Here is a 68,416-nt window from a genome sequence, read left to right on the forward strand (position 1 = left end):
GATCTATGTTTTCTCCCCAGCCCCTACCCTACACTGGGGTTATAAGCCTGTAACACTGTGCTTGCTTTTACATGGGTATTGGGAATCCAGACTCTGGTCCTTAATGCTCGTGCAGAGAGTCCTCTATTGACTGAACCATCTCTTTAACCCCGAGACTAGAGACTTGTCTGAAAGACAGGAAGGCAGGTGCCACTCCTGGCCAGGACCAGAGAGTGGAAGGAAAGTCACCCCAAGGGCTGCTAGCGGAGAGACAGGGTGCAGAAGGGAGCTGGCTGGAGTCCAGTTCTCCCTCACCCTGGGGTGATGGAAGATTAATTGTTCTCTGTGTTAATTGCTGGGGCCGCCATGTCTGCAGAGGCTTTAATGAGCTCTGACTGATCTGGGTTTGATTATTTTTCTTTGGAAGGAAAAGACAATATCCTCCCACTCATAAGACAATACTATACTGTCTGAGGCCAGCACTGGGATGCCTGGCTTGCTGTGAAGATGGGGAAGAGCTCTTTCTCTGGGGCCTGCAGTTCTCCTTTTAACCTAGTTCAGATAACCAGGAAGTTTTCTTTGTCTTGCTTGGGTGATTGGGTGGGTGGGGCATAGGTGGATAGGGGGAAAGGGGTAGGGGGTTGGTGGGGTTTAAAGGACCATCATAGTCCTGGCAGTTCCCTTTTCAGCTGGGCCATCCTGTGCTCATAGTGTCCCCCTTTGGGTCCTAATGTCATTCCTTCTGAAACTCGGGCTTTCTAAGCAGCCCAGGTAAACTCTGTGTCATTGGATTAGACGGGACTGTAAATACAAAAAACACTTTGTCAATCATGAAAGTATGCGGCAGAAGTAAAGGATCATCCTGTCACATCAAAAAGAAGGGTCATCTGATGGCCAGCTGGAGCTGCAGAGCCTGAGAATTTACCAAGTTGGAGGACAGCATTCTTCTAGGAGGACTCTCAGGGTTATCAGGAGGTTCAGGTGATGGACCTGCACCCATCACTGCTCTTAGATGGATGACGGGGAGTCAGGATGGGAATCTTGAGCCTCAGCACTTTCCATGACATGAGAGCCCTATACCACAGAGAAGCTGAGTCTTTCAAAGCAACATGTGTTGAGTTTTGCAGGAGTCATTGGTAGAGACGGGTATTTAAACACAGGCCCAAGGCACGCCAGAGTCGGATCCACTTTCCTATATTGCAGCCACCATCAGGAGCCCTCCTCTGGGCTCTCTCTAGTCCGAGTGGCACTACCTACAGTACCTTAGAGAAATCAGGCTATTAAGCTGATGGCAGAGGACCCTCCTGAATGTGTGGCTTTCTACCTGCTTGCCACCCCCCCCATCTCTGCCTTACCTCATAGTTTTGAGGCAGAGCCTTTAGCTCAGCCCCTCCCCAGCCAGCAGCAGTTGACAAGGCAAATGGGGGTTAATCTGGGTCTGCTAAGCAGCGACATGTCTTTTGCTGGAGAAGGCGGGGGCTTTCTGGAACTTGCCCGAGTCTTATCTGCAGAGGTTTGCCCCAACGAGTCTTGGGAGCAAGCGAAGGTTTAGTGACATGTGCAGTTGGCAGGTGACAGGGTGATCAATCAGGCTCCTGTCAGCCCAAACCTTCTGGGCTTTTGTGAGCTAGCCAGGCCATGGGCTTGGGGGGAGGAAGGGTTGCTGCCGAGGCAGGAGGGACTTCTGGAAGCAGAGTGGTGGGAGGGATGGTAAGAGTAGGAGAGAACACTCCCAGCCCCAGCCACCAGGGTTGGGACAGAGGGACAGATACTGGCTTTTCTGGTCACCTTATTTGGAACTTGACTCAAGACCCTCTCTTCTGTCCCCAGCTTGCCCTGAGGATACCTGTGTTCTCATTCCGAGGGACTTCCATGTCTCGGAGGCTCATGCACAGGCCCTTTGAGTAGGCAGCACCCAGCAGTCATGGGAGAACCTGAGAGCAGGGAGCTGCCTACCCTTGGGGTGAGGCTCACATGCTGTCAGTGGGGGGCAGAGCTGACCTAGCTGCTCTAACGGGGGGGGGGGGGGGGTGGGGTGGGGGGGGGGGGGAGATGATGGGACATGAGAAACCTCAGGAAGTGTGCTATGGTGAGAGTATGCTCTTTCTCCTGGAGTGAGAAATGAACCTGTAATCTGAGTGTTAAAACTATGGCCTGGGGCAAAACCCCATTAATTCTGAATCATCTCTTTTGTTGCAATAAGAAAAAAAAAAAAAAAAGGAAAAGAAAAACTCCCCACAAGTGAGCTCTGTGGAGGTGTGCGGGCAGCTGTGTTTGTCTGGAAGGCAGAGGAGTTGGCTCCACTCAGGGGGAGGAGGCGAGGCCCCCACCCCCTCTGAAGGGTATATAAAGAGTCCCAGGCTAGGGGCAACAGGCACTGCAGTCTGCTTTCAGCCCAGCTCAGACGCTCTTGCTAGAGTCTCTCCTACTTGCTAGGGACACGAAACACAGGCTGCCTGATCATGGCCACCACATTCTTGCAAACGTCTTCTACCTTTGGAAGCGGCTCTACCAGAGGGGGTTCCCTCCGTGCTGGTGGAGGCAGCCTTGGTGGAGGGAGTCTTTATGGGGGAGGTGGAAGCCGAAGTATCTCCGCTTCTTCTGCTAGGTTTGTCTCCTCGGGGGCAGGTGGAGGCTTTGGGGGTGGCATGAGTTATAGCTTTGGGGGTGGTGCTGGCAGTGGTTTTGGTGGAGGCTTTGGTGGGGGTTTTGGCGGTGGCTTTGGCGACTTTGGTGGTGGCGATGGAGGTCTCCTCTCTGGCAATGAGAAGGTGACGATGCAGAACCTCAACGACCGGCTGGCCTCCTACCTGGACAAGGTGCGTGCCCTGGAGCAGGCCAACACAGAGCTGGAGGTGAAGATCCGAGACTGGTACCAGAAGCAGAGCCCGGCCAGTCCAGATCGAGACTACAGCCATTACTTTAAGACCATGGAAGAGATCCGGGACAAAGTAAGTCTGTCAAACAGAGGGATGCAGGTGGCTTGTGTTCAGTACACATCTGTAACATCAACATTACTGCTGACTAAGAGAGTCGTTACCTGCCGTGTAGTCTTGGCAAGGTCGGGATACACCTGCTTTTCAGGCATCAGTGGGAGCACATCTGTTCCCCCTTGGCTGTGCTGGGGGAGGAAGTGGTCCTGAGAATCTGATTTGGGTACATGGGATGCAGGTGAGGGTAATGAAAGAGAGTGATTCCTTCTTTTCGACCCATAAAATTTGCAAGGATTTTTGTAAATGCTTGTTTTAACTTTTTGGCTTGAGTGCTGTTCAGCTTCATAAGTCCTAAAAACCAGGACCGTTTGCTTCAGCCCTTAAAGATGTCTTTATTGTTGAAAGCTTTGTTGGGTTTTAGGAGACCAGGGAACTCGATATAGGCCATGCCACCCCCTCACTTTCCCTTTTGCTAACGAATCTGTTTTTCTTAGCTGCAAATGCTTTCCTTAGCTGCTGTCCAAGTTCCCAATGGGTTCTGGAGACCAAAGGCTCTGTCAAGGCATGCAAGAGGCAGTCAACTGTGAGTTGAGCCCAAGTAGGCTGGTAGAGTGTGTCTGTGAAGAGCCCTTACTGGGCGGAACCAACTGTATCCATGGCAGCACCGCTTTGGCTAGCCATGTCCCACAGGCAATACCAGGCAATGTTGCCCAACTTAATGTTCTATGCCCTGAAAGTATCACAGGGAAGGTAGCTTGGGTCATCAGAAGTAAAGCTCAGAGGAAATGAAGTTGGGGAATAATTGGCAAATGGAGCAACCTGAGCAGAGGACAGAAAAGCAGCAGCCCTTAGGTGCAATTCTGTCTCCCACAGATTCTGGCTGCCACCATTGACAACTCGCGTGTTATCCTGGAGATTGACAATGCCAGGCTGGCAGCAGACGACTTCAGGCTCAAGTGTGTTTCCACTGTCTTGCCCCTTTCTATAGACTCCCTTTACCCAGCTTTCCTCTTCTCTGACTCAGAAGCCTGGGCCCCTCACCTTTCTTGACTTTGGCTTCTTTCCTCTCTCCAGGTATGAGAATGAGCTGACCCTGCGTCAGAATGTGGAGGCCGACATCAACGGGCTGCGCAGGGTGCTGGATGAGCTGACCCTGGCCAGGGCTGACCTGGAGATGCAGATTGAGCAGCTGAATGAGGAGCTGGCCTACCTGAAGAAGAACCATGAGGAGGTGACAGCAGGACAAGGGTCATGGGAAGAAGTGCCTGTTTTTTGTCACAGTCTGCAGAGGGCTTAGTGGTTCAGAAATGTGCCCCAAGGGTGTATGGAGGAGAGGGAGAGCTCTTCCTTTGTAATCTGGATCCTGAAGGACTGGTTTTCTCCATGGGTGTATTGTCTCTAGGTCCTTGTTCCACAGGACCCAGAGCAAGAGCGATCCTCAGAGCTGAGGGGTCCACATGACCCAATGGGGAACAGAGACATAGTGGCGCTATGTGCTAAGGTTGTCCCTCAGGACTCCAGGTTCTTAGGTCTTTTTTTTTTTTTTTATCCTTGACTCTAAATGGTCTCCCCCCACCCCAACCCCCCTTGCAGGAGATGAAAGAGTTCAGCAGTCAGCTGGCTGGCCAGGTCAACGTGGAAATGGATGCAGCTCCCGGGGTGGACCTGACCCGCATGCTGGCGGAGATGAGGGAGCAATATGAGGCCATTGCGGAGAAAAACCGTCGAGATGTAGAGGCCTGGTTCTTCAGTAAGGTGGGTCTGACCCCTTCCTCACATCTCCCTCCCCCCCCAGCTCTGCTCTACCCCCCTCCCACTCCAGAGGCCTCTGAGGAGGCCTGTGAAGCTCATAGTTCTCACCCGTGACTTGCAGACTGAAGAGCTGAACAAGGAGGTGGCGTCTAACACAGAAATGATCCAGACCAGCAAGACGGAGATCACAGACCTGAGACGGACCCTGCAGGGGCTAGAGATCGAGCTGCAGTCTCAGCTCAGCATGGTACAGTCACTCTGGCTTATAGGGCTGCACACATACCCATCTTCCATGGCTGGTAAAGTCTCAGCCCCCACTCCTGACAGTGGTTATTCTGGGCAATCCATTTCATCCTTCTTACCCCTCTACCTTCAGTAGGTTGCCTTCTAGCCTGATGGGTCTATAAATCTGTTGCCCCACCAGAAAGCCGGGCTGGAGAACTCTCTGGCGGAGGTGGAGTGCCGCTATGCCACACAACTGCAGCAGATCCAGGGGCTCATTACCGGCCTGGAGACCCAGCTGAGTGAGCTGCGCTGTGAGATGGAGGCTCAGAACCAGGAGTACAACATGTTGCTGGACATCAAGACTCGGCTGGAGCAGGAGATCGCCACTTACCGGAACCTGCTCGAGGGCCAGGATGCTAAGTAGGTGCAGAGGTGCAGGGAGAGAAAGGAGAGGACAAATGGGGTGGGATCCAGGGCACCCCAAGAGCTGTGTTGATGAGTGGAAAGAGACCTGAAGAGTCTGGAGTCTACGTTCTGGTGTTTGGGTGTTACTTTGGGGGGGATCACTTCCACTCTCTGGACCTGTGCTTCTCCTGTAAATAATGGACAGGATATTGCTACAGCTCTGAGTCTGTCTATCTGGGATGGGAGGTGTGATGGACTGACCACCAGGATGCCCTAGGCCCTAGAAAACTCACGTGTGGTTGGGGGACTGAAGAGGACTGCTCAGCTGTCCACTGGGGATTTGTTCCCTTAGGGAGACTGGCTCTTTCCTCTTTGGCTAACACTCACTGTCCCTTCTCTTTCAGGATGGCTAGTATTGGAGTCAGGGAAGGTAAGAGAGGGTAAAGCCTTTTGGTGTGGGTGGAGTGGGGAAAGAGGAAGAGACAGATATCCCAATAGGGTTGAGCACTTCTGTTTCAGAATATACTCTTTCACCTTGGACCCTGGGTAGGACTGATTAGAAGTTTCCTAAGAACATTTCAGGCTATGCAGACTTTGTCCGGGGCTTGCCTTTTTATCTGATCTCACTATCCACCATCATGCTGATAGGATAGGATACTCACAGAAACTGCTGTTCATGCATAGCTTAACTCTCCCCGCCTCCCCACCGTCCACACCCCCATGTCATTCCTGAGGTAACCAGCTCTCACCTCTGAGGAGTAATTCACCAGACCTCCTGGCAGCCCCAGAGGGCGTGGCCAGTAACTATTCTCAAGGGTGCAGTCCATTTTCCCAGAGTCTAAGCCAGCTTCTGGAGGTCCCCCCCCCCCCCCAGGCTGAAGCCTGTTCTTTGCTTCTGCAGCATCCCTGGGAGGAGGCAGCGGAGGTGGCAGTAGCAGCAGCAGCAACTTCCATATCAGTGTGGAGGAATCGGTTGATGGAAAAGTGGTTTCTTCCCGTAAGAGAGAAATCTAAGTACCTGGTGCAGGAGAGAAGAACCTTGCCACCCCCTGCTCTCCCTGGGCTGAGAGAGGCACTGGACAGAGAGGCTGGGAAAGTAGTCTCCAGTCCATGCCTTCGAGGATCTCCCTGCTTTCCAGTTCCTGGCTCTGCATGTTCTAACTACTGTAGCTTTCCCTGCTTCCTTTTGAGTGTGGTGGTGCAGGAAGCAACAGACCTTTGTATGGCTGCTGTTCCTTCAATTAAAAAAAAATCACATTTGTTTTCACAAATGCCGCTTGATCATGCATCCAGTGTTTTGTTTTGTGGTTTTTATTTTTGCTTTTGTTTGGTGACATCCAGTTCTAAGTGCAGGGTGGGGGTGGTGGTTACCATGCTGACACTTGATATGTTTATTCCTCCCTGAATGATAATACATAATTCATTCTCGAGTGTGCAGGATGTTGTGGCCCCAGAAGGTGGCTTGCTTTTCTGCTTTATCCCATGGGGTTGGGGAGGGCTGAAAAAGTTGGAAGTGGCCCTGGGGGAGTTCCCTAGGATAATTTGGGACACCCAGCAAGGAACGCATGTCTAATAATTATTTTTCAAGTGACTGGTGTACACCAGTATTCAGCCGTCACTATGCTAGGTGCATTCATCCACATGTCTGATTCAATACTTATCACTGTGGGAGGTCAGGATTTTTCCTTCCCAGCTTAGAGATGAGGACCCTGCTATTGCAGACATGGAGGGCTTGCCTGGTAGCCTGGTGGAAGGGCAGTAAACACTGGGGCTGGACTGGATCTCCTACGTACATGACCTCATAACCAGATCTTGTTCTGGGATCCCAGGCCGTAGCCCTTCACAGCTTGTTGTAAGACCCTGTTCCTGGTTCTGTCCTTATCTTGCTCATTGAACTTGTCTTTCTGTCTAGCTGGGTACATTTAGTGTTCAAGATGACCAGCTAAATCCATCTCAGTCCCTCTGTAAAACTGTACTTTGCCACCCTGAAGCAGACACCTCCTAAAAGGCACATAAGTCACCTAGAGGAAGACACTTGCTTCAGGAAGCTCTCTTTGATTTTCTCAAGGTCAAGTCTGAAGCAACTCTGGTCCTTGCTGCCTTCCTTCACCCACATCTCCGTGTCTGCTCCCAATTCCCAACATCTCCCGGGGCCCTTTAGAGCAGCCATGTCTACACACACCTGCTTCTTGCCTCTGGTCTGGGACTACTTCCTCTGAGCCCAGATCTTACTGTCTTGAACAGAGTGTAGGAAGAGAGGATGTGGAGGGAGCTGGGTACCTCAGCTGGGCTATGCCAGGCTCTGAGGTGAGGACTGGGCATAGGAGGGAGATGTGTTTGTTTGTTTTAGTCCTGCTGGGAAGAGCTGGCTGGAGGAAGCTCTCCCTGGTCTTTAAGGAAAGCACCAAGTTTCTGTGGAGGGTCTGAGTTGTCTCCATGGGCAAAGCCCCTTCTCTACAGACCCCTGATAGAGATAGTGCCTGCTCTTCTGAGGAGGCCAAGGGGACAAGGCGACTCCAGACAGTACAGTGAGGCCAGACTTCCCTAGGCTGGAGGAAGGTAGCAGGATTTTACTGAGTGCCTCTGCACTATGCTGGGCCTTGGGCAGGGCTTTCCATGATGCCATCTCATTAAGACTCTAGCCATACTGTGAAGGGCTGTCAGCCTCGAGAGTCAGTTTCAGAAACGGAAACAGAGGCCCAGGAATGTGAAGTAATTTGAATGAGGTTACAAACCCGAAATGGAAACATTGAGTCCTGATGAGTCTCTCTGACCTCAAGATCCTTGCTTTCTTTTCAAGATAGGAGATAGTAGAAGCTGAGCCCCCCCCCTTTTTTTTTTAATTAAATTTAATTTTTTTTTTTTTTTTTTTTTTAAAGAGAAGTGCTCACTGGAACCCATTCGTGACCTCCAGGAAGCCTGTTCAAATGTCACAAAGAAATGCTGTTAGAAAGATTGTCCTGGCATCTGGCCTTTGTTTCTCATGCTGTGGCTTATGCTTACACGGAAGTTTAAGACATTAACTACAGTCTCTGCTAATCCCCATCCTGAGAACTACCAGGTTCTGTACCAAGCTTCCTTTGGCCCAGATAGTAAAGCTGGTAGCCTGGTTCCTGCTTTGTCTCACTGGCCTTTGGGCCCACAAGGAGAAGCCTCAGACCAAGCCAGTATCTTTCTGCCTTCAGTTTGCAAAAACAAACAAACAAAGCAAACAAACACCTCTGCAAAGGCAAGAAGGTACAAACTGAGGGTGGCGTTGGCTGGTTTTCCCCTGTAGCCAGATCCAGATCCAGAGTATTAGGCAGGGAAAACTGCCTCTGGCAGGCGATATGGCTCAGTGAGTAAAAGAGCTTGCTGCCAAGACTCATGACCTGAGTTCAAGCCCCAGGATCCCCAGGAAAGGAAAGAACCAACTTCCATAGGTTGTCCTATTACCTCAATGTGTGTGTGCACTTAGGACAATCTCACTCCCACACCAATAAGGTATAAAATAGGCATAAAACATATAGTGTATGCATGTGTGTGTGTGAGAGAGAGAAGGAAGCAGGGAGGGAGGGGGAGAGAGAGAGAGAGAGAGAGAGAGAGAGAGAGAGAGAGAGAGAGAGAGAGAGAGAGAGAAAGCATTCCCTGGCTGGTTTCCTGTATAGCTAAGGATGGCATAGAACTTCTGATTCTCCTGTTTCCACTGGGTTTATATGTATGGGCCACCATGCTGCCTTGGGGGTACCTATTTCTGCTTTCCTGGGATCCCCAGAGATGCTGTCAAGATGTTCTTCTTCTGTCTTGGCCCTGGAAATGCTTGTATCATGAGATAGCTCATGTCCTGCGTGGCCTTAAATAGTTTCTGGGCAGAAGAGGCACACCTTCTGTGTGTCCTGGGCTGAGGTCAGGCTTGGGTTCCAGCCAACCCTAGGAAGCAGGCAGTAGGCGAGACCCCTCCCACCTCAACAGAAGAGGGTGGCTGTAGGACTGGAGATTATGGCCTTGGGTGTGTCTTCTGATCAGGTCGAGCTTTCCAGAGCAGGCAGGAGACGTGAGAGCTACCATATCTCCCGACTACTGAAGTCAGTCATTTTCCTTCTTTGAGCCTCAGTTTCCCAACCTGTCGAATGAGGAGTGTGACTGGACATGGTGACATGGGACCCCTAAGAAGAATCAGGCACTGGACCCTCTGCAGAACCCCCAGTTGGCTGCTACATTAGTGTTTGTTGATCTTGTACCTGGAGTTGTTTCTTCTTCTTCTCTGCTCATGCCTGATGCGTGGCTCTGGACAGCCTCCAGTCCCTTAGATGTGTGTCTATGTGGCAGTCACCTGCAAGTGCAATGGGAAGAAACAGGTCCAGCGGGACAGTTTCTCTCCTGGGACTTGAAGCTGGCATAGCTTTCTGGATATGGCTTCTGTGTGCCATGTCTTATTATTTGCACTCACTGACAAAGAACCCTCCATGCCCCCCACCAAAGCTTCTCAGTTTTTCTGCACCAGGAGCTATGTTTGGAGATGTGGCCAAGGATCGGGTCCTCAAATAAGGTAGAAGAAGTGATATAGGAGCCGGATGCCAGCTGCTTGGTTGCTATGGGTGCTATGCAGGGACCAGAGAGGGAGGAAGGTGAAGCTGTATGTCAGTGCAGGGTGGAGACTCAGGAGGATTTTCAGATTGGCCGCCAGCTGCTTGGTTGCTATGGGTGCTATGCAGGGACCAGAGAGGGAGGAAGGTGAAGCTGTGTGTCAGTGCAGGGTGGAGACTCAGGAGGATTTTCAGATTGGCCATCTAATAATGAGTTCATATTTCCCCCCAGGGAATTTGATCCCTGACCCGTGCCTTTTTCATCCAGGGTATTTGATAAGCCTTAGGCACTCACGAATCTAAGACTTGTTTTTCAGTTGTTACCATTCAGGCCTTGGAAGGTTGAGTAACTATCTTAAGGTCACACAGCTACTTGGTGGCCAATGGAGGTTTGAAACTCAGATTCATCTCATCCGAAGTCTTTGCTGACCCTGCTGAATTTCTGGGAAGCTAGTGTTGACATAAAGGGATTTTAGAATTAGGCACTGTGGACGTGCCAGGGCCTGAGGCAACAAGGCTGCTTTGAAGTGATTTCTGAGTTGTTCTGTAACAAGCAGGTGTCTCTGAGGAGGCAGAACTGTCTCAAGGCCTGGGTTGATCGTCAGAAGAAGGGTCTGCCTGTCAGAAGAGGAAGGAGGGGGCCCATCTAAGCAAGACATTGCAGTAGGAAATAGGGGAGAGGGTACAAGCCAGGGAGGGCTCTGCACATGAGCAGTTGGGTAAAGAGAGACACATAGCTGAGAGCCGGAGACGTAGAAAGACAATGCGTTGAAGGCAACTTAGGGATGGTGTCACTGTGAGGTTCACGAGAAGCCTGGAAAATCCTTGCATTCCTCCTTGTTGTTTTTGATCCCAGGCCTCAGAGTGTAAAGTGGTCAAATTCTTACGACAGGCCTTCCTTGAGCGAGTACTCCCATAACTCCTGAGCTCAGACTAGGCATAGACACCAGATAGGCTGATACTACATGCCCTTAGTATCATAGGCCTAGCCACCTTGGGATTCAGGATCATCCAGTGGCTAGATCTTAGAGATGCTTGAGCACAAGGAAGCCAGCAGACAATGTGCTTGCTCCGACTGGGGTGGAGCTGACAATCAAAAACTTGAGTACCCACCACTAAGGGATGGTACAGAGACCCATAGGTGAGATGAAAAACGTGACTTCCAGGTGTCCTAGGGCAAATGAATTGCTTGTTTGAAACTCACCTGCTTAAAAAAAAAGCATAGAACAAATAGACAAACAAAACAAGAAGCCAACAACACCAACCCATCAACCAACCCACCAGCCAACCCACCAGCCAACCCACCAGCCAACCCACCAGCCAACCAACTAACCAACCAACCAATCAACCAACCAATCAACCAACCAAACCTATCCTGAGCTGGGGATCTAGCCCAGTGAATAGGGAGTTCGCTTAGCATGCAGGAGCTTTGGTTTGATCCCCAGCATAGAGTAAACTTGGTGTGGTTGCACCCTCTTGGAATCCTAGCACTCAGGATGTGGAGGTAGGAGGATCAACATCATCCTTGGCTATGTAATTTATTTGAGGTTAGCCTGGGCTACATACATAATGTTGTTTTTGAGGTTAGCTTGAGCTATTCAAAAACTCTGTCTCAAAAGTAAAGCAATAAAAGAAAGAATCACAATCCTCTTTCGTTGTGAGACTAAATGACAAGAAATTCTGTGATGTCACTGGAAATCTGACTTTGTGACAGCCCTCGCATGTCAGGGCTCACTCCTACAAGATTGAACCCTGCTTCAGATAATAACAGTGAGGAGCGTGTTCCCAGGCCACTCACAACTTCTAGTTATAAATTGTGGGTTTCTACTACATCTTCCTCTGGCTTAATTATTCAGCATTCCCACAAAACTCAGGAAAATAATGTGCTTATTATTGTCAATTTATTGTGAAGAATATTTTTAAAGACTTAAAGTGGTTTACAGGATGCAGACCCTGGAACCAAGAGAGCTTTATTGAGACCAATTCTTACCTATTCCAAGTTGCTCTGAAGTTCATTGTGTAGCCAAGGGTAATCTTGAACTTTGAACTCTCTTGTCTTCACTTCCCAAGTTCTGAGATTACAGGCATGCACCGCCACACCTGGTTTGTGCAACGCTGGGCATTAAAGCCTGGGTTTCATGCGTGTTAGGCAAGCACTAGGCCAACCGAGCTCCATCCTAGCCCACCACTGAGATTCTGCATTTGGGCAATGCATTTAGTCTGTGCCTCAGTTCCCTCAGCCGAATAAAAGATGATTGTGTGTATAGCAGAGGTGTCCCGCACGCTATAGAATGTTCAACATAATACTTGCTTTATTAATAAAATAACCAATAAAAAAGAAAAAAACTTACTTTATTAATTATGTATCTGTTTGTACATACATTGTGTGTATGAGCGAGAACATTTATGTGCGAATGGAGGTGCTATGTGTAGGTTGGAGGACAGTTTTGTGTGTAGGTCTTTACTATCTACTTGGTTTAACATGTGGCCTTTTATTTGTTGCTGCTGCTGCTGTGGTCAGTTTAGCTGGCCCATGAGTTTCCAGGAATCTTCTGTCTCCACTTTCTAATTTTCCTGTAGGAGGGCCGAGATAACAGATATTTACATTATGTGTCTGTCTCGTATGTGAGTCCTGGTGATTCAAAGTCAGGACCTTAGCCTGGGCGAACAAGCGCCTTTCCCTGTCATGTCATTTTTCAAGCCCCTCCACAGTGTGCACTGAGTCGTTTTATTATCCTTTGACATAAGTGCAATATGAAAGGAGAGTGGTTGACCGCACCTCCTGAGGGGACTCAAGGTTTTCTTCAGAGAAGGGACTCTACAGAAGAACAGACCCCTCCAGACCATCGATCCAGGCCTAAGAGACAGCTCCCCTTCCTCAGAGAGACCTGTGTCATGACTCTCAGACGACTATACACAAGTCACTTCAGTGCTTCAGGTCCCTGCATGGCCATGAGGTTCACTTCCTTGTTTCCTTTAGTGTAACTAACGCAGAACATGTACTCCATTTGCTGTGTGGGGCTTTCCCCCAACAAGGGTATCTGTGATGCCCTCTGGAAATCTCACAAGTCAATTCAATTCTGACATCAACTGGAGTTAGTACAGACCCCAAAGGCTAGGGCTCTGGCCCACAAGACTGAATGACCCCTGTTTCAGATGACATTTGTAAGGCATCACGTCCTCAGGTTACCCTACATTTGTCTCACTTGGTTACAAGTCATAGATTCCCAAGACTCCCTTTTTTGGGCTGAATTACTTGGTAGAGTAGGTCACAAAATCCAGGAAAACACTGTGGTTGATGCTGGAGTCCCCAAAGGAGCAGTCGGATGAAGAGACACATAGGTGAGGTTTAGCTGAGCCCCCAGTACAGGAGTTACTGTTCTCATCAAGCTGGTGTGCATCACCCTTCTGGCACATGGGCCTGGTCTCGTTCATTGACTGTGAGCTGTCTGAACTGCATACTTGAGGATTTGAGTGGAGATTTCATCACACAGCTATGATTAATGAACACAGCCTCCAGCAGCTTTTCCAGTTCTGGAGGATGGGGGCTGGGTGGGTAAGGCTGAAAGTCATTCAGGTGATCAACACCCATCCACGAGACCACTGAGAACCATCTGCAATGCTCCTGTTACCAGGGGGAAGCTGAGAGAGTGGAGACTGTGTGTGACTAACGCCGGAGACCACATATTAGGACAAGAGATATTCCCAGAGTCCCTATCGCTAAAAAAATTACATATTTAATTATGTGCCAGGAACCCAAGACAAAACACTCTAGACATTCATATTTTATTATAAATGGTCATATCCTAGAATGAACTACTACTTAGAGATCTGAGCACCCCACCACTGGGATGGAGAGATAGAACCGAAAGTCAGATTCCAAGTTTGGCTTGAAGGTATCCTTGGGCAAGTGATTTGCTTCCTTGAAACTCACTTGGGTCATCTGAAAAAATTCCTGTTGTGCTGGGGATGTAGCTCAATGGGTAGCAAGCTTGCTTTGAATGTCTGAATCTCTGGTTTTGATTACTAGCAGAGAATAAATCTGATATGGTGGAGCATGCCTGTAATCCTAATTAGTACTCAGGAGGTGGACATAGAAGGATCAGAAGTTCAAGGTTCCTGGATATGTACAGTCTGGGTTACATGAGACTCTGTCTCAAAAAAAAAAAAAAAAAAAAAAAAAAAGCATCAAACAACAACCACCCTCTCCTAACGTAAGGCTAAACGACATGACAATATGTTAGTGTTGAGCTTGGTTGTGTATGAATGTAGTTTCCCCTTTCCTGCTCTTGAACTGTAACAGGAGACAGGACTGAATTTTGTGTTATTTTGCCAAAGAGCCAATATCAGACAAATATCAGACAAACCAGCATCTTTTTTGTGAGTGCTGAGATGGTGACTGGACCCCCAGGTGAGTCTCTGTTCAGCTCCCCCTAGGAGGGCCTGCCTTGTATTCTCTATTATAGATACATTGGGGATCACACTGTATAGCAGGAAGGTAGTCTTGTAGCAAGACACAACGAGTTCCTTCCGACAGGGAGAGGCTGTGCCCTGACCCTGCAATGGGAGTCATGCCATGGCTATCCATCCATGTTTGCTCTGCCAGGGCTTTGGAGGATCTGCGGTATTGTTACCTTTAGAGGCGTTGGCCCTAACCTGCTTGTCAGCCCCGGGAGGATTGGGGCCTCATCACCCTAGGCCTGGCAGGTTCCATTAATCACCTTTTTGTTAGTTTTGATCCTTCTACTGAGGGAGCCAGAGCTCTTGCTTTGGGCTGAATCATGCCTTTCTAGTGAGAGAGCTGAGCCATCAGCTTGGGATGGGAGGGACAGGCAGGATCAGGGGTCAGTTCAAATCCTAGACTCACCATGGTGTTTGAGCACTCCAGTACAATCTGGGTCTTGCCCTGGCAGCAACACCTGCCTTCTGGGTGAACATAGGTCTATTTCCCTACCTCTGAACACAAAGGTGACAAGGTCCAGACTCAGGGCTCTCTTTTCTAGTCTTGCTGAATCATCACAGAGGGTTCTGGGATGTCCTCACATCTGTGCTACATCTCCTCAGGCCCTGCCTGGTATTACCCAGCCCACACACTTCTAACCCTGCTTCTGAGAGACCATTCACAGTAACTCTGGCTCATTGGTGTGGGGAAGCTGGGGGCTCAGACTGGGTCCTTCCTTCTCAATCCATGGAAACCTCTTTCCTATGCCAGGTTTTGAGAGGAGCCCTTAAGACCTTTTCTTCCTTCTGGAATGACAAGGCCTCTTCTCACAGTGTCTCTGTGCAATTCCTGAGCTTTGTAGTCACACTCTGGGGTCTTCACAAGAGACTATAGCTCTTGCCTCTGAGACACAATTTTCTATGTTTCTCTCAGTCAAATGCTTACAAATTGAAGTAGATATTATGAGAGAAGGCCCTTGCCGGGAACTCCAGGCCCTTTGCAGATTTGGAAGGCTCCCTAAGACAGTCAGAATAATGTAACATTAACCTCATGTGTTGGACTGATCCAGGGCTTCTGAACCTCAGCCATGTAGACCTTTGGGGTGTGGTAATTCATTGATGTAGAGACTTCCTGATCTCTACCCACTACACAATAGGACCATCACTCAATTGTGACAACTCAAACAACTCTTAACATTGTGGAATGTCCTTTGGGGAGCCATAGCCTCTACTGGATACAGAGTAGATACTCAGGAGAGGTATCATGAGTTTATGGGGTGCTAGAAAGTTCTGGAAGGTGGTTGCACAAGAGCATGCATAGGTGATAGCACAATTGAACACTTACGATTTATAAACTTTATTCTATATAAAATAGATCTAAAATGAGTCTTGGGCATGGGTAGAACTAGCTTTGGGGTTCAGTTCTGATTCTACCTTACAACTTAGTCCTCTGTGTAAAGTGGGAGATACTAGAGAAGCCATCTCCTGGGGCTGCTGCTAAGATCTTTGGAAGTGAGTGCAGAGCTTGTGAAATGCTCAGCCGATCCTGGGACACACAATGTAGGAAAGAATTCACCCTGACATTTTTTTATTATTCAGATATATCAGATCCTCTGATCTCCACAGTATACTGCGGCGGGGGGGGGGGGGGGTGTCCCCTAGTGCTCAAAATAAATACATACAATTAGAAATTGAGTGTTAAATACTTAGGCTCTAAGCATCTCAGTGGGGTTACTGTCTCTTCCTGTGTCTTGGTTTCCTCAGCCAGGTTTGCTTTCTGGGGTCCCTTAGAGTCTTATTAGTGTTGTTTTTTAGAGCCAGTTTTTTCTTCTTCTTTATGTTAGTATTTATCCTTAACTATTGGTCATGACTGTTTGACTGCATGTATTTTGTGCATCATGAGTGTTTCTGGTGCCTACAAAGTCCAGAAGAGGAAATGACATTCCCTGGAAGAGAAGTTACAGACAGTTGTGAACTTGCATATGTGTCGGGAACAGAACTCGGGTCCTTGTCCAGAACACCAAATATTCTTAACTATGGAGCCAACTTTCCAGCCCCTAGAACCATTTCTTTCTCAGGCTAAAGGTGTCCAAGGAGGTTGATTCTTCATGATCAACAAAGTTTGTCATCAGAATTGTTGAGAGCATTGGCATAGATGAAGAGCTAAGGAGTTTCCAGAACATTCCAGTCAGACATTTTAGAGGCAGAAAAGAAGGGTAGTGAGGGATATGGAGATTTTACCCATCATGGGGCCACTTTGAAGCCTGGCCTCCCCCCCAACCCCCACAAGAGGCTCTTTGGCAGATCCTTGCAGTTCAGTCCCCGTTCTCATACTGGGCAGGGCTGGGATGGAACTTCTTAACTGGAAAGGTGAAATAGAATTTGGTTGTCAAAAGAAGTCTGAAGCAGAACACTGCTCCCTCTGAATCATCTCTTTTGTTAAGGATTAAAAAGAAAAAAGCCACCCCCAAAGACATAACCCACCCTAGAGAGTAGAGGTATCCCGGCTTGTGGGAAAGGAGGAACAACTGGCATCAGGTCAGAGGGTGGGGAAGGGAGGAGAGAGGATGTCCCACCCTTGTGGAGGATGCATAAAAGGCAGGCACAGCAGGGAAGTGCCATAGTCCTCTCTTGGCCTTGGTCAAGTTCACCTCCTGTCTGCTCTCTTTCACCCTCTTGCTCCCACCATGAGCTGCCGCTTTCAGAGTTCCTCCATGAGCTATGGAGGTGGTTTTGGGGCTGGTTCTTGCCAGCTTGGAGGAGGCCGTAATATCTCTACCTGCTCTTCTCGGTTCGTCACTGGAGGATCAGCTGGAGGCTATGGAGGTGGCATGAGCTGTGGCTTCGGTGGAGGGGTTGGTGGTGGTTTCGGAGGTGGCTTTGGAGGTAGCTTTGGCGGAGGTTTCGGCGGTGGCTTTGGTGACTTTGGAGGTGTTGACGGTGGCCTCCTCTCTGGCAATGAGAAGATTACCATGCAGAACCTCAATGACCGCCTGGCCAGCTACCTGGAAAAGGTGCGCGCCTTGGAGGCAGCCAATGCCGATCTGGAGGTGAAGATTCGTGACTGGCATTTGAAGCAGAGCCCAACTAGTCCAGAGCGGGACTACAGTGCTTACTATAAGACCATAGAGGAGCTCCGGATCAAGGTGAGGCCTCTGATGCTAAGAAGTTTTCCACAGGATGGGGCAGAGCCTCAAAGGCCAGGCCATGCAGTGTCTCAGAGGATCACGTGTGGATGGAATTGACATTCTTCTTGCAAAGAGAATATTCTAACTTTCCACTACCAAGAGTCTCCGCTACTGAAAATTTCTTATGCTGTGACCCAGATGCATTCTCTCCCACACTTCATGTTTATTGGTGTCATGACTCCTGCCATATATTTTTTTATGGCTTCCTGAACTGTTACTTGTGACTCAGTTGCCATAACCTACTACTGACTTACTTGGAAACGTGACATTTAAAAAAGTCACTGAGAATGGCTAAAACCGACAGAGAAAAGACATCATTGTTCACTGTTTATTTTGGAGAGACCTCATGTAGACTTATTCTCAGTGGGCGATGACTCAGAGGGTGTAAAAAGGCAGAGGCTCAGGCTGGTTACAGAGCCTGTAAGCCCTCAGTGTGGCCTGTCAATCACACTGGGACACCAACTTGTCAGAGCAGAAATCTACTAGCCTGGGTCAGGCCCCAGTTATGCAGGGCAGGCTTTAAATGCTTACATTGCAAATGTTCAGGCGTTCAAGTGGATGCCTGAGATCAAGAAATCCAAATGGATGGGTTTTCCTCTTTGCTTATCTGGGTGGCCAGCTCCAGGGACATGGCCAGAATACATATGGAATCACACAGAACCCCTCCTGACCTGAAGGGGAAGGCTGTCAAGACAGTGGCCTACAGAGGTGACAGCTCTAAGATATAATCACTGAAAGATGTTCTGAGTGGGTGGGTCCTCTGAAATGTCCATCATTGGTCTCTCCCACCCTGGCCTGATGGGGAATATTCAAGAGAAAGAGGAGAGAGCTGGCCTTGCCTCCTGCTTCACAGAGTGCTTTGTCTCCACTTAAGCAAAGGTAAGAAGGTGAGTTTCACTTTATAAGCACAGCATTAGAGTGGGCCTCCCATGTTTTGTAGATTCTGGAAGCCACCACCGACAACAACCGGATCATCCTGGAGATTGACAATGCCAGGCTGGCTGCAGATGACTTCAGGCTCAAGTGAGTTCATTTTCCCCCACGAGTCTTTCTTCAAAAGACTCTTTAGACTGTAAAGTTTAAAGGAATGGCCACTTGATGGGGGATGCTGGAGCATCCAGGAGCAAGGGCCTTTGGAGTCATAGAGGAATTCAGTGCATGGGGGTGGAATGTGTCTAATATTACTTATGTTTTGCTCTAATTTTTAAAAATATTCCAGGTATGAAAATGAGCTGGCCCTGCGCCAGAGTGTGGAGGCTGACATCAATGGCCTGCGCAGGGTGCTGGATGAGCTGACCCTGGCTAAGACCGACCTGGAGATGCAGATCGAGAGCCTAAATGAAGAACTGGCTTACCTGAAGAAGAATCATGAAGAGGTGAGAGGCCGGCCATGGGCTGAGCCACCTCTGATGAGCAAGGAGAGCCCTCTGCTGTAGGCTGACATTGCCATCCGCTGAGGGATTCTGAGAGTCTTCCAGAACATTCTGCTATCACTCAGAAATAAGAAGGGAGAGTCTCTCACATCTTCCTTTCCTACTCCACAGGAGATGAAGGAATTCAGCAACCAGGTAGTAGGCCAGGTCAATGTGGAGATGGACGCCACCCCTGGCATTGATCTGACCCGTGTGCTGGCCGAGATGAGAGAGCAGTATGAAGCCCTGGCAGAGAAGAATCGGAGGGATGCCGAGGAATGGTTCCAGGCCAAGGTATTGGTGTTCCTAGCCCACACAGCCAGGTGGTGCTGGGGGACATGGCCTTTGGTCTGGCGTAGGGAGGCAGGGTCTTTGGTCAGGTCTTCTTGCTAAGCCCCGCTACCCTCTTCTTTTTACTTGACTTTTAGAGTGCAGAGCTGAATAAGGAAGTATCCTCCAACGCTGCCATGATCCAGACCAGCAAGACAGAAATCACAGAGCTCCGGCGCACACTCCAGGGCCTGGAGATTGAGCTGCAGTCCCAGCTGAGCATGGTACCCTCTGCTGTCTTTACCCTGTGACCCTCATTACTAGGTTCCCCTCCTCTGGACTGGCTTTCCCCATAACTTCTCTCTTGTTGCCCCATCAGAAAGCTGGCCTGGAAAGTACCTTGGCGGAGACAGAGTGCCGCTACGCCCTGCAGCTGCAACAGATCCAGGGTCTCATCAGCAGTATTGAGGCCCAGCTGAGCGAGCTCCGCAGTGAGATGGAGTGCCAGAACCAGGAGTACAAGATGCTGCTGGACATCAAAACCAGGCTGGAGCAGGAGATCGCCACCTACCGCAGTCTGCTAGAAGGCCAGGATGCTAAGTAGGTTCCTGGCACTTGCTGTCTTGGGAAAGTGACCACAGGGACAGTGTCTGGCAGAGCAGGCAGGGTCTTGTCAGAGAGGGGACAGCTTCTGTCTGAGATTAAATAGCATGGCAAAAAAGTTGAGGTCGGAGCCCCCTCCTCATCTCCCTGGTTAGATGGAGGAACTGTTCAGCTGCTGGCTAACAGGATTGGTACCTTTGTATTTCCCAATTCAGCCTGTTTGTTGATAGACAGCAAAAGGGATGTGGAAGGAACATTTACACCAGGAAGCTGTTAGGATGTGAGTTCAGCCAAATAAAGCTGTTGAGATAGAGGTTTGGAATGGTCGTATAGCTCCGAGAGGTTGCCTGCTTGGCTCTGTCCCCAGTACCAAGGAGAGAGGATGGGGACTTAATTGCTTTTATATGACTAGCAGGGACCAATGTATCCTGTGGACTTAGGGAAAAGGGGATGGCAGGGAACTGAGTAAACCAGACACTCCAATCTTGGGGCCAACCGTATCTCCTTTTGAGGGTTTTCAGACAGACAAATTGGCAAGACAGGTAGACAGGCAGGCAAGCCTGGTAGATACCTCAGAGGAAAAGAAGGTCCGGGGTTGGAGACCAGGTTGGGAAAGATTCCAAGTTAAAGCTCTGGAAGGTGGCAGAGTCACTCCATCAGAGGACCAGGAAACACCTGTCTTGTTCTCGGAGGCCCTCTGCTCATGGCTGCTTCTCTCCTCTCTTCCAGGATGACTGGCTTCAACTCAGGAGGTAAGGAGGCAGCTCAGTGGGAGGTAGCTTGCTGAGCTTGGGTGGAGGTGGGTTGAGAGGAAGGCAGTCCTGGCTCCCAAGTACGAGGATAGAGGGAGTTGGGCGAACACAGTCCCTCAATTATCAGCTTATTGATTTTGCTTTCAAAATAGATGTCTCTGCCCCACAGAGCCATGGGGTTGTCTTGGAGAAAGCCATGGTTCGGACAACAATAATAGAGTTCCCCCACCTGCATACCTCTTGACTACCCAGGAGCTTGTGAGCCTTTCAGGGGTCTTGGCTCAGCCTGAGGTAGGGGTTCTCCAGCCTGAGCCCCTTGTCTTCTCTCTGTCTCAGGAAATAGCACTACTACCTCCACCGGGTCCCCCTCTGCCTCCACTTCCGGTCGCCCAGATTTCAGAAAGTATTAACTCAGCCTGGAGTCCCTTCCCTGGCCTTCAGAAGCCACAGGAGGAGAGCTGATGGCACCTGTCAGATGAGAGGACTGCAGGATTTGTAGCCTGGTCTCACTGTCCCCCAGGACTCATGGCTCTGACAACTACTGAGGGTGGACTCTCCCCTGTCTCTCCTGATTGGAATCCTTCTCTTCCCTACCCCGTTCTTCCTATTCTTTGGTTTCTCCATGTCTCTATTGCAAAGAATAGATGATTCAATAAAGTTTCTTGATTTTCTGCAAATGTTTCTGTTTCTGGCCTGGTTTCTGAGGGTGGCCTCTGCTGAGGCCTGGTTTGGTTTACGGGCAAGGTTGGTACGGTTGGGCTGAGCAGAACTCAGACACTGATGGGACCAGGGGTTCCCCATCGAGAAGGATATGAGGCACATGGGCCACTGAGCACACTGGTGCAACGATGGCATACACGGAAACTGCACTGGTACCCATGTATTCATATGCATCAGACATGGGCAAATGGGACTCACCAGATAGGAAGCAGGGGCCTGAGAATTAGTTCAGTATCCCTTTCCCCCCATCCCTCCCCCCCGAGGATGGCCAGCAATGGAGGCTGGGGTCGTCTGTAGACATAGGGTGGGGAAATAGGGAGGACGGGTATAGAGCTGGCTTCCTAGGCCATTCAAAAGGGGAAGGGATCTTAGGGACATAGTAGCCAGGATAAGTATCCCTGCCCCAACCTGCTGCCATCAGCCTGATTTTGGCCTGAGATAGCCTTCCTTTCTGTTTTCCTTGGCACATCCCAAAGACTGACAACTCTAAACTTCCCAGTGGACCAACCCATGATTCACTCAGTACTTCAGCCTGTGCTGGCCTCTGGCTGCCCTGTCTCTGATCCCTCAGCTCTCTCCTGCCTCTCTGGAGCCTTGGCCCAGAGTCATAGCCTCCCCTGGCTGTGCTCATCCTGCACAAGGTGACTGGGCAAATGGTTTCTCTCTACTCTTTACTCTTCCCTTGGACCATCCTGGACATGTGTGTGAGCTTAAATTACTCACCCCTCCATCTGCCTCTCTAGCTTCAGACTCACCTGCCCCACTGTGCATAGGACATCCCTTTCTAAACCAAAGATCTACAGGGGCCGTTCTCTCATACTGCTTCTTCCCTGCCCCATTTTCAGGGACCCAGAGATCCAAGGTAGGTCTCTCTGTCTCTGTCTATCTCTGTCTCTCCGTACCTTTATCTCTGCCAATCTTTATCTCCTCTCTGTCTTTGTCTTTCTGTCCCTCTTTATTTCTGTCTATCTCTGTCTCTCCGTACCTTTATCTCTGCCAATCTTTATCTCCTCTCTGTCTTTGTCTCTCTGTCCCTCTTTATTTCTGTCTGTCTCTGTCTCTATCTTTGTCTCTGTCTGTCTATCTTTCTCTTCTCTTCTCTTCTCTTCTCTTCTCTTCTCTTCTCTTCTCTTCTCCCATAAGTCCTTTTCCAGGGACTGTGTTTTAGTTCCAATGTCTTCCCTGATTCTAATTATCATGACATGCTACTATCACATCTTCACTGGCCTCTCTGCCTCCAGTTTGGCCTTGCCCTTCACTCAAGCTGGAGTAATGAATTGAAAATTTAAAGTCCTTCTATATCTTAGAGATGCCTCTGAAGATCTCTACAACCACCAAGAAAAGGCCAGGATCCTTCGTAGACCCACAGGTCAGATGATTTGACCTCCTCCTGCCTCCTTCCAGTCCCAGCTCCTACAAGAGCTTCCCCAGTAAATCCCAAGGTCTTGCAATCTCAAAATGCTCTTGTGAAGCAAGCATGTGTTTGGACATCTGCAGAGCCCTATTCTTTAGGACACCTCAGTTGGATCCCCTCCTTGTTCTCTCCAGAGCACATCTGTTCTATAGGCTCTTAAAATGCAGATTGACATGGATAATGCTTCTTCATGACAGATAGATGGTGCGGCATGGCCCTGGGTGTTCCCCTCTACACTCATGTTGACAGTGTGGTCCTAGGGGTAGGGTTGCATGGTGAGTTGGCCTGATGCTGCTTGTCTTCTAAAGCTAATAGCATTTCCTCAAGACCTGGTTGCCCCAGAGATAAGAGAGTCTCACTTATAGATACTATGCGACCTAAAAGATGCCAACAACCAATAGCTGGGCAAAAGAGACATAGGTGGGATTTAGGGTTGCTGGACTTGGGGGCTGGAGGAAAATCACGAGGGAGAGAAGAATGGAGGAGGAGAAAGAAGCAGCCATGGGTTAGGTGAGTCATAAAGCTGTGGCCCGGAGGGCTGGCCAATTGGAGTTAAAAGCAGCGCAGATAAAACATAGTAAGTAATAATTTGGTGTTATCAATAGAAAAGTAGAGTCTAATAACATAGTGGATAGGTATCTGCCCAACTCTTGTGCTGTTTAAGGCTTATTATAAATATGAAGGTTGTGTGTGTCTTTATATATGTCAAAGGCAGGGTAGAAACCCTGGATTGGGCTTAAAAATTTCTACATCAGGGCTGTGTCTTTTCATCTCAGACAGGGTTTAGCTAAGTGCTTGTTGAAGGAAGAGAGGAATGAAAAAAACTGGGGACCTGTCTCTGAGGTGACCTTTCTGGTTCTGTGACTTCCTTTGAGGTTGAAACAGTTTCAGGGATTTGGTCACAAAATATTTGGCCAAAGGGCTGGAGGGTCTCTGGCTCTCTTGACACCTGTCGCCTTTCTCTGGCCTTTCCCTCCCCTCTTGACTCTCCTCTGGAGTCCCCACCCTGCCCTGGTATAACTTATATTTTTCTCACTCGCAGGCCACATGCACGTGGCTTAGGCACATGGGACTCACGGGGGCAGGCCTGGGCCAGTGGAAGCAGAGACAGCATCTAATCTCCATTCATTCCAGAGCGCATTCTGTTCTCCACTGTAGAAGGAGGTGGGGCTCAGGTCAAGTTCACTGTCTGGAACTCTGCCAGGAGCTAAAGCATCACAGAAACCAGGCCATGCTCTTTGCCCCCAAGCATTTCTGATTTTGGGGGGAGGCTATAGCTACCTGTCGAGTGCTACTGCGTTCTCAACACTGGATTGATTCTGGAGAAAGAATCTCCATCTTTAAAGGTGTTCTCAGACAAACAGGAGCTAGGCAAGAGCACTTCCTTTCCTGCTAATTGCTACCTCCCTTGTGGGTTATTAAACCTGAGGACTCAGAACAATCTGACACACGGTTAGTAAGAGCTCACCAAGTAATGTTTTTGGTCATGACCTTTCTGGTGATGTCCTTTGAGGTAGAAATAGTTTCAGGGTCACCCGCATCCTCATACCTAGTATATTTACAGGACTTGAAAGATGAATTAGATGGAGGAGGAGGGACTTTGGAAAATGGAAGCTATAACAAAAATACAATCCCAAGGGCAGGAAGGAATGGGGCCTTTACCCCAGTCAAGGATTGGAGTTTTCAAAGCTGAGCTCTCCTGGCTCACTCGTTCAGATCCCTGAGGCCAAACTTCTTTCCTGTCTTGGTATTGACATGTGCCATAGACTATGCGGGAGTCATTCAGGTGGAACAGTGACAGGAGCTGGATCCCTTTATCTAGAGGGGACTCTGTCTGGCCTGGGAGCCTTTCACCTAGATCCCAGGAAGGACTGTGAGAAACCCCAACTCTGTGGCCCCATCAGGTATTTCAGGGAAGTTGGGTGGGACAAGTCAGGGGCAGTGTTTCTGTCAGGCCAGCCAACCGCCTTTCTGAGCTGACAAGAAGGCTGACCCAGGTCTCTGGTATGGAAGTAGGAGGAGTCGGGGAGGAGATCCTGTCTTTCTGCCTAGGACTCCATCAGTCAGTTTAGTCACCTGGTGGGGTGACACTTGAGGGAGGAAAGAACTGTTGGGTCAACACCGCCCCTCCCTAGGGGGTTGTCCTAGGCACTCAGGCCACCTCAGGCTCAGTGGCTGCTTCCCAGAGCTGCAGTAGTGAGCAAACAGCCATGACCTGGTGACGTCTGACTCACATCTGTGTCAGACTGTGAATGAGTGTGTGTCAGCCCCGAGTGTGTGTCAGGATGGAGACCCCAGGATAAAGGGTTACAACCAGACCGCAAAGGCCAATGCACTGCACAGTGCACGCTCTTTCCAGCTCCTCAGCTTTATGTTACTTCATCCCAAGAGCTGTCACCATCATGTATGCTTTACACACAGGAAGACCAAGTCAGACCCTCTAAGGGAGCAGACTGATTCACAGGATGGGAGACACAGTTCCAAAACACTTCCTGAGAAGCTGGTTGGTACTTTGTCAAGGGTCATGTGTTCACCTCCAGGAATGCGGAGAGGAACAAGACTCCCAGCTCTCAGTGCTCATGGGACAAAAGAGTCAGTCAGGGTACATTGCTGGGATACCCAGGAGTATCAGCACTAGCTCAGTTTCCCAGGTGGGCATTGGTGGATTGGCAGGAAAGCCCCACACATGGCAGGTGATCTACCATGGTGGGTCAATGCTGCAATTCTTACGAAGCTTCTGGCTTCTCACCTTGAGCAAAAGGTACCTCCCTATCCTCAAGGCTCCACCCTTAGTTAATGGACCAGTACATGTTTGCCCATTTGGTGGGGCTGTCTGTCTTGCCTTGGCCCTGCAGAGGGCAGACTCATGCCAGAAAGCACACCAGGGTCCCAGGCCACCTGTTGGGATCCAGGGTAGTAGAGGGGCAGGGCCTTAGATCTGGTCCCAACAAGAGGTTCTATCTGTCTGTCCCCAGCATTGGGTGTGGCAGGAAGGTATTTGAGGAGCAAGGTGAGGCCGAAGGCAGAGTTCCATGACAAGACTCCTCTGGTACTTGACTCATGTACTTTGGGTGGCAGCTTTGACCACCCATCAGGAGTATGAGACTTCCCTGGTCTTCCTGGAAGGGGAATCCCACTGTTCCACCCTAGGGAAGCCTGCAGCAAGGCTGAGAAGGGATGGCATTGTAAGGTTGTAATCAATAGGTCCTGATGATGTATTGTCCCAGAATCCCCCATGTCCCTATTGGAACCCATTTCCTCTTCCCATTTTTGGGTTCTTGTATCTCTGGGAGCCTATGTCCTTTTGGATAGTACTCTTGGGGCTGTTGATATTTGGGGTAGAGCAGGGTAAACGAACTATGCTCCTTTGAGCAGCTCTTTGGGGACTCTGGGAGAGCTGGGTATGCTGTGTCCCCTCATGGGGTTTGGGAGGGGACACAGGTGGCTGGTTGGCTGCTGAGACTCGTTCAGGCACCTGTTGGTGATGAGCTTTTAGGAAAGCTGGCAGGTGGCTGGCACTAATTCTCTGGTCAACTTTCATGATCGCTCATAACAGCCATGTGGCTGCTTTCATCTGAGCATCTCAGAGAAGCTTGAAAGTAAAATCTGCAGAATGTAGGATAGTTAATGATAGCCTGGAGCCAGGGGCCTGGCCACAGACATGCTGTTGTTAGCAGGAGGAGCGTTGTTATGTGGACTGCACAGCATCTGTAAATGATGACTGCTGAGCCAATCAAATGGGATGTTCTGTGGGGGGGATTCGCTTTGTGGTTCAGTTAAGTGATAGTTGAAAGGAGTGGACTCGGACACTGAAGTCCCTGTCCCAGTATGCCTGACAGGGCATCTCCCATAAACCACAGGTTCTCAAACACACTGGGGAGAAAAAGCAATGCTGTGGAATTCTCAGACCATAAAAACTGGGTGAGGGGGGTAAGGACTCGGTACCTCTGAGCAGAAGCTCATATTCTCCAGATGGGAGCTGCTGGCCAGCATGGTGGTGCAGGAAGAGCTGGCCCTTGGGTCCTGAAACATGAAGGCAGAGCATGGTCACAAGAGGACTGGAGAGGTATGACTTTCCCCTGGGCCCAGTGGCTCCCTGGACACTCATTATGGCAAGACACATGGCTCATTCCGAGCAGACTTTCCAAGCTTGGGGAAATAACCAAAATCACTCTTGGGGAGAGGATATTTATTTATTTATTTATTTATTTATTATTTTGAGTGAGATGATATTCTAGAGCATTCTGGTCTTGGTAAAGAGGGAATTTCAAGACCTAGTCAGGAGAAGGTAGATCCAACAGGAACTTAAAATTCCTATCAGGGTCATGGAGAGTAGAAACCCTAGAGTTTTGAGAGGAACCGCTGTTCAAGGCTATTGTCATTCTTTGTCAGCTCTCCTGAAGGGCAGCCAGGGGAGTGGGTGAGTGATCTCCTTGGTCAGTTGGTTTGTGTTCAGATTATCCTAGTCTTGTGAGGAATATGGCCATGGGGATAGGCAGAAGTTTGGAAACCTGAGAGATTGGAAATGGAGCAGAGGAGACTTTAGATTCCTGCCCAGGCTGTCACCTAGTGAAAGGATCAGGGTGAATGTTACTGATGTGATCAAGATTAGAGGCATGACAACTTAGCCCCCAGACCTCTGAGTACTGCTTATGGAGGGTGGGGAAGCCTACATAGCAGCTACTGAGACAGGACATAAAGGAATCGGATGTCATGGTTTTCCAAGGGACGTCTGATTGACCTGTCCTCAGTATCAGCCAATTTCACGGTGTCTGGGAGGGAAGGGACAGTAACATCTTGCTCGGTCAAGGCCCTTAAATAATGATACATGCCTACTGAAGACTTCCATGCAGAACCCAGGCTGCTCAGCCGGATTTATTTTGCAGATAGACAATAACATTTTAGTATAACCATATTCCAAATACTGAGTATGTTTTTGCTCACCGAATCTGGTAACCCTGTCCTTCCTAGATCCATGAATGGCCCTGAGTCTCTCACCATCAAAACCCAGTGAGACATTTCCTGGATCCTTTTGAAATATTAAATGAATGGTTAGAAATGTTTCTATTATGAGTATTTTTACTTCCTACCATGCTTTCTTCAACATTGTGTACCAGCTCCTATATATTAGTACTAGCATCTGACATCAGATGGCAGCACATTTGGCAGGAGCTCTGGAAATGGTTATTTAAAACAGAGTATATGGTAACTAGGCTTCTCAGGAGGAGGGGCCAAATATCCCAGGTGCTTTGCGTTTGAACAGGTTTCTTGTTATAAGGAATGAACAGTTTGTATGTGGGGAGATGAGGCTTGGCTGTGGGCGGGGTTCCAGGTGGGATCTGAAGAAGTCAGGGGACAGAACCAATTTTCAGGTGTCCTCTATGGTGGGGACTTCTCTAGGACCTGTGGGTGGGGCTCAGGGTGAAAACAGGTGAGATGAGAAAACCAGAAAAAAAAATCAAGCCTGAGCCAGCAGGCTGCTCAAAGAAGCCCAGCCATTGGCTGTCTTGAGTGACTTGGTTCTCATTGATATTCATTGGTAAGTGGTTGTCCCACTGGCTATTGTCTGACCTGTTTTCTCTGCTACCTTTGGGGTTCTTGTGGTGATGTGGTGGCCCATATATTTGACCAAAGCCTGGAGGAGCTGGACGTGGGGGTGGGGGTGGGAGGAGTAGATCCTTGCTGGGAGAGTTCATTTACTCCTTGGATATATCACAGCATACTGTCCTTGTATTCTCCCAGAATGAGAGTGATTTCTCAGAGACCCGTAGGACAATCAGGCTTTATCTAGGCAGAACTTCAGCTTTCAGATGGAAGCCTAGTTGATGGTAGAGACTTCATTTCAACAAAGATATCTACCAGGCTGTTGATCTTGAGGTTGTTGGTGTTCCAAGATTGGCTCAAGAAAAAGGATCTTTTCTGTTCCCTCAGCAGCAATTTTCTTCTTCTTCCTGTTCTCCAAAACAGAGTCACAGTGGTCAGAGAGCACTCTCTGAGACTGCAGTTGGTGCCTGGATCTGAAGGAACTTAAGGCAGAGATTTTCAACCTCTGATAGTGAGTCACAATCCCTTTGAGGATTGAACGACCTTTTCTTTGGGGTCACCTAAGACCATCAGAAAACACAGACATTTAAATTAGGATCCATGAAAGTAGCAAAATTACCATTACGAAGTAGCAGTGAAAATAATTGTATGGTTGGGGGTGACTGCAGCACGAGAACCTGAATTAAAAGGTCGCAACATTAGAAAGAGTGAGAACCACATATCTAGGGTAAGGGTCAGAGACTGGATTGAGAATCCTGGCCAAAGGGACTGCCGTACTCTGGAAGCAGGAAGAGACTGCCTCTTTGGCTGTTATCTCTAAGAAGAGAACAGTTGGGCTGAGCTGCAAAAGACAGCACTTCCGTAAGTGGCTGGGTGCCTTGGGGAGTGCATTTAACTTCGGTTCCTCTTCTGTGGGCTTCAGAGTAGTTTTGATTTCTGAAACCAATGACCTAATTTCTAGTTTATCAAGCTCCCTCTGAGATAGCTTTCACCATTCTGTGACTGGTAGGAGATCCATTCACTTGTTGGTAAGGCTGAGAGGCTCAGAGGCAGTGAGCAGCTTAGACCCCCATGTTGTCTAAAATTTTTCTGTACGGTGAGGTCTCCAGCTATTTTGGCCATAGATGTCATTTTAGCTTGGGCGTTCTGGGATGTCTGCTTGGTGTTCAGTGGGTGGCACTGACCTCTGAAGGAGTCCTTCTCAGGAACAGCCTGGAAAGGTGGGCCAGGCCTGCTGCTCAGGGAGTAGAGGGGAGGGAGGGAGGGAGCCTCTGTCATTTTCTTGGGGTGAGTGTGCTGGAGGCAGAGAGAAACCCTGAAGTTTGCAGATGTTTTGAAAGGAAAAAAAAAAAAAACCCTCATGGTGTCATGTGTTTGAACCTCTATAAACTTCTCTTTATTCTGAGGGTGAATGACAGGGACTAAGGTTTGGAGAATAAAGACTTAACCGTAGCAATGACCTACTGACTCTTAGTCTCCTAACACTTGTGAACAATTGACTGCAGGGTGTCTGAGGTGGGTGGAAGTCAGGTCACTGTCCAGGCCCATCCCCTGTTCAGATGGGATGAGCTGAGGCACACAGTGCATGGGGCTCACTCAGGCAGGGGTAGAGCTAGGCCCAGAGTCCAAGTTTCCTACTCCTTAGGCTAGTATATATTGGATTAGTAAAACATGCAATATTTTACTATAGTAAATATATAGCATTAGAAAAACTGTTAACAAGACAAATTGGTGTTATATGTGTTGAGGGTTTGCCTGGGTGGACAAAGACAGCAGACTCTGCCATAGTTTCCCCAGAAGACAAAATGGGGGGGGGGGAGGGTTAGAGGGAGCCTGATCAGGACCCCAGTCTCTGTCCTGATAGTTCAACAGTTGTCAAACAGGTATGGTCTCACCACCCTCCCCTTCCCAGGGCACATAATTAATGTCTGTAGGCAGTTTGGTCATCATAAGTAGGCCAAGAAGTAATGCAAGCTCTCCCTGTGAATGCAGAAACGGCATCTTTTTCAACATCTCTCTCACACCTAGAACAAGCTTGGTGCAATGTAGGTCCCACTGTATTTTCGCTGAGTGAATGAATGAATGAATGAGCAGGCCCAGTCAGCCTGGGAAAGCCTCCTGTACAACTGTGGCCTCCCACCTGGACCCCTTTGTAAGAGGAGCAGGGAGTTAGGGTGAGTTCCCTCCTACCCAGAAACCCAGGGCACTTGGCATGACAGGATGAAGGGGCAGGTAGGGAGAGTGGCATCAGGTGGTGGAGGGGAGAAATATCACAGACACTTTACAGTATGCAGAGTAGCCCTGAAGAACCCAGGATCGGTCAACCCACAGTGCCGACACTGCTAAGAAGCCCCAGGATAATCTTAGCCTCCCAGGAGAGCTGGGAGATAGGCAGCCATGAGGAAGTTGTTGGTGGGGCACCTAGAGCTGTGGGGGCAGAGGCTGATTAGTCCCTGCTCGCTCTGTGAGGAAGAGCTGCATGGAGCTGCTCTCAGGCACCTGTGGAGGTGTCATCTACCATACTGGGCGTGTTCCCCACAGCCAATCACCCTCCTTGAGTAATCTCAGAGGGAAGCGTATAAAGTGTTTTAAGAGGTTGAGAACCACAGCTTCAGAAGCACATAAATGCTTCCATAAATGCCAGCTTTGCAAAATGGCTCTATACGGGAAGAACAAGCAGGGTCGTCATCTCCTATAACCTGGGAAAGACCAGGGTTTGAAGGAGAAGAACAGAACTTATCTCTGGTCCACAGTTTGCAGAGTCTCCTCTCATGATTTGTTTAGGCGTCTGGTAGTATTTGGTTTTGTTCTTTTTATTCCTTCTTTGCCATTGGTCATATCTGGGATGTGTTCAGTGACCAGGAAGGTCTAAGTGGTTTAGGTTCAGGGAAGATAAAGACCACAAGGGAAGCAGTCTTCCAGCCTTGCCCAGGGCTCCAGACAGGTGGGTTCCATGAAGACCAGCTCACAAACTGTCCGAAGGACTGGTAATGGGGTACCTCCTCCTCCCACTGACATCATAACTGTGCCTAGTGGCCACAGAGACCACGGGAACTCCAGCAGAGTGTTTATACCCATGAGCCTTTGCTGTCCTTACCACAAATCACCACTAACGACTGTCTTTTTGACTAACCAGCACTTTCAAAATATGTAGGAGCTCTCAAAGCACATGTGTAGCTGTCTTTGGATCCTCCTTGTATCTGTGTGACATAGGTGGAATCGCACACTGATCTCCACTGCTCCCAGCAGGCCACCAAGGATCCCAGAAACGTAACATGCTCAGTGTTATAGGAAAAATGATTGACAGAGCTAGGATTTGAATGTTTATCTCTTGTCCCTAAATTCTAGGTGCCTTGAATCGGGGTCTAAGAGCCCTGGTTTCAGATTTAAGTATGGCCGCTCACTCTCGATTACCATGAGTGAGTGTGTGAGCAATGGACCACAGTTGGTGGAAGTTCCCTGGTCACGGTCAACCGTGTTCCATGATTGTTATGATTCAAACTGGCAGAGTTACAACCCTGAACACTGCAGGTCCACAACCACATTTCCCTCTCTTCCAATTTTCTTAATTTAAGATCCAAAAATTATGTTTACTTACTTTGTGTGTATGTGTGTACACGGGTACACGCAAGCCTGGTTCATGTGTGAGGATCAAAGAGAAACATTGTGGTGGATCCTTTCCTTCTACCCTGTGGGCCTGGGGATTGAATTTAGCTCATCAGGCTTGGCTGCAAGTGCCCTTACTCACTAAGGCATACCACTGGCCTAGCACACTTTCTCTCTTTTAAAATTTTATTCTGCAAATTCTCCTTCTTCCTCCTCCTCCTTCCCCTTCTCCTTCTCCTCCTCCTCCTCTTCCTCCCCCTCCACTCCCCTTTTCCTTCTTCTTTCTTCTTCCTCCCTTCCTCCCCCTCCTCTTCTTCCTCCTCCTCCTCCCCCTCCCCTTCTCCTTCTTCTTTTTTCTTCTTCTTCTTCCCCCCTTCTCCCCTCCTTCTCCTCCTCCTTCTCCTCCTCTTCCTTCTCTGTGTGTGATAGGTGTGTGAGTATAGATATGCTCACGGTACAGTGGTGTGTGTGTGTGTGTGTGTGTGTGTGTGTGTAGGTCAGAGGACATCCTACATAAATGAGGTCTTTTCTTCTACTTTGGGATCCAGGAATCAAACCCAGGCAAGCGCTTCTGCCTGCCAAGCCATCTTGCTGCCCCCCCCCTTACGTTTTAAATTAGTTTACATGGTATCAGGTTCTTTATAAAATATATTTATGTAAATAGACATTTATTTGTTTTGCTTGACTCTGCTTCCCACTCCTTTCTTCCCCCATCTTCCTGATCCCCACCCTCACTTAACACTTTGGCATTTCTATATTCATACCACATGTTCTATTAATCCCTTCACCCCCACCCTTTAAAAATCTCTCTTAGGGGTTTCTTGTCTGGCCTCTACACATACTCTGACATAAACACACAGGTGTAAATATCAGAAGCTAGGATCCATATATGGTAGAGAACACATGGCATTTGTCAGCTTCCCCACTCAACACAATACTTTCCAGTTCCATTTATTTTCCTGCAAAATCCCTATTTTTATTTTTCCTTATGGCGGAATAATATTCCATCGTGAACCCTTCATTCTCTGTTCATTGCTCTGGTGGCCCAGGCACAGATGAGCGGCTGTGGGAGTAGGGGACGGACAGAATGGATTCCTCAGGGGAAGGCAGGTAGGGAGGACAGAAACCAAATGTCATATGCAAGGCCACTCCCAGTTTATGAGGTCTGGGGCAAAGACTCTTTGAAGTGGCAATAAAATTCAGTCTGCTAGGGAATGACGATGGCTGAGAGTCCTGACTTAGCAAACCCAATTCAACATTTTTTTTTTCTTTTACAAGGAAAGAAATTCTGATGGATGGCAAAATGACATTATAATGAGATAGGCTTTCTGGGATCCGAAAGGGTTTTCCCAAGAGCTAAAGACTTGGAACATGCCAACACCCCATGAAGATTGTATATAAGCACCCCAGGGAGGCCTGGAGAATCCACAACCTGTGATCCTACCTATTCAGCAACCTTCCTCGCTAGCATCATGGCCACCCAGATCTGCACCCCGACCTTCTCTGCTGGGTCTGCCAAGGGCCTCTGTGGCACCACAGGGAGCTTCTCTCGGATATCTTCCATCCATTCCATGGGCTCCTACAGGGCCCCCAGTTTGGTTGGCACTGTGGGGTCCGTGTCCTCTTTCAGGACAGGCTTCTCTGGCCTTGGGAGCTGCTTGCCCGGCTCCTACCTGTCCTCTGGGTGCCACTCCTCTGGCTTTGCTGGGAGTGGAGGCTGGTTCTGTGAGGGCGCCTTCAACAGCAACGAGAAGGCGACCATGCAGGTCTTGAATGACCGACTGGCCAACTACCTGGAGAAGGTGCGCCAGCTGGAGCAGGAGAATGCACAGCTGGAGTCCCGCATCCGAGAGTGGTACGAGTGTCAGATCCCATACATCTGCCCGGACTACCAATCCTACTTCAAGACAGCTGAGGATTTGCAGCAGAAGGTAATGGGCCAGGTCCTTCTAGCTGGCCAGACAACTCCAGGAAGCTTTCCATTCTAAGACTCAGCCAGATGGGACTGAAGCTTACAGAGAATTCTTCTGGAAGGAGAGCTCTACTCTCTGGGATGTGGTTCCGAGGGGACCCAGGCTTCTCTGCTGGTCTGTGTACCCTGTTACCAGCCATTCTCCTATTTGCTTCATTGTCTTAGCTTAGGGATGGAAGGATCATGTCCTTTGTCCCCACTTGGTGTAGTACTGTATCCGACACCTTCTTAACTACTGGCTTACTTATTCTTCGTCCTGGAGATATGGGTATTACTATGCCCATCTAACATAAGTAGGCTGAATTTTGAAAGGCTTAGCAACTTGCCCAAGATCATATAACTAAATCAGATACCAGGTCTGCCTCACCCTGATATAGCCTACTGGGCTGGCTTGGAGGCTACAGAAGCCAGGACTGATGGGCCAGTGGTGTAATACCTCTTCTGGGTTATGCTCTCCTTCCATGCCTGGATATTTGGAGACTTTACCTGTTTTTAGAGGTATCTGTGAGCTGGGTTCCTCACCCCATATCTATCACATTGCTGGGTCTTTCCCAGTTCAGGGAAAACCTCTTGTTTTTCAGATCCTGCTGACCAAGTCTGAGAACGCCAGGCTGATATTACAAATTGACAATGCCAAGCTGGCTGCGGATGACTTCCGGACCAAGTGAGTAGCCCAACCAGGAGATGTTTGATCTGTGTCAAATCTGACTCCTACCTTTGGGAGCTGTGAGGTGGGAATAAAGCCAGATACAATTGTAAATGGGAAGACATGGTATAGGCCCTGGATCCCTCCTGCGACATGAGAAAGGGCCACTGTGCTTCCGACTCCGAGTTAGCTATGGCACAGGGCTTCCCTTGCTGCAGACATGGCAGTGTTCTGTGTGTGTGGTAGGTATGAGACGGAGCTGTCCCTGCGGCAGCTGGTGGAGGCTGACATCAATGGTCTACGCCGAATGCTGGATGAGCTGACCTTGTGTAAGGCTGACCTGGAGGCACAGGTGGAGTCCCTGAAGGAGGAGCTGCTGTGTCTCAAGAGGAACCATGAAGAGGTGAGGTTGCTGCCACATGCTCCTCAAGGTCCCCATGCTGCTGAGGAATCCCTGCTGGCCCTTGCACTTATTGTACGGCAGGAGGTGAAACACTTCATATCCATCTCACCTTCATAATGATTCTAAGAGTTAGCTCCCATCGTAAGCTCCATTTTACAGCCAAGAAGATGGTTATAAAGATGTGAAGTCATTTGCCTACATTTACACAGAGAGTACACCCTCAGCCATGATGCTAAAACTCTATTTGGATCATAGTGTCTGATAATAATTCTATTTGCTTGGTGCTGTGCCATCTCCCAAATCCTCAGGAGGGGGTAGAGATAGACCAATGGAGTGGGGGAGGGTATGTTCAAAGAGGTCAGATCTTCTATCTCATGGTACCCAAGTGAGGAATGAGTTTGAACCCAGGTCATTGAACCTACCAAGCCAGCAACCTTTCCACAGCCTCATGCCATCTTGCTTTGCCACTGCAGGAAGTCAACGCACTCCGTTCCCAGCTTGGGGACCGACTGAATGTGGAGGTAGATGCTGCTCCTCCAGTGGATCTCAACAAGATATTGGATGACATGCGATGCCAGTATGAGACCCTGGTGGAGAATAACCGGAGAGATGTGGAGGCTTGGTTCAACACTCAGGTGAGGCTGGCAATCCAGGATTACAGACTGTGGGGTGAAGATAAAGGAGGGACACTAGGTCTGTCCCTGTTCTGTATTCTCTCCTTCTCTGTAGACTGAGGAGCTGAACCAGCAGGTGGTGTCCAGCTCAGAGCAGCTGCAGTGCTGTCAGACGGAGATCATCGAGCTGAGACGCACAGTCAACGCCCTGGAGATCGAGCTGCAGGCTCAACAGAGCATGGTGGGTGGTCTCTGCCCATTAAAGGCTCTCTGACTTACTAGTGTGCTGGCCATCATGCTATTACAGGGCCCAACCACAACTGTGTGCAGATACCAGGACAGTGGGCATTTAGGGTGGAATTCCTTCCCCTCAATAGCTTTTCTTCCCCACTCTAGCGGAATTCTCTGGAATCTACCCTGGCTGAGACAGAGGCCCGATATAGCTCCCAGCTGGGCCAGATGCAGTGTCTGATCACCAATGTGGAGTCACAGCTGGCTGAGATTCGTTGTGACCTGGAGCGGCAGAACCATGAGTATCAGGTGTTACTGGATGTCAAGGCCCGGCTGGAGTCAGAGATTGCCACCTACCGCCGCCTGCTGGATGGGGAGGACTGCAAGTGAGTGATCCTGTGAAGCCTCCCCCCCCCCCCCCCCCAAGAGCTGTGCTGGGAGAAGGGCTTGACATACTTGCAGAGCTGAGTGGTTGTTACAAAGATGGAAGTAACTGAGCTAAAGCCATTGAAGATTCTTTCTGGTCCAGGTCTCTGGTAATGTTTAAGGGGGGCAACCTAAGCCAAAGTACAAGCCCATCTTTGACCATATTTTGGTGGAAGCTCCTAGTCTTCCTTCCTGCAGACCCAACCTCCAATCCTTGAGGCCTCAGAATCACTGAAATGCTCTGATATCACTCGCTGTGATTGCTATTGTCCTGCAGGACACCCCCTTCCCCATCAGAATACTCCCTCCCCCGTCGGTCTAATGCTCCCATGCCAAGTACATCCAATGTGATCTCATTTCTTCAGGCTTCCTGCCCACCCTTGTTCCACGGAATGCAAGCCTGCTGTAAGAGTTCCTTACATTCCTTCTACATCCTGCACCACGGCTGTACCCTGCACCCCAGCTGGGCCCTGTACCCCAGCTCCTCAAGTCAGCACCCAGATCCGTACCATCACCGAGGAGATCAGGGATGGAAGGGTCATCTCCTCCAGGGAGCATGTGGTACCCCGTGCTATGTGACCAGTCACCAGTGAGGCCTAGGCCACAGGAAGGAGGACACCTTGTGGCTCTTGGCAGCTAAATGACCTTATGCTTCCCTAGGGCCCTCCTTGCTTAGCAGGTTTTTCTACTAAAATTCATCTATTGTTTCTGGTCTTAACTGTGCTTTTTACGCCATGCAAAACCAGGTTTCCCTGGAAATATTTCCAATAAAGTGTTCTCTTGGCAAAGCAAATCTGACCCTGACTGATTCTGTTGATTCTCGAATGGTTAGTGTCCTGGGATGCTTGGGCATGGGATAGAGTAAAATTGCAGAGCGATCAAATGTTTTTAGTATTGGAGATGCTTCAGGTTCTGGTCACTGATCTTCATCTCAGTCTTGGTGGGTGTTGCCCATTGTTCGCTGATTAGCCTTTCCTCTAGGCATGTACCCTAAAACAGCCAAGGAAAATATAAAGGTTCCCACTCTGGTCTTCTTCAGCAGTCCCAATGGGATCAGCGGTCACTTCTCATTCCTTCCTACCTTCTTCCTTGCCCAGATCTTCTCTCCCTGCTTCCCAACATGGGTCAGTTCAATAGAGATGAGTCTCAGGGCCAACGAGAGAGGACCAATCTTTGGTAACCCAGTGTGAGCCCAACTACACCAAGGAGAGGAGTTGGGGTGAACTGGAAGGTGAAGACAGGAGTCAGGCAAATCCATGTTCCTAACATGGGAGCATGGGGATGATAGAGGACCCTAGAGGCACTTTCAAGATAGATAGGGGCACTTGAAAGTTCCGTATCATAAAGATACATTTGTACTCCGTATTGTAGAATGGAGTCAGTACAGAGATGTTGTTAGGAGCTTAGCACGAACGCATTGTTAATGGTTTGTCTGCTCTAGTGACCCCCAGCTCAGATGCCCTGGGCAGAGCACAAGGTTGGTTATGGTGGATGTTCATTAGACTTAGAATTTCAGGAAGCCCTTGAGTACAGACATCCACAGACTGAGGGAGCATTATAGGGATGGTATCGGCACAGACATCACAAGTCTCAGGACTGCATCCTACCACCTAACCAGAGGGGTGACCCTGAGCTCCAGAGTGATTGACAGCCTTTGTTTTCTCACCCAGTCCCATGCCCTGTGAAGTTTCTGGCTGAAGATGAAGCAAAAGGTAGTATCTTTTAAAAACTGATGTCAACCTATTACCTTTCCAGATCGTCATCTCTCCCAATAAAGTACAATATAGATTTGATTCTCGTTTCTGCTCGTTGGCCTCTGTGGTGACAAGGCAGCAGTGAATTTCCATATTCTGTTTGCAGGATGCATAGAATGGCAGGGACAGTGCCATGCATGAGACAGACATTATGCTATGTGAAGTGGAGCTCAGGGTGCTTGGATTCTCTTGGCTGCTCTGACCTGTGTGTGTGTTAATTGGGCCAGGCTCTGGACACCTGATGATCATAGAAGCAAGGCCTGTGAGAAGTCAGAAGTCTCATGTTGGCCCTTCTGCCTTCTCACCCACTTTCAGTTCAGAACACAAACCCAGCAGGGACTTAGCCCAGATCACAGAGCACTGAAAGGCTGCATCCTGGCAATTACCAGCTCTTCTGCCTTGGCTTCTGGCCTCTTGATGCCAAGAACACTGCCAACGCCACCATCACTTGGTGACTAAGCCAAACATGAGGAAGCCAGAGGCTCAGAAGAAGCGCCTAGGAGAAGATGTTCACAGAAACAGTGTTTGGCAGGGGTCACTCTGCCACTCTACGGCATGTGCCTAGGCTTGCCCAGGGACTCCTTTAGTCTTGACACTTTTTCTGTGAGTTGGAGCCTCTGGGAGCTCTCTGATGGGACATTTGTGTGTCCAGCATGCAAAATGTGGTGCTTACCAGAGTTTGTCTGAATAAAAAGGAAGAGTCTTCGGGCTATATTCAAACAGCCCTGTGTGATTGGGAGCGTTTGGCTTGTTTATATAGCATTGCTTCAATTCTTACTAAGTCCTTCAAAGCACTTGGGTTAGTGAAGGAACCCATGCTACGCTCAGACTCACCCACACATCACACCCTTAACTGCGGCCATTGATGAACAGACTACAACACAACATTGCACAGCAGCTGGAAGTCCTAGGACTCCCCAGTTGTCTCGACTCTTCTCCCACTGCTCTCTCCACGACATCAGGAGAGGGATGAAAAGATATACTTATATTCAGTGTGGTCAATTTATTCTCTGCTTTCTAGATACACTATCTGGTCCTCATTCAGATACTCATGCTTCAATGAATAAATTAGAAGCTAAGGCATGAGGAGCTTCCTACTGCATCCAGCAAATCGTATGCTAATGCACACCAGGGCTCAGTCGGGGAGGAGCAGGGGTGGAATTAGCTGCATCAACAGTGGACAACAGGCATGGCTCCTATGAATCAACCATCCAGTTGCAAACTTCCTTCTCTCATTTCCCAGATGAGCCCTGTGATAGCAAGAGCCCGTGTGGGGTAGGGCTTTGAGTTTCGAGCATGGGGAAAGCTTGTGGAATGTTGGGGTGATCAGGGAAGGATTCAGGGAAGATTTGTATTTGGTAGAAGCCTTCAAGGTTGGGCAGAAAAAGGAGAGAAGGTAGAAGATAGTTTAGAGTGTGGCCGAGTATGTGCGTGCCATGTTCTGGGGACGGCAGGGAGTACATCTGGACAGAGAACGGAGAGGGGAGGTTATCAGGCTGCTTGCTAAACAATGTTAGTTCTTGCTGATATGGGGTTCTGGGCAGCTTTTTTTTATTTTAATTTTTTTTAAAAATTATTCTAAGGAAAAAAATGGAGCAGCACAAGTCATAAGCTATTTCATAGCACGGAAACATTACTTACTTGTTGGTTTAAAAAATCAAATTATATAAAAACATCTTATCAGGATTTTCAGCCACACCTTTGAGTTGGCTCATTGGGGCTTGTCTCCCTTGAGCAGATGGCTTCTGTTTTCTGCTAGGGGACCTGGCTTGTTGGGGCAGGTGCTGTTGGTTCCTGTCTTGGGGTTTCTACTTCCTTATCTCTAAGGCTGGGACTAGCAGGAGGATTCCTTTATCTCTCCTTCTAGTCAATCATTCTTCCTTCTCTTCTTTCTTCTTCCTATGCTCTCTTCTTCTCAAAACCCTTTATTTCCTTATGTAACACAATCCCCCCATACACGCACGCACGCACGCACACTCACTCACACTCACTGTAAGACATCTAGAAGCACAGCAGTGTTTTGGACATTGCAGGGGCTTCAAAAGAAGTATGAGGTTAGCCCCCAGGGCAGTTCAGTCCCTTGGGGAGAAACATAAGTCAGAGGGCAACAGTTCTAAGTGTTGGGTGGGCACAGCAGGTCTGGAGAAGAGTGTGAGCTCCAGTGGGAAGAAATGGCTGGGACTGAGCCCCCAGAGGCAGTGGGACAGGTCTGAGGACCGGAGTCACTGGAAGAGCAGGGTTGTAGTCTCCTGACAGAGCCTGTGTGGACCTTGCATAAAGTATTCACTGCCCCAACCATTGCCTTCCTGTGGGAGTTGGCACCCTCTATTCATGCAGTGTGTAGGTGGTGTGTGTGTGTGTGTGGGGGGGTTAATTGAGGGAAACTGCACATTTTGGACAAGAGAATTTCAGCTACCTCTGCTATTCCTTGGCTGGGTGACCGTTGGGCAGGCCCCCAAAGCAATGAAAGTACTCACCTATCCAGTAGGGTTATTGTTATGCCAATCTCATGTCTCAGGAGGGTGTTGTGAAGACTGAGCAAGAGAATGTGTAGAAAGACTGAGCACAGGTTCTGGGTGCTCAGTGGGTGATGGGGGGGCCTTGCTGCTATTGCCATTAATGAGGTGATTTGGCAGAGTATCCAAAACTGCCAACAGCACTTGGTCTCTATCTGGGCTGCTCAGGGGTAATACCCCACTAGGGAAGCCATGTGACCTCCAGAGGTTGAGCAGATAATATGGAATTCCCAGACCTTTTTGCTGTGACTTCTCTGGGCCACATGACTTCAGAGCGGTCCTGATGAGCCTGGAGAACATACCCAGGTGACTGCGCCTTAGGAAGGGGATGGGTGAGAAATAAAAACATCCCAGTAGGTTCGACCAGGCTCTCAGCTCAGCTGCATCTTTGCACTGAGGCATGCAGTTCCAGGAAGGAGAGGCTGAGGTAGCCACTGGCACCCTAGGATTATGCTGGGTGGGGCCAATCACACCAGATCCCAGGGTGTGGAAATAGTGTAGTGAATCATGGGAGTTCTATATCAGAGGCTTCCAAACCTATGCACCTGGCCCATGGGACAGTGAACTGTGTGCTTAGAATCTGTCCCCACTCCCAAATGACAGCTGCTAGCCATTACTGAGTTCCAGTTCAACAAGACTGCAGTTGTGGAGGGACTGGCAGCTGTCACTAGAAGCCCTTGCCATGAGCAATTGCTGTCTGGGCTTCTTTAAGGCTCACTTAATGCTTAAGACAACTCAGGGTGCAGGCATTAATATTTGTTCTCACCACAGAGGAAGAAACAGAGAGACACCCTGAGAGGTGAAGTCAGGTGGTTCATGGTGGGATGGAGATTTGAACCCATGAGTTCAGATGTCACCATGAGGTCAGGCTGCTTTTCCTGGGATCCCTCATGTATTCTACTTCATTTCTCTCTCTTTTCTGTTTTCCATAGACTCCATCTTATCTTGCAGCCTGGGATGGAATTCCAGGTTGTGCCAGCCACAAGCTGGAGGTGCTAAGCAAGCTCTTATTATATCCAAGCTTTGATATCTTCACCTACAGGATGGGGACTATGAGCTCAGGTCTGTAGACAGCACAGGGGGAAGGTCCTGAGCCCCAGGCCAGACTCACTGCTGGTCTCAGCTCACCGTTGCTTCCTAGTAGAAAGATAGTGGGTGTTCTTAGAAGAGTAAGAGAACCCCAAACTGCAGAACGGCTCAGAAGGCAGGTTTCATGGGCTCTCACCTGGTGCACTTCCATTCCCATTGACATCTCTCCTCCACCCTGGTTCCAGGTCTCTCTTGTCTACATACTGGACTAGTCAGATGTCTCATCAAACATTCCAGGCATTGGGTCAGCCAGTCTCCAGTGCAGAGATGAGCCTGTGAGGCCAAGATTCCTTGTACCTGCTGAGGATGTGTGAATCAGAAATTCATCTTCTCCTCCACCAATTCAGGCAACTAGGAGCAAAGCCTTCTCCATTTCTACTTGGGCTGGAAAATACATGTCTTCCTTAAACATGGCTCTAGCTGTCACCAGGAACCGACTTCGAGTTATTTCGGCTAGAGCTGAAGCTACATAACCAGAACAGAGCTCCTGGCAAGGAAGTAGTGGTGCGCACCTGCCAATGCTCTGTTGGGTTGAGGGTTACTAATGTTCCATTTTGTCCAGGACAAAAGGTTCCTCGTGTTACATTAAAACCACAGCAGTCCAGAGGAACCTGAAGCAATTTGTAAGCATGGCCATATCTTCAGGGCCTATTCAAGAGCCTTCTATGTTTGCCCAAGTGACAAGAACCCTGCCTTTTAGTCACTTTCAGGCTCGCCTACCTCCCCCCTCCCCCCACTGACTGTCCATCAAAAGAGACAAAGCTGGAGAAGGCAAGACAGTGATGAGACTCCCACACCTGCTTAACAAGGAGGCTGAGGTCTAGTTCTGACGACAGGCCCCTTTGAAGAGCCAGTGCAGACCGGGTCTTCCCAGGATGTAGGGCTGTGGGGCCCACCCGTCCAACGGCGCTTCTGTTTTACGAGGCTGGTATATGTTCACGGGAAGCTAAATAACAGACTAATGAGAGGTTTTGATAGAAAGTGGGATTAACTTTAACGAGGAGAAAACACTTTGTAAGGGCCAACCAACGCCCACTGGGGCAGAAGTATAAAGTCAGGTTAGGGAGCCGCTTCTCTGTGTTGGGGTGTCTACTCTCAGAGATCTACGGCTGCTGTGGTCATGGCTTCCAAATGCCTCAAGGCCAGCTTCTCCTCAGGATCTCTGAAGAGCCCGGGGAAAGCTGGAGGAGGATCCACTCGCATGTCCAGCATGTACTCCAGTAGCTCTTGCAAGCTGCCCAGTCCTTCCCGGGGACCTCGGAGTTTCTCTGTGTGTTCTGCCGGCCTGGGTAGAGGCAATTACAGGGTATCCAGCTGCCTCCCAGCTCTCTGCCTTCCAATGGGAGGCTTTACCACCAGCTACGGCATGGGTGGAGGTTGGTTTGGAGAAGGCATCCTCACCGGCAATGAGAAGGAGACCATGCAGTCCCTGAATGACCGCCTGGCCAGCTATCTGGAGAAGGTGCGTCAGCTGGAGCAGGAGAACGCCAGCCTGGAGAGCCGAATTCGGGAGTGGTGTGAGCAGCAGGTGCCTTATATGTGTCCTGATTACCAGTCTTACTTCCGGACCATGGAGGAGCTCCAGAAGAAGGTGAGTGGTTCAGGTCTAGAAGCTGGAAATTGTGTGTTAGTAGCCCGGTTTCCATGGGAACAAAGCTTATTCACATCTGTGGCCTCTTCAATTCTTTCCAATGATCTTAGCCCAATCTATCAGATGAGGACAAAGTCAGGCTGGTTAAGTGACCAGGATGGCAATCAGTAGACTCAGAACTTCAACATGGGCTGTATTAACTAACTATGACCTTTGAGACCACCGTCCATCTTTCTGAAATTTAATGTCCTTGTTTTAAAGAGGCAAGACGGTTGGATTTGGTGCATTTAGTGGAGCACAGGTTCCCCATCTGTAAGGCAGAGAAGACACCTTTCTCTGTCCTCATTCCTGAAAAGACTCAGCTGGATCCCAAGGGAGAGCATTTGTGACCAGAGAACCAGAGGGTAGCTGATGGCAGTGACCTGCCTTGGACCCACGGCAGGCCTGGGGGACAGGAAGGCAGGGAGAGGCCTCATTCTCTCACACTGCAGTATTTTCTGTAGCATGTCTTTCCAGTCTCTCTGGCCTTTGGCTACACATCATAGGCACACCACATTCTGGGGACTCTGTTGTCTGATACAAGCTCTCATCTCTCAGGAAGCCCCAAACTGTCACGATTCCAGGATGGTACTCTAACCACTTCCTACCAGCAGAATGTACTTTCTTACATAGAAATCACGTCTTTATGTCCCCAGACTCTTTGCAGCAAGGCAGAGAACGCCAGGCTGGTGGTGCAGATCGACAATGCCAAGCTGGCTGCTGATGACTTCCGGACCAAGTGAGTTGTCCTGTTTGTCCCTGGACTGGGGCTGGGACAGCTGGATGCTGATGATGGTTGGACTCGGGGTTTCAGCTGCATCCAGTATTGAGGCATGAGGGAAGGGCTTACGGCACCAGGCCAGACTGGAGATAGGGCTTGACTTTGACACAAATGAGCTCACAGGTTTGGGTCCTTTTCTCTGTGTGTGTAGGTATGAGACGGAGGTTTCCCTGCGGCAGCTGGTGGAGGCTGACATCAATGGCTTGCGCAGGATCCTGGATGATCTGACTCTGTGCAAGGCTGACCTGGAAGCTCAGGTGGAGTCTCTGAAGGAAGAGTTGCTCTGCCTCAAGAAAAACCATGAGGAGGTGAGCATGGGGGAGGAGTGAGCATGGGAGAGATGGGAAAGGGGAGAGTAAGTGAGAATGGGAAGAAAGAGGTGAGTACGAGTGAGGCAGCCTCTTGGAAACACACCTGCATCTGTACCACAGGAAGTGAACTCACTGCGCTGCCAGCTCGGCGATCGACTCAATGTGGAGGTGGATGCTGCTCCACCTGTTGATCTAAACCGAGTTCTGGATGAGATGAGGTGCCAGTATGAGACCTTGGTGGAGAATAACCGGAGAGATGCAGAAGACTGGTATGACACTCAGGTCAGTGCAGCAGAGGTGAATGGGTAATCTGGAAGGTCTTCCTGGACTCCTACTGGTGATTCCAAGTGATCTCCATAGTCTTTGAGGCTGAGATCTCAGGGTTCCTGATTAGATCCTGTGTGTGTGTTTCAGACTGAGGAACTGAACCAGCAGGTCGTATCTAGCTCAGAGCAGCTGCAGTCCTGCCAGTCGGACATCATTGAGTTGAGACGCACTGTCAACTCCCTGGAGATAGAGTTACAGGCCCAACAGAGCATGGTAAGCACAGGGTTGGGGTGGAGTATCTACTGAACCACGTTGGAGGCACACAACCCTAGGTTCCATACTTTGGCCATACAAATGGACTCCAAGAGTTCAAATTCTTAGCTCAGAGCTTCTCTGTCCAGAGAAGAAGGTATGAAGGCCAGATACACATTACAACTGCCTTTGTGAAGCACAAGAGACTCTGTTAGTACTTAACATGCTCTGGTAGTAACTCCTCTGCATAAGATCACCTTCTGTGTAATTGTCACTGAGAGTACCATTAGGAAGGACATGCTGGCTGGATCAAGGGGCTATAGGAGCTGGGTTGGCTCATCTTCATTGGGATCTGGGTGTGGTTTCTCCTAGCTCAGTGACTCTCTGAGCTTCTATTCTTGTGTTTTGAAGTCCCACTGAGACCCAGGTGGATCTTCATAGATAGTTCTCTGGCTTCTAACCTCTTCCTCTTCCCATAACCCTTGCCCTCCTAGAGAGATGCTTTGGACTCCACCCTGGCAGAGACAGAAGCCCGCTACGGCTCTCAGCTGGCCCAGATGCAGTGCATGATCGGCAACGTGGAGTCCCAGCTTGGTGAGATCCGGGCTGACCTGGAACGTCAGAACCAGGAGTACCAGGTGCTGCTGGATGTCCGGGCCAGGCTAGAGTGTGAGATCAACACATACAGGGGTCTCCTGGAGAGCGAGGACAGCAAGTGAGTGTGACTGCATGCTCTCAAAGTTCAAAGTTCTTGGGAGAACATATGGTGCCCAGGAAGAGTGTGATATCCTGATGGAGGAACTTTAGGGGGTTTAGTTCTGGTCTTGGACTAACTCGTTCTGTTCCGACTGGTTTTGTTTCTCTCTGGGTACCTGTTTCCCTTTGGGTAACAGATTTACCCAAAGACAGGATTTAGAAGCCATCTTCCTGCTTGTATAATCTCAGATCTGTCAATGGTATTGAAAACAGAAACTGGACTATGATAGTAACCTGATTCTCTTCCGTTTCCCAGGCTTCCCTGCAACCCGTGTGCCCCTGACTACTCACCCTCCAAGTCATGCCTCCCCTGCCTTCCTGTGGTCTCCTGCAGCACGAGCACAGCTCGTACCACCTGCAGTCCCCGCCCTGTCTGTGTGCCCTGCCCAGGGGGCCGGTTCTGAGAGCAACATATCCAGAGGGTCAAGGCCAGGGCTCTGACACAGCTTCCAGTCAATCTGACTGTTACAGCACAAATCTCTCTGTTCATGCTGGGCCCAGGCTCAGTCCCTGAGAGGGTTCTCTGCAAATAAATGCCTTGAAGTTTCTTTGTCCCTGCCAACTAGGGCTGGTTACCCTTCCAGTCTTGACTCCTCATCATTTCAATGGGCTGCAGGGTCTCTGTTCTGGGCCTGCTCCTTTCTTTCTGAGTGTGTTTTCCTAGGTTCTGACATTTAATACAGTGTATCTGAGGGTGGGGCAATAAAGCCATTTGCTATGGTTCCTGATGACTGGCTCACATCCTTTCTGTATTGGTTTGTGTTCATGTTGGGCTTAGATTGACCGCTGGGCGGACACATGGGAGATGTTTGGCCTAAAGTGACCCTGAAAATAACAGGGTCCCTATGCTCCTCACTGAGGGGGGTTAGAGGACTGCAATGGAGCTTTTATTTAATGCTTGTCCATTGGATGTTGTTCTTCAGGCTTTATCTACCCCCACCCCCATCCTAAGATGGGATCTCTCATTACTCTGGAACTTGCCAAGTAGGCTGGACTGGGTGACCAGTGAGCTCCAGGGATATACCTGTTTTTGCTTCCCAAGCACATGCCACCATGCCTAGCTTTAATGAACTCAGGATGTTGCAAGGCACTCATTTTGCTCACTTTGCTCACCGAAGGCCTCGCTGTGAGACTTTTTTGCTTGGCTTCTGTTTCTGAAAGGTCCCAGTGTGGTGATAATTGTTACCTACCTTTCCTCTTGGTATACGTAGTAACCCTTGGAGTCCCAGCATAGTCCTGATAAAGCTAAGATAAGTCACTTTATTAGCCTGTGTATGCTCCTCTCAGAGCAGTGGTGTGTGCCCCACATTCAGGGTAGTTTTAGGGTTCATTCATATTAATTCCCCTCTTTCCTTGCAACTCTTTCATGAAATCCCTTTCAGTTCAGGAAATCTCATAATAGTCCACAGTTCCACTACGTGCAAGCAATGGAGATTCGACCTGAGTTGGGACTTCCACTCATAAGCAGGCTTGTGACTTGGGAGGCTCCTGCGTGCTCCTAATGACGAGCCTAATGAGGTGTTGAGGCTCAGAGGCAGGAACCCCGGCATCTTCCCCTGAAGCTTGTCATTTGTGTTCAAATGTCTTCCCTCAAAAGACCAAGCAAAGCACCAAGTTCTCCCAATTCTAATGGAAAAGGGACCTGGGGGGTGGTATACTTTCTAAGCTGGTCAAGAAGGCAGATTGTCTTCAGAGGGACATGTGCTCCCCAAAGATGACAACGGTCCCTGCTAAGGACCACATGATGCTGAGGGGTGATCATGGTCCAAAGGTAAGGAGCAGAACAGTGAACTGGGCTGGTCTGGGCCAGACCTGCCCCTTCTGGGCATCAGAACAGTTTGGCTGCAGAATCCCATTCCAGCTCCCTAAAAAAGGACCTTAGGGGCCTTGGGTATCTGCCAGCAACCTGGCTTTAGGTGGCCTGTACCACTGTCTTCTTGGAGCACAATGGCTGAATTTGCTGAGGCTCAGGCACCTGCCTCATTCACTTTATTCAACATATCCTTACCTAGCACCAATATGTGCCAGGCAGGATGTTAGGAATCATGGGCAGGGGTCAGTCTACACAGGAGGAAAGTCTTGGTATAGCACAGGAAGGACACCCACTTCTACCTACCACATCTATCTATCTATCTATCTATCTATCTATCTATCTATCTATCTTCTTCTTCTTCTTCTTCTTCTTCTTCTTCTTCTTCTTCTTCTTCTTCTTCTTCTTCTTCTTCTTCTTCTTCTTCTTCTTTATCATCATCATCTATTTTAGTGATCGGAGGAGGTTGTGTCATTAATGAACTGGAATAAGAGTCAGAGGTATCTGGGTTCAAATCCCAGCCTCACCACTGTGGAAATGTATCGGCAGGTTATAGTCCCCTTTCTGAGTCTCAGTTTTCTCCTGAGGAAAACAGAGCAGGTAACACTTACTTACTTACTATGCTGCAATCTCCCCAGCACTTCACTGAGCATTCAGCTGGCATCTGGAAACTGGCCAACACTGGCTTGGCCTTCTAGTTGGATGCTCTGAGGGTGGGCATCTACTTTTCTCTTTCATTTTTGAGGCAGCATTTCCAGGTAGCAATGCCAAGTTACCTCAGGCCAGCCAAAGTATGCATGGCATTGTAGGGCTGGAGAGATGGCTCAGTGGTAAAGAGTTTATTGATTTTACAGAGGACTGGAGTTTGGTTTTGGGTCCCAGAACCCATGTCCAGTTCCAGGGGCTCCAATGACCTTTGGACTCCATCAGCACCTCATCACATGTATACTTTCCATTATAAACAAACAAACAAACAAACAATCAATCAAATTCTAAACAACAGTAACTAGTGAACTAAGAAGTTGCATATGTTAGCGTCAGTTTCAACTCTGACAGTGGCGGTCAGCAGTAAAATTCACTCTCTCTTTTTTTGTTTGTTTGTTTTTTGTGGTTTTTTTTTTTTTTTTTTTTTTTTTTTTTTTTTTTTTTTTTGTTTTTCGAGACAGGGTTCCTCTGTGTAGCCCTGGCTGTCCTGGAACTCACTCTGTAGACCAGTTTGGCCTCGAACTCAGAAATCCGCCTGCCTCTGCCTCCCAAGTGCTGGGATCAAAGGAGTGCGCCACCACCGCCCGGCAAAACTCACTCTCTTGACCACAAGCTCCAGTGAGGTCTTTCTCTTTTCACTGGTGTCCTCTGGATCAAAAGCCACTTCCAAGCCATCCCAGCTCCCTCCCAGATGGCGTTCACCAGCTCACACAGAACCCTACCCTTTCTTAGCTCATTTACTTTTGCTTTTAACTTATGATCCTTTCTCCATGCAGCCAGATGTTTTCACCTTTGTCTGAACACAGGAAGGACCCAGAGAGCATCAAAATAAAAATCTAACAAACCAAAATCACAACATGACAAAACAAAACAAAACCAAACAAAAACAGAAAACAAGTCTTGCCTGCTTTGATCCCCAGAAATCATAATTTGGTTGGCCTGAGATTTGCCTAGATCTGGTGTATCTGAGAGCTGTTTGGGAACACTGAGGCAGAGCCAGGGCCTAGTCCTTCTAGTTGGATGGCCTTCTCTTGCCTGTGCATTAGCTTCTGGATACCGTAACTAGGGTAGCCCAGGGCAGCTTTTCTGCTCCTAACTACAGATGCAATGTTACTGGCTGCCTCCGGTTCCTACTGCCATGACTCCTCAGCCATGATGGGCTAGTCCCTCAGCCTGGGAGCTAAAATCAGCTCTTCCCTATGTTGCTTTTGTCAGGGTACTTCACCACAGCAAGGAGAAGAGGATGACTACAGGGATGAAGTGAGGAAACCAATGTCAAGCCCTCAGTGCTGTGCCTGGTTTCCGTTTACTTCATCTCCAGGAAGTGCTGGTTATGATGTTGAAGGTTGGCTGAAGTGTCTCATCTCATATAGCTGTCATTGCTCTCATGTCTCTCTCTGTCATCATCAGATCCTCTAAACTGTCCGTCAAGACAAGGCTACGGGAATTACGGTTGCTCTAGGGGATTAAACTGGAAGATTTTTGAGGGGGAAAGGGAGAGTCGTGAGAGTGGGGGTGAGACTCATGCTCTCACACATGCTTGGGTAGACTGCAACACTCTATCTATCTATCTATCTATCTATCTATCTATCTATCTATCTATCTCCATATCTATATCTCTTTCTACATCCTCATCTCTTTAGAAATCATTTAATTGAAGTCAATTTTCATGATGAAACCGAGACACAGGGAGACAAAGTGACTTTTAAAGGTTACAGCAGACGTTGCAGGGCAGGATTTCTAGTCTGAGTCCTTAAACAGTGAGAGGGCTGGGAGGTATTAATTCCCATTTCCTGTCCTCTTGCCGATGCTTCTGAAGGAAGTACTTGGAATGGTACAACAAGGGCTTATATCCTCACACTATATTGAGAAGAGAGTGTGATGGCCAATTTTGATCAACAACTTGATGGGATTTAGAATCATCTAGGAGACACACCCCTGGGCATGCCTACAAAGGTATTTCTAGAGAGTTTTGAGTGTGGCAAGAAGACCCACTTTGAACATGTACAGCACCATTCTATGGTCTAGGGTTCTTAATGGGACAGAAAGAAAGCCAGTAGAGTGCCAGCATTCGTTTCTCTCTGCTTCTCGACTGGAATCAATGTGACCAGCTGCCTCAAGCTCCTGCTGCCATGTTGAACTGTAGTCCCTTCAACTGCAAGCCTTCCTTCCTTTTTCAGGGATTTTTGTTATGGCAACCAGAGAAATAAGTAATGCAGGAGTGAATGTAAAAGTGGTGATACCACATGTGGAGGGAAGCCCACAGCATTCATAGGTGGAACTGAATAGCATTAGTTCAGCCTGTGGCTTTAAGGGAATGCCCAAGGCTTTATAACTAGGTCTATCTGCTCCCTGTTTCCTAGCTCAGCACAGAACATCCCTTTTCAAAGACCTGATTTACAAGGCTTCCACTCACTTGGGTTCCAAACTGAGCCCTCCCCTTGCACCATTGTAAAATGTAAAAGGAGACCCAGCTCTAACTTGTTCAACCTCAGTCTTAATAGGCAATAGTTGAACATTCCATGGTGGCCTCCATCTTCAAGTGGAGGACCCGGAGAGGGTCAAGACAGAATCTCTACCTTCTGGAGGGATTCCTGAAAATGAGCTGCTTTTCCAAGGAGAAGTATCTTCACCTCTCCTTTTCTCATTTGCATCTATCTGAAAAGATGTCTTAGCTGCTTAGCTGTTGGTGTCTTCAGTTTCTTTTCTCTTCCACGATAGGTCCTTTCCATAGGTAGGAGGATGAGACATATCTGGGGATTCTGGTCTCTTTCCTATCTCTCTAGATTTATACCACGGTATTGAGGTAGCTTCTGTCACCCACACATTTCCTTGTGAAGGGGCCAGGCCTCTTCCCACACGAAATGCTTTCATTAACGGGGCATCTACCTTTCTGTAGGCTTGCAACCTTCCCTAGGGCAGGTGCAGGCGGGGGTGCAGCGGGCAAGGCCTGTGACAACACAGGACAGGCTGCGGCAGCACCTGATGACACACCCTGGTAATGAGGGTCCAGATGTGGGGCTGGTCCTTTGAAGATGTGTCTTGATGCTCTCCCCCGGGTGACCGATGACAAGAATCCAGAGTCCTGCTTTAGCCAAATGATAAGTTTGGCCTCTTTTATGAGGAAAGGAACTCCTTATTGGAAACCAAATTACAAATTAATTATCAGCTTCCTCTGGGGCCAAGTATAAACATCAAACTCCCCCTGAGAATACTTTAGTGTGAGCCCCTTCATTCCAAGAGTATAAAAAGGCCTGGATGGGATGGAGTTTGTAGAGATACAGGGAACTGCTGGAGGGAAAGGACCTCCTTAGCATGCCAACCAGTGGCCGTGTCATCAACACCTCATCGGCTTCTCTAAAGAGCTCAGCACGGCCTTCCTCTGTCTGTTCCAGTAACATGGGCAGCAGGTCCGAGCTGTGCCTGGGTTATGTCTGCCAGCCCCTGCAGTGCATGCCCTCTGTCTGCATGCCGACTGCCTACAGACCAGCCAGCTGCCTTTCTAAGACCTACTTGTCCAGCTCCTTCCAACCCAGCAACCGCCGGCCAACTGGTTGCATCTCCAGCTCCATGGGTACCTATGGCCTGTTCTGCGAGGGTGCCTTCAATGGCAATGAGAAGGAGACCATGCAGGTCCTGAATGACCGCCTGGCCAACTACCTGGAGAAGGTGAGGCAGCTGGAGAAAGAGAATGCAGAGCTGGAGGGCAAGATCCAAGATGTCTGCCAAGGGCAGGTGCTGACCATGTGTCCCGACTACCAGTCCTTCTTCCAGACCATCGAAGAGCTGCAGCAAAAGGTGAGGGTGGGCTGTGAACAGACTGGCTGGAAGAAGCACCCAGAAAAGCCAGTACTCGAGATATGAGTCTCATTAATATTTTCAGCCAAGCTCTGGGAGCAAAGAGACATTCCCAGGGCACAGGATTATCTCCTAGCTTGAACACTCAGCTAGGGTCCTTAATGTAGAAAGAGCCCTGCCTTTCAGGTTTATCTTTGACATATTACATAGCTTTGAAGGCCCCCTTCCCTTTTCTAGACTTCAGTTTCCTTCTCTGTATAATGGAGAGAGAAATAAACCATCTTTAAATGGGACATTTAAGAGAATTCAGTAAACAATGCAAGTATTCGGCACAGCCTCTGTATCTGTTGAATTTTCAGTAAATATCAAGAACTTCTCTGTCTGACAGAGTTGGGTTCTTCCCTCATATATTGTTCATGGCATCTATAATGGGATATTTAGAAGATCTCAATTAGCTGAAGACAATCCTCCAAAGACAAGCCCACAGGCAAACACAAAGTAAACAATACCCCATTGAAGTTCTCTTTCTAGATGATTCTAAGTTGTGGTAATAGATATGGGAAGAGGTAGTCCACTATGGGTGGTACCATTCCCTAGGTGGGGGTGGGAGGTGCGATACTGAACTGTATAAGAGTAGAGCAATCAAGCTGAGAGCAAGCAAGAAAGCAAGCAAGCATGCATACAATCATGCATTTATTTCTTTCTGTTTTTGACTGTGGATGTGATGTGACTAGTTGTTTGACTTCCCTTCAATAATAGACTATAACTGGAATTCTAAGCCAAATAAATTCTTCTTCTATGGTGCTTTTTGTTGGGGTTATTTTATCACAGCAACAGAAACGAAGCTAGGACATTTTCACAGTGCTCTTTTTCTTCTTTTCATCCTGCACACATCTTCTCTGTGTGCTTTCATTGGCAGGTTCTGTGCACCAAGGCAGAGAATGCAAGGATGATCGTGCACATTGACAATGCCAAGCTGGCTGCAGATGACTTCAGAACCAAGTGAGTTTGGTAGGGGACTTTGGGGTAAGGAGTCTTCCTCATCTACTTTTGGGTTAGCTCTCTATTGGTTTCATACAGGATTAGACATTGCAAGCATTTAATAACCTTCCTTGAGTCTTGTATACAGTTCTAACCTTTGGTTTCTGACCCTGACCTTTTTATAGGTATGAGACAGAGCTGGCCCTAAGACAGCTGGTAGAAGCCGACACCAATGGCCTGCGCAGGATCTTGGATGAGCTGACCCTGAATAAGGCTGACCTGGAGGCTCAAGTAGAGTCCCTGAAGGAGGAACTTTTGTGCCTCAAGAGGAATCATGAAGAGGTGAGATGAGAAGTAACCAGAGGTGGGTCTTGGATGCAGCATGAGAAAACCAAAAGGTTTGGAGTTGGATAGATGTTGAGTTGAAATGGCCAGAGTGGACTACATATCCTTTCTGAGACTGTATGTGATTCATGTACGCTTTCTGAGTCCCATCACCCATGAAACAGAGATAACTACCATATAGGGTTGTTGGGACGATTTAATGATACTACATGGATCATGGATATGACCCAGCCCCAGGGCATGAAACACTGACATCTTGGTAGGTGCTCAAAAATGCATCTCTTTCTTCTGTACTTCCTGGAGACTGCCAAGTTTCTCTAGCAGAGATTGCATTTGTCTTTTTGGTAAGGGCCTCATCCCAGAGGGTGAATGGTACAGTGGGTCCCTAGAGTGTTTACATTCTAGAATGTACACAGTGTCTGTCTGTCTTTGTCAGGCTACCTACTGGGTGAGACCATCCTCTTCTAAGGGTTTGAATTTGGTGTTTTCCACCTCGGTTCTATCCCCATTCTTGCCTACCTCTTGTTTCTTCCTTTTATATGTAATATATATAGGCTTAAGTCATAGATACTATTTCTTTGCCTGTTTCTCACAGGGACTCCTGTGCTTCAAGGACTGTTTGCTCTATGGTGCTTTGGTCTTTTTTTCCCTGAGTTGACTCGCACACCTTCCACTTGGGATTTGAATGGACAAGTGTCTCTGGATTTTGGCTAGGCTTCCTTAGGCTTGAATGTAAAATACCAACCAGTCACCATGCACTCCCTGGATGCCCTGGGGTACCTGACTCATCCAACTTAAACCAGAGAGTTGGGAACTTCACCAAGAAGTCACTAATGAGGCATTATCACATAGTTGGGCAGCCACTGTGACAACTTTCTCTCACTGGCAGACAAGCCTAGGGAGGGACCTGCTCTCATTTGGACCTTGGACCAAGTAAAGTCAGGCTCTGTGAACCTCCTTCCTTGATGGTTAGGGCTGGTGGCATGATGAGGAAATGGGAGGGGGGGTAAGAGGAGGTTTCCCATCTTAGTCTAAATGGTTAAAAAAATGTCTTTGAACTTGGCTTCTGCCCAAGTGACAGGAAGTGTCACTAGGGGTGTTCATCTGGAGCTGGAAGACCACTGAGGCTCTGTAGTGTAGGCTTTAGTCCCTGAAACCCTGCCCTCCCAATTCTGTGCTCTTTTGCATTTCTCATTATATTTTATGTTTTTCTCATACTTGCCTGGGGTCCTGTGTCTTTTCAGGAAGTTGGTGTCCTTCGACAACAGCTTGGGGACCGCCTTAACATTGAGGTAGATGCTGCACCTCCTGTGGACCTAACCAGGATGCTGGAAGAGATGAGATGTCAGTATGAGACCATGGTGGAAACCAACCACAGGGACGTGGAGGAGTGGTTCAATATGCAGGTGGGCATATCTCTCCCAAGAGATTGAGGTTTTCAGTGTCCCAAGGAAGAGAATCTCAGCCTTCTTGTTCTTTTCACTGCAGATGGAGGAGCTTAACAAGCAGGTGGCCACAAGCTCTGAGCAGCTTCAGAGTTACCAGTCAGACATCATTGACCTGAGACGAACAGTAAATACTCTGGAGATAGAACTACAGGCTCAGCACAGCCTGGTAAGTGATGCTGGTGGGCACCTTTTAGCTCTGGATCCAGGAAAGTACCTGGTAGGGATATAGATATGTTAGAAGGGTAGGAGAAAAATCAGACTAAGCCACAGATTCATACCATCAGCTGACTTTCTTGGTTCTCTCAAGAACCAGCTCAGAGAAAAGGGGATATGTTCCATATTGGATGTTAAACATGGTTTCCCTAAGGTGTCTATTATCTACTTAGCCTGTCCTTCCAACCCCTTGTTCTTGATGTCATCTACGGAGATTAAACAATCCTGATATCTAGGATATTTTCTAGACCAATGGAACTGGAGTCTCTGGAGGCTTGGCTTGGGCCTGAGTACTTTTTAAGGGCGCCCATGTGAAAATCATCAGAAAGCTATTAGAAGAATACTTGATGAACTCTTACTCCAAACGGCATAGAAGCAGATTCAGGACTTGGGTTCAAACTCTGATTCTACCACATACTGGATTCTTAGCCTGGAGCAGATGACTTGATCTGTTTCTAGACTTCTGTGTCCACAGTGGCTTAGAGGAGAGGGGCCAAGAGACTTGGTTCTTCTTGTGTTACTCTAGACCAGGCCACAGAAAGCAGATGCTTCTTCACAGATAAGTCTTTTCTTTTTTCTTTCTTTCTTTTTTTTTCCGTTAGAGAGACTCTCTGGAAAACACGCTGGGGGAGACGGAGGGCCGCTTCACCTCCCAGCTATCCCAGATGCAACGCATGATCACCAATGTGGAGTCTCAGCTGGCTGACATCCGCTCTGACCTGGAGAGACAGAACCAAGAGTACAAGGTGTTGCTGGATATCAGGGCCCGGCTGGTGTGTGAGATTGATACATACAGGGCCCTGCTGGAGAGCGAGGACAGCAAGTGAGTGTCTGGGGAGGGTCTCTGTAGGGTGTCCACCAAGGACCTAGGTGGGGCCTAGGAAACAAGTCCATCTATCTGCCTGTACCTAAGGGACATGAGCTTAGGCTCTGTCAAGATTAAGGAGACATCAGAAAGCTGGCATGCTCTAAAGGAAGCCAGGTAATGATGTTTAGGCCACCATCCCAAACCTGGCCCAGAGGAGTCCATCCTTCACTTCAAGCTGACAAACTCAAGTGCCTACTATGTATTATGCATGGGGCATTCTGGAGGATGCAGAGAGAGATGATGAGAAAGCACCTGACTTTAGTTGGTTGCATCTGTCAGGGCACAGGCAGACAGACAGCTGGGGGCCATTCTTGGGGGAGGAGTTTGGGGGCTATTGGGAAGACAGGAGGTAGCTTAAATCGATTGACTTCTGGTACGCAGCAGGGGAGGAATGGTCGGTCAGCTCAAGCTTGTCATAGATAACTACAAAGGACACACTGGTTCATCAGAGGCCTTTGCTGTTTTGAGGGAATGGTGGAGTCAGAGGAATCACTCATCTCTCCGCCAGCTGATAAACATCTGGAATGCAGAAACAATAGGACACATTTGGTTCCCTAGGCTTGGTACATGGCAGATGCCTGATAAAGGATAAAATTCTTGTCTGAATCAAAGAAAACTCAAAGCTGCTGTTTGGGAAGATTATCCTGAGAGATGCAAGAAGGGCTGAGTGGGAGGGGAACCAGGCAGGGACAGTATTCGGGAACAAAGAGGAGATTACTGGAGGAATCTGTCTCCACTGTTATGCAAGCATGATCAGCAGAACCTGCTGTGGGTCTTCTGGATGCAGAGTGTGCTAATAGCTCTTGGCCTCTCTCTCTCTCTCTCTCTCTCTCTCTCTCTCTCTCTCTCTCTCTCTCTCTCTCTGTCTCTCTCTCTGTCTCTCTCTCTTTCTCTCTGTCTCTCTTTCTTCTTTCAAAAAAATCTCTGTATGTGCACATGCATGTATGTGTGCATGTATAAATGTCTATATAAGTGTGGAGGTGGATGTGTGCAGTGTGTGTGTGTGTGTGTATACAGCCTCAGGTTTCCAGTTTGTTTGAGACTAGGTCTCTTGCTTACCATGATATACACTAGTCTAGCTGGCCCACAGGCTTCGGAGGATGGTCTTGCCTCTGCTTACCCGCTCTCCATAGGACTACTAAGATTACAGACACATGCGGTGTCTGATCTTATGTAGATTCCAGGGATCCAGTCAGGTCTTTACACTTGTATGATGAAACCTTTACTCACGGAGACATCTCCCCAGCCCTTGTAACAATTTCTTGTTCAATATTTAGTCTTGTTTTCCTGTTACTCAGAATCCTATCCCACCAAGCCAAGTGTGTTGTAAAGTCACATGCTTGCCAGGGCCAGGCTGTTACCATCCACACATGATGTGGAACCTGTGGGGCCTGTGGAAGCCAGCGAGCTTGTGCTATGCTCAAGGAGGGCAGTATTGTCCTTGTAGGGCTAGTTCTACCACATAGGATGTAGACTCCTCGTGCTAACACATAGGATGCAGATCCTGTGTGCTAACACATAGAATGTAGATTCCGTGTGCTGCCGGTCTACCAGTCCAAGAAAAGCTGTATTTTTCCAAGTTTTAAAAGTTTCCAACTTTAAAATATATTTAACAAATTGAAAAAAAAAAAAAGATGCCAGTCACATTGAATAGTTCGGACTGAATGTGGCCCTCGGGCTAGACACTGGGCCTCTGAGCTATTTGGTTGCTGTCCGGTGTCCAGTGTGTTGTTTCTGGTTTGGTGCCCTAGCCTGTTGGGCTTGGAGGTCATCCTGTTCCTTTGGCTGTGTATTCAGTCCACATTCATTAATTATTTCCTAGTATTGAAGACATTCTTATGAATTGGCTGCTCTGTGCCAGGTGTACAGAGGACACACATGCATAGCTCTGGACCTCAATGGCCTGGAAGGGGAAACAGACCATTGTGGAGTAGTTAGCTATCACGATGGGAGGAGCTAGCTGGTGCCACTAAGATACTTAGCATCGAGATAGGAGGGTTCAAGGGTGATGTGACAGTTGAATTGAGCTTTTAAAGAAGAGAAGGAGTTGATTAAGAGAATGGCTATAGAAGAGAGTTCTGGAAAGAGGAGACGTATGTCCCACAGCCTGAGCTAGATAACTCAAGGAGGAACTGGCAGAAGGCTGGAGCTCAGACAGTGACAGAGTTGTGAGACGTGGGAGTAGGGCACGCATGTCTATTAAAGAGGCTGCTGGTTGTCCCGAGCACAAGTAGAAGCTACTAAGTCTTAGGTAGGGGAGGGACATGATTAGATTGCTGTCTACTGGAGATCCCTCTGGCCATCAATCGGCCAGGGGTTAGAAGGCCAGGCGAGAGTAGAGTTGGGAGTAGGGATCAGCTGGGAGGCCGTGGAGGTAGCACAGGCAAAGTGAGGGAGTCTGAAGTAAGGAAATTCAGGTGGCAGGGATGTACAGTGAAGCCACTAGAGAGGCGCCTGAGGGCAGAATTGTCAATGTCTGTCATACACTGGGCTCCTCCACTAATTCTTCCCCACTGTGACTTTTTCTCCCAGGCTACCCTGTAACCCTTGCTCCACTCCCTCCTGCCAGCCTTGTGCACCCTCCCCTGGGGTATCACGCGTGCCCCACACTGTTTGTGTGCCTTGTTCACCCTGCCTACAGACCCGCTACTGAAGCTTCTGAGCACCCTTCAGTGTGTGGGTCCCAGAGGGACCTGAGTTCTGTGGCCTGGTGCCTCGTCACACCAAGCCTGACCACAGTCCTGAGACCAAGAAAAGAGTGTGGCCGGCTTCGTTGGCCCTGACCAGAACCTGGAAGTGGATACTAGCAACATGTTCTGATACTACATTTTTTTCAAGGCTGCCTCCTCTATTTCCCTGGGCAGAAGGTTCTCTTTGGTGATGTTTCTGGTTGCCTCTGCTTTCTCAGAGTGCACATGTTTTCATCTAAACTGCAAATAAAACTTAGTTCAGTGGTCCTGCAAGTTTGTATTTCTTGATCTCTCATGATGGTGCACTCACGAGCCATCTCTCTTTATTTGTGTTCAGGAGGAGAGTGCCCATATTTTGTATTCTTGTGCCTTTTATTTTTAAAATATCAGTTATTTTTATGTGTGTAAGTGTTTTGCCTGCTTTATCTATATGTGTGCCACAATCATGCCTGCTGCCTGCGGAGGCCAGAAGAAGATATTGAATCCCTCATAGAACTAGAATTACAGATGGTTGTGAATCACCACGTAGGTGCTGGAAACCCATCTCAGGTCTTCTGGAAGAACAGCAAGTGCTCTTAACCACTGAGCCATCTCTTTCCAGCCTGCTTGTTTCTGCATTTACTAAAAAAATGCTATAAATCTGTTTAAGCCAGGAAATCACTCCAGAGCCAAGTAATAAACGAATAAAGAGAGAAGGGAGGTAGATGGTGATGCCAGAAACCAAGGTCAAACAACTGCAACTGATACTAATACCCTAATAAACTTACGTCCTCATCCACCTAGCTGGCACGGTATGGTCATATAGCCAATAGTTTTTCAGGGAGTGCTGCTGGGTGTTGGTCTGTGTCAGAGGCTGGCAAAACCAAGTGATGGTCTCCAACACTGCTAGTTTTATCTCACCTAATCTTGTAAAACAAAAACAACAAACACCCCAAACCAACCAACCAACCAACCAACCAACCAGGGCCTCCAAACAAAGTATATCGTTTCTTTCACTTTTTAATTGGGAAACCAAGGGTCAGAGGAGTTAAAAAACCGACTCAAAGTCACATAATTACTAAGAGCTGCTTGCTTAATTCACATTTAGAGTATTCAATATTTGCAAACTGCAGTTGTGGAGGATGCCAGAAAAAAAAAATGCTCCTCACCATCTAGACACTGAAAATTGGAGGGGGAGCTAAGATCAGAGTATAGGAGACTCCGCCCCTTCAGCAGGGACCAAGCAATCACAGTGTCAGCAGCAGCAATTGCCACCTCGCTTGCCTTTTGGCTCCACTGGCAATTTTATGGAAGGTTTTATGTATCTTAGGCAAGTGCTCCATTGCTGAACTATATGCATCTCCAGCTCCACCCCCTTTAAAAAAAACCCTTCTAGCAAAGTCTCACTATATTGTTCAGGGTGGCCTTGAACCTGCCATCCCCCTATTTCAATCTCCTGATTAGCTGAGATTACTAGGCCTCGTGCTGCCTCTTATGAAGTACTTCCTATGCATTCATCTGTCCTGATTTGCTGAGCATCTTATGAAAATGAACACGTGCAGTTCCCATGACAACTTCATAAAGTATTGGTATTGTGTTCATTTTAGACCCAGGAAGTCAGGGCACACAGAAGGAGTAGATCTATTGTCCATGATTACATGCATCGAAGAAGTTTCGAACCCAAGCCTAGCTGTATGACATCATTTTTTTTTTCCAAGCACCGTGTAAATTCCCACCCACAAGAGATAAACGCTGGTGCAGATTGAGAGGAAGGAGGCTGGGGATGGGAGAAAGTAGGTTGCGGGTACCAAAAGGTTTCTTGTAGCCAATGATATTTGAGATGGGCTGGGGAGGTTGAGCATAGATATGAGTGTGGCATCTTCAGAGAGGCAGTGGTCACATTTGGGAGCCCTGCTAGATGTGAGGTTCCCGGGTAAACAGTTGATAGAAATAACTCAAAGGGAGGAAGCCATGGACTGTGGGGTAGGGGGTTCTTAGGAGTCCATAGAGAACCTGAGAGCTCTACTACAGGATCTGGGCCCAAGGATGACCTAACCAGAGTGGTATCATAGACCATTTCACTGAAGAGACAGGATGGCTGAGAGTCAGGGTTGTATATTAACTGTCTATGGAGGATCTGACAGGGTCTTTAACCCTGTCAGCAACCCTGACAAAAAGGTTTCCAAGCAACCCTGGAAAAAAAGGGAAGGGCTCAATTGGAGAGGCTCTATGAGGGACTGGTCTTGGCAATGAACTGGCCAGGGCAGGTGGAGGAGGAAGGAGCCGAGATCTCACTCTCGGAACACACAGGTCTTCCTTAATGAGCCGAGTGAGGTTTTTATTAAGTATCTGTTCTCTGGCCTTGCCAAGAAATCATGAACTGTGGGCTGGCTCCCATAGAGGCCTGAGGGCTCTCCAGACATGATCCTGCATGCTTGCCTGGCAGACAAGGCCATTAGTCTGACAGCAGAGACACAAATACAGTGCTGGGTTAGCTGTGGGTCCTGGTTGGTAAGTGGATAAAGTTTCATTTGCTGCAGTGCTAAGGGAGAGGAGCATCTGTTATGTTGGATTTTGTCATGACTGCACACAAACTGCGCACAAACTGCGCACAAACCAGGACCCTTTTCTCTGTCAAACTTTCTTCTGTCGCATGTGGCTCGAGACACTTAAATAGAATGTACCAAAACTTTGGTTCTCGAACCCTGGCCTGTTTTTTTTTTTTTTTCCAGTTTGTTAGCCATACCTAGCTCATACCTCATCTAATTTTTAACTACATAGAATTAAGTAAGTGGAGGAAGACATTAGCCCCTCTCTTTCAGTAGCCCCATGAGGCTGTGTGTCCCCTGTCCAAGCACTATTGATTATTATCAGTGCAGTGCAGAAGTCGAATGCTCTCACAACAGAAAGTGTTTTTGCTCTGAGCTGCCACAGACTCCAGACCAGAAGGAGCCTTCCAAACAGACCATTGTGCCCAGACTCTCCCATCTCACAGACGAGCAGTCTAAGACCCAGAGGGAAGGAAAGATATGTTCACCGACAGGCAACCAGCAGGACAGAATGGAAGCCAAAGGATTCTAGGCCAAGCCCAACATTGTCTCTAAGTTCTTTATGATTTCTCCAAGCACATGAGGCTTATTATTATTTCAGTGTAATAAATATTTTCCCTTCGTGGTCCTTTGGTTTCCTAAAAATGAAGATATTTTCTCCAAGATGCTGAAACGTCCCTGGAAATATAGTTTCCTTAAAAGAAAAAAAAAAAAAAAAGAAAGAAAGAAAGGAAAAAGAAAACACAAACTAGAGAAAACAAAAACCTTTCAGATTTTTGCACATTTGGCTCAGGGTGAGAACATCCCTTACACTGTAGCTGAGAGCCTAGCAGGAGCAATTGCATGGGAGTCCTAGGTAGGCCGGGAGTCCCAGGCGTCTAGACCCTTTGGGGACTTTGTCAGACTCTTTTCCCCCCAGCATATATTGTCTGATCCAACTAGCCCTTCGTCTCCACCCCTGTGTCAGTGCAACTCGCCAAGACTTGTCTGACCACCCAGATGCCTATTAAAGTTTTAAAAATGCAAAACCAAGCCCCACAGACCAGGGCCTGGAATGTGCTTCCTGCTGTAAACCAGTGTCCAGCACCCTCAATGTTTGGGTAGTACCTCCAAGATGACTGTGATTCTGACTATCCTATTTCTCTTATTGATGGGTCAGGAAGCCATGTGCATGGGTTTTGAGAAATATCGATGCCCCACTAGCACCTGGGCCTCTAAGCGTGTTTCTCATATGAGTTTCTCAGAGGAACCCTGTCCTCGTAGCAAAGCCTTTGCGCCTACAGCCCTGGTTTATAGGAAATGTAGGTAGGGCCACAGCAAAGTAATGGCTACTTGGTCATCTTTGATGTTTGGGGTCATCCTGGAGTGGTGTTGGGGGAAGAAAGAATATGAATATGAGTTTCAAAGCAACAATACTCCCTAAGGTAATGACCTCTGGGCCTGGGCCTGGCATTCAATGCCCCAGAGAAAATTTCTTCTAGAGAGTTGGCCACATTGCTTATTTGGCCCAAGCGTGATACTTCATGAGAGAAAGACCAGAAGTTGGACACAATGTCGCAGAGATGGTTTGTGGACCCTGAATTATACTGAATGAATTTATCTTTCTCTTCTGTATCATCAGAAGCTATAATAGGCTAAAACTATGTATTTTCAACTCATAATTGGAAAATTAATAACAATAAAATAATTCTCTTGCTGGGGATGGCAGAACAGATCTATAGTACCAAAACTTGAGAGACGGACAGGAGAATTGTGAGTTGAAGGCTAACCTGTCTCAAAAAAAAAAAAAAAACCAGCAACAATAACAACCACTGCCACCACCATGTCTCCTAGGGAGTTCTGTAAAATTTAACATTCCAATGCAAAGATTTCAGTTGGCTGGCTGGAAAGTTCTTTATATCATTTGTTGTGTGTTTTTTTTTTTTTTTTTTTTTGAACAATAAGGTAACTTTATCTTCCTTAGTTACAATGAGGAAACACATGGACAATAGCTACGTGGCACAACAGAGAAGAACGGTGGCTTTGGCTTGAGGGACCCTAGGCTAGAGTACCAATCTTGCTATTCCCAAACTGTGTGGATTTGGTAAATCTCTGCATCCGAGCCACCAGACTATCCATGCCTGCTTTGGGATATATAGCCTGTGACAATACTTATGCTCAATGAGATGGTTAAAGATTACCAAAATTCCTTCTTCTGATTTCCCACCAGTGACAACCAACAAAGTTGGTTCACCTTTTGGAGCCACTCTGAAGCCTAAGCTTCAAGAGTGGCCCATGGGCAGCCATGTATCATTCCAGAACACATAAACGTCCCTCTAGTCTTTCCTAAGTGTCTGGGAGGAGCAGAGACCCCAGCATTCCAGCTTAGCGTCCAGTTCTGGAGCCTGGCTGGGTAATGACCTAGCGTCCAGGCTCTGCCTTGGCCCTCTGTCACCACACCAGACTGTGCTCTAAAGGACCTGATGATATTTTCACCCTTATTAATTGCACTGTGTAGAACAAGGGGCCACAAATGATAGCAGATCCTCAGAGGCTGCTGGTGTGGATTCTGGCTAATGAAGTTTTCTGGGAACAGAGCCACAGCCTTCAGTAAGATATTGCCTGTGTCAGCTCTGGGCCATGGTGGCACTGAGTTGCTGCAGTGCTGAGACAGTATGGCGTGCTACCTGGCTCTTTCACAGGAAATATTGGTTCACCGTTGTATTGTGTAAACATCATGCAGGAGTTAGGAGCCCAGAGAGCAGCCCCGACTCTGTCATTAGCTTGCTTCGTGCCCCTGAGGAACTTATGGCTCCTCATTGGGTTCTGAAGCATGAGAGGACATAATGGTTAATCTTGATGATCAGTTTGATGCGATTTAGAGTCTCCTAGGAGATACGGCCCTGGGGGCATCTGTGAGTGTGCTTTCCATAGAGATTTAATTAAGACACATCTTGCATTTGGACAGCCCTGTACCATGGGCTGGAGTCCCAGACTGAGTAAAAAGGAGAAAATGAGCTGAGCAGCGGGATACATCTCACAGTGCTTCCTGACAATGGATGTCATGTGACCTGTCACCTCATGTTCTTGCTGCCACGCCTTCTTGGCCATCATGGACCTCACCACTGAACTGTGAGCCCAAACACAACTTTCCTTCCCGAAGTTGTTCTTGTCTGGTGTTTGGTTATGGCAGTGAGAAAAACAACCGCCACAGTGGCTTAATGGGTCCTCTAACCTTCTACCCCTCGCTATTGTACAGGTTCTTTAGGGATTCTTTCCCTGAGACCAGAGGCACTTGTGTTTGTCCGAATGTCTTGCTGCATCTTAGGCAATGTCACCAGAACCTAGAGGTGACTCCACGAACACAGCTGAGTTATCTTTAAGAAGATAATACTACACCTTTAGCAAGAGGACGTATTAACAGAACATTCAAATGTGGGTACCCTGTCTCTTGTAAGCTAGGGGACTGTATTTGCAGAAGAGTTGTTCTGACCATGCAGTGCTGGGGCTGGGGCTTGCAGTATTGCATCTGTTCACTCAGTGGGTGAACATAAGCTTTGGGCATAAAACCACTGTTATAGCTGGGCATTTGGCTCTTGTAACCCATCTACAGACTGCTTTTCTAGGTTTGTAGTTCTCGATGTCACAATAATCCATCGTCTGTGAAGACTCTTTTTCCACTCCAAGTAGCCTTGGGCAAGCAGCCACCCCAGAACTCCTACCCATTGGTTGTTCAGCCTTCAGTACTGGCACCCACTTCAAAGACAGATACTGGTGGAATAACCCTTGCCCCAAACCTGTGGACTCTCTCAGTAATAGCTGACAACTCAGTGTCTGTCCAGAGAGGAACAAAAAAAGATTGCTGATCAGAGAGCTGCTGGCTGCCCATCTGCCTCTGTCACAGCAGGTCCAGGGTATGTCGCCCTGTGCCAGCAGGTAGAGGCCAATACAAAGAGCTGGTTCAGGTGTTGGAGGATGAGTCTGGCATGAGGCTCAGTAGGGGTGTCTGAGGGAATAACTCTGTGCTTGGAAAGAACTGTGAGAAGGGTAAGCAGCAAGAAAATGGAAGAAGCCTATAGAGGTAGAGCAATAGGCCGCCTTTGGTTTGTGTTTGAGCGCAGTTCTTAAGAGGCAGAGCCTCTTAGCCATCAGCTGCTCTTATCTCCAGTCCCAAATAAAGACCTTCTCAGGAAAGCAGTGCTAGGAAAGGCTACACATGTCTCTAGCCCAGTTCCTCTGCTCAACAGCCTGTCAAGTCAGATGGACAAGAGACTGAGGGATGTGTCCCTGTGTACCAACTGCCTTCCACCAAGGGCTGCTTAGGGTCCCTTGATTCTTTCCCTCTTGTTATAGGTTTCCAGATGCAGCAGTGCAGATGTGGCTTCCTAGAGAGTCTTCTGCTCTTCCTATGTCTTCATTTTGGTCTTCTCTCTAGCCATTGACCCAGCAGAGGAGCAGAGGGAGAGAGGAGCCTGGGACAAGTATGGCGTGTTGGACATGTGCATTCCCCTGTTAATTCCTTGCTACACTATAAATCTTACCTTAATTAAAAAGGAATTTCTGTGTGTGTGTGTGTGTGTGTGTGTGTGTGTGTGTTGGAGAGGAAGAGAGGGAGAGAGGGGGGAGAGAGAGAGAGAGAGGGAGAGAGAGAAACAGAGAGAGACAGAGAGACACAAAGAGACAGAGAGATAGAGACACACAGAGAGACAGGGAGACAAAGACAGACACAGACATAGAGACAGAGGTATTGAGGTGAAATTGAATGAAGAGAAGCATTTTCATCAGAAATTCAGGTCTCAGCATGTATGCATGCATACATGTGTGTATGTGTATGTTCTGGGTTTCAATATATTCTATGAAATTCTCATCTGAGTTGGGCTCACAGGAGTTCAAGTGCATAGTCTACTCTGGAGCTTGCCTTTCCAGATGGGGATCCAAGTTTTGGGCTACTTGCCTATTGAGTGGTAGTGATAATGGCAGAACATTTACAGGGATGCTTCCCTCTTTACTGGCAGAAAGCCCCCAGTTTGCCTGTTCAGCAATCCAGAATGGAATGCCCTAGGACCAGAGAAGAAAATAAAAGTCAGGTCTTTCCTGTCTGGTCACCAAGCCTTGGGGACTACTAATTTTTCTAAGACTGGATCCAGGGGGGGTGGTCACTTATACAACATTGGTAAGAAACATAGAGGGCCTCAGGCTCCCTGTCACTGGGTGGAGGTTAGTGCTTCCAGGGAGACCTAGTGAGAACTAACAAAAGGGGTTTTACAGCTCGAGAATCTGGCTGAGGTGGCTCACAGACTGTGTAGGGGTTCTCTAGGCCTAAACTATCTCTTGGTTCTAGGATGATCTTGGTCTTGTCTGAGAACTTCTCTTCCCAGCCCCTATTCCACTCTGCATGCAAGGTTCCGTATTCACCCTGCAAGGCACAGGAGTTCCATTCTTGATGATAACTTCCCAGATGTCTGTACCAAAGAAGCGTTAAGGTGAAATGTGCTTCCTCCCTCTCTGAGAATCTGTTCCCTGCACATGATTGACATGTCAAATGAGTCTCTATGTACCACAGGTGTGTGGCCTACCCACCCAGACCTCAATCATCCATCTACATCAACACTGTAATCCTGGTATTCATGTAGAAGAACCCACCCCACAATGGGGGGGGGAGGGAAGCAGTTCTTTGCTGAGCCCCAACATCTGGGCTCTAGTCCAGACTTCTCAAGGGTGTGGAGAAGACCTTGTAAGCAAACACATTAGTAATTCTCCCTTGGAGTATTGCTATTTATACCAGTGAAATAAATCAGCACTGTCCAAAGACCAATGAGTAATGGGAAAGTTTAGTTCTCAGAATGGCTGAGAAGGCCTGGCAACCTTTTGCTGTTTATGGACAAGCAGCTTCATTAGCAAATCTTACTCTGTGAGATGGGACGTCTCCCCAGGATCTTCCAAAGAGGATTTTATAATCCTCTTTTCCCACAAGAGGAAAGGAGAATTCCATGGCTTAACTAAAACCTGTAAGGAAACCTGAGACTGCATGCTTGTCTCTAAAGGGTTGCTTTCCACTCCATGTCTTTTCTCACTGCCTGTTCTCAGCCTTCCAAGTCACTACTTCTCAGACTCCACTGAAGTCAGAACCATCTAGAGGGCTGGTATCTGGTTTTACCAAGGTAGGCTCTTGCATTCCCAAGCATGGAAGATGTTTACATTGAGTTTAGAAGGCAGGAGGTTTGTTCTAGATGTTTGCACCCTTGTCTGCAGAACTGTTCCCTGAGTTCTAAGAAGTGGTCAGCACATCTCACCACCAATCACAAGTTCCTGGGACACTTGTGCAAACCCTGTCTGTTGGTCCCAACCTAATACTGTAGGTTCAGGCTGGGGCCTGAAAATGTGTATTTCTAAGAAGTTTCTAGGCAATGTTGATGCTAACAGCTAGAAAACTGAGCACCGGGAGCAATTCCCTGGAGGATGACAAAGCCTGCTTAGAGTAGTGTCCAGACACAGGTCTTTCTTTCCCACTAAAGTGAGAAAGCAAACCTACATCTGTATTGGGTTCCTTCTCTGTATTGGCTTCCTCCTTCTAATGCTTGCTAATGGTCTCACATGGAGCCATATCTTTCTGCTGTCTGTGGCAGCATAAGAAAGTGTAGGAGATGGCTCAGGAGAGAAGCACACATCACTGGAAGAAAGTAATTCCCAGTGTTTTATAAGTTGTTTCCACCCTTTCCAGGGCCTTCCTGATTCCCTTAGACCCACGGTCCAGTGTGAGCCTGGGGGCACTAGGGGAGCATCTCAGGACTCGGTGAGATGAAGCTGTATGTGGGCTGCACCATGGCCACACTCCTTTCTTCTTTTCCAAGGGTAGATCTATAGCATGCATTATCTGTTGTGAGCCATAGAATTTGTAGAATAACTGATGCATCAAAAGTCCACTGTCAAAAATTTGGAAAGTGGGGTCAAGTAGACGGTGGGAGCTGCCTCCCATTGACTCACCAGGGGTGAGTTTATGCATCTCTTTCCAGCTCCTCACGCAGAGACACACTGGTGGCTTCACTACAGTATTTATACCACAGAAAATGGCATACCAGACAAGCTAGAGTTGCCCTTTCTTTTCTGAAGAGTGAATTCATGAGCACATATCTGTTTGTTTTTTTTTTCACATTGCTAATAATGTGTGGCGTTGATTCATTGGCTTAACACGCAAGTGTCTTTACTTGGCCACATTGTATTTCTCACCAGTGTATTAAACACATATAGGTGGAACATGTACCTTGTGGCCAAGCTCTGGGGCAATGGGACTTGATCAGGTAAGTGGTGGGGAGGACAGGACCACAGTTCCAAATGGCAGGAGAAACCTGATATCAGAGAGAGAGAGAGAGAGATAGAGTGGGGGGAGGTAGAGGGAGGAAGAAGAGGGGGAGGAAGAAGAGGAAGAAGAGGAAGAAGAAAAAGAGAAGACAAGAGGAGAGAGAGAAGAAGAGAAGAGATCAGATTGGTCTGGGAATCCAGAAGACTTAGGCTATTTGATCATCATGGGCTTGTGATGAGCAAAGGAAAGCCGACTTTTCTGCATGATCATATTCCCCATCATGAAGATCCTTGAA

General features: G+C 48.3%; 5 protein-coding genes across 5 annotated transcripts; all 5 read left to right on the forward strand.

The window, feature by feature from the left end:
- The first annotated feature begins 2,340 nt into the window (after positions 1 to 2,340).
- On the forward strand, positions 2,341 to 6,565 carry LOC117711929 (keratin, type I cytoskeletal 15). The gene is made up of 8 exons (XM_034507879.2): positions 2,341 to 2,930; positions 3,786 to 3,868; positions 3,987 to 4,143; positions 4,506 to 4,667; positions 4,786 to 4,911; positions 5,089 to 5,309; positions 5,699 to 5,724; positions 6,196 to 6,565. The coding sequence occupies exons 1-8, from the start codon at positions 2,442 to 2,444 to the stop codon at positions 6,306 to 6,308; spliced, it is 1,377 nt and encodes a 458-aa protein (XP_034363770.1). The 5' UTR covers positions 2,341 to 2,441; the 3' UTR covers positions 6,309 to 6,565.
- Positions 6,566 to 16,904: 10,339 nt separating this feature from the next.
- Krt13 (keratin 13) lies at positions 16,905 to 21,201 on the forward strand. The gene is made up of 8 exons (XM_034507644.2): positions 16,905 to 17,445; positions 18,428 to 18,510; positions 18,707 to 18,863; positions 19,032 to 19,193; positions 19,328 to 19,453; positions 19,549 to 19,769; positions 20,502 to 20,524; positions 20,861 to 21,201. The coding sequence occupies exons 1-8, from the start codon at positions 16,987 to 16,989 to the stop codon at positions 20,932 to 20,934; spliced, it is 1,305 nt and encodes a 434-aa protein (XP_034363535.1). The 5' UTR covers positions 16,905 to 16,986; the 3' UTR covers positions 20,935 to 21,201.
- Positions 21,202 to 28,962: 7,761 nt separating this feature from the next.
- On the forward strand, positions 28,963 to 37,106 carry LOC117710842 (keratin, type I cuticular Ha6). Its single transcript, XM_034506098.2, has 8 exons — positions 28,963 to 29,063; positions 33,087 to 33,739; positions 34,362 to 34,444; positions 34,673 to 34,829; positions 35,303 to 35,464; positions 35,559 to 35,684; positions 35,840 to 36,060; positions 36,466 to 37,106. Exons 2-8 carry the CDS (start codon positions 33,281 to 33,283, stop codon positions 36,677 to 36,679), a joined length of 1,422 nt encoding a protein of 473 aa, XP_034361989.1. The 5' UTR covers positions 28,963 to 29,063; positions 33,087 to 33,280; the 3' UTR covers positions 36,680 to 37,106.
- A 4,023-nt stretch (positions 37,107 to 41,129) lies between these two features.
- Positions 41,130 to 46,317, forward strand: Krt35 (keratin 35). The gene is made up of 7 exons (XM_034506068.2): positions 41,130 to 43,050; positions 43,746 to 43,828; positions 44,022 to 44,178; positions 44,302 to 44,463; positions 44,596 to 44,721; positions 45,195 to 45,415; positions 45,713 to 46,317. The coding sequence occupies exons 1-7, from the start codon at positions 42,580 to 42,582 to the stop codon at positions 45,858 to 45,860; spliced, it is 1,368 nt and encodes a 455-aa protein (XP_034361959.1). The 5' UTR covers positions 41,130 to 42,579; the 3' UTR covers positions 45,861 to 46,317.
- A 4,914-nt stretch (positions 46,318 to 51,231) lies between these two features.
- Krt32 (keratin 32) lies at positions 51,232 to 58,581 on the forward strand. Its single transcript, XM_034506103.2, has 7 exons — positions 51,232 to 51,769; positions 52,689 to 52,771; positions 52,936 to 53,092; positions 54,340 to 54,501; positions 54,584 to 54,709; positions 55,359 to 55,579; positions 58,157 to 58,581. The coding sequence occupies exons 1-7, from the start codon at positions 51,287 to 51,289 to the stop codon at positions 58,275 to 58,277; spliced, it is 1,353 nt and encodes a 450-aa protein (XP_034361994.1). The 5' UTR covers positions 51,232 to 51,286; the 3' UTR covers positions 58,278 to 58,581.
- Positions 58,582 to 68,416: the final 9,835 nt, after the last annotated feature.

Source organism: Arvicanthis niloticus, chromosome 6 (genome assembly GCF_011762505.2).
Source record: "Arvicanthis niloticus isolate mArvNil1 chromosome 6, mArvNil1.pat.X, whole genome shotgun sequence".
In the NCBI taxonomy this organism is placed as follows: domain Eukaryota; kingdom Metazoa; phylum Chordata; class Mammalia; order Rodentia; family Muridae; genus Arvicanthis; species Arvicanthis niloticus.

What these genes read in the sequence shown, in the direction of transcription:
- LOC117711929 (XM_034507879.2), top strand. Translation starts at nt 2,442, where the DNA reads ATGGCCACCACATTCTTGCAAACGTCTTCTACCTTTGGAAGCGGCTCT. An exon ending in TGAAGAAGAACCATGAGGAG is followed by an intron (nt 4,144 to 4,505) that starts GTGACAGCAGGA and finishes CCCCCCTTGCAG; the next exon opens with GAGATGAAAGAGTTCAGCAG. An exon ending in TGCAGTCTCAGCTCAGCATG is followed by an intron (nt 4,912 to 5,088) that starts GTACAGTCACTC and finishes TTGCCCCACCAG; the next exon opens with AAAGCCGGGCTGGAGAACTC.
- Krt13 (XM_034507644.2), top strand. Translation starts at nt 16,987, where the DNA reads ATGAGCTGCCGCTTTCAGAGTTCCTCCATGAGCTATGGAGGTGGTTTT. An exon ending in TAGAGGAGCTCCGGATCAAG is followed by an intron (nt 17,446 to 18,427) that starts GTGAGGCCTCTG and finishes CATGTTTTGTAG; the next exon opens with ATTCTGGAAGCCACCACCGA. An exon ending in TGAAGAAGAATCATGAAGAG is followed by an intron (nt 18,864 to 19,031) that starts GTGAGAGGCCGG and finishes CCTACTCCACAG; the next exon opens with GAGATGAAGGAATTCAGCAA.
- LOC117710842 (XM_034506098.2), top strand. Translation starts at nt 33,281, where the DNA reads ATGGCCACCCAGATCTGCACCCCGACCTTCTCTGCTGGGTCTGCCAAG. An exon ending in TGCAGGCTCAACAGAGCATG is followed by an intron (nt 35,685 to 35,839) that starts GTGGGTGGTCTC and finishes TCCCCACTCTAG; the next exon opens with CGGAATTCTCTGGAATCTAC. An exon ending in CTGGATGGGGAGGACTGCAA is followed by an intron (nt 36,061 to 36,465) that starts GTGAGTGATCCT and finishes TCATTTCTTCAG; the next exon opens with GCTTCCTGCCCACCCTTGTT.
- Krt35 (XM_034506068.2), top strand. Translation starts at nt 42,580, where the DNA reads ATGGCTTCCAAATGCCTCAAGGCCAGCTTCTCCTCAGGATCTCTGAAG. An exon ending in TGGAGGAGCTCCAGAAGAAG is followed by an intron (nt 43,051 to 43,745) that starts GTGAGTGGTTCA and finishes TTATGTCCCCAG; the next exon opens with ACTCTTTGCAGCAAGGCAGA. An exon ending in TCAAGAAAAACCATGAGGAG is followed by an intron (nt 44,179 to 44,301) that starts GTGAGCATGGGG and finishes TCTGTACCACAG; the next exon opens with GAAGTGAACTCACTGCGCTG.
- Krt32 (XM_034506103.2), top strand. Translation starts at nt 51,287, where the DNA reads ATGCCAACCAGTGGCCGTGTCATCAACACCTCATCGGCTTCTCTAAAG. An exon ending in GCAGATGACTTCAGAACCAA is followed by an intron (nt 52,772 to 52,935) that starts GTGAGTTTGGTA and finishes ACCTTTTTATAG; the next exon opens with GTATGAGACAGAGCTGGCCC. An exon ending in CTGGAGAGCGAGGACAGCAA is followed by an intron (nt 55,580 to 58,156) that starts GTGAGTGTCTGG and finishes TTTTTCTCCCAG; the next exon opens with GCTACCCTGTAACCCTTGCT.